Raw genomic sequence first — 72,089 nt, 5'->3', positions numbered from 1 at the left:
GTAATTTTTTGCTTCACGCATGTGTGGTTAGACAGAGAGGTCCCTTCACTTGTGACACTACCAGTTTGACACCCCCTTTTTTTTATTTTTTTATTTTTTCTAGTGAAGATTGTATCCAGTCCCCGTCCTGAGGAGAACCGTCAATTATCCTGGTTCGAAACGCGTTGACCCCCAGCCTGTGATAAGAGAGAGGGGTGCAGCTAGGGATTAAATTAATCCCACTTTTGTGGGCCCTTGCGTGCAACCAGACTGACTACCTAGTCACAGGTTTTGTGAGACAGGCAGGCAGTTGTGTTCCATCCCTAATTCCGCCTGTCCACTGGTAGTTCAGTTTATAGGACTGGTGTTTTGCTTATATGTTGAATGTTTCCTTTGATCTCAATTTATTTGAAATGTATGTAATGTATTCTAAGTTACATTTTGGTGTCATGTAATTGTTTGATGATTTAATATTCATGTTTGTGTATTTTTTGGACCTATCGTGCACACATATGTTTGTTTTTGTATTTGACTTGGCTGTTTCGCGACAGTGTTTCCTTTTTGGATGACATGTTTTCATGAATTTCTAAATTTGATTATACAACTAAATAAATGTTTAGCTAAATAAATAGCCTGGCCACGCAGTGGGCTGTGTGGGTTATAATTAGGATTCAAAAGTTCCCTGGCAAGCCACTTTTGTTCTGTTTCTTCCTTTTCAGGGGAGCTAGGGCCAGTCTAGAGCAACCAGACTAGCAGCGCATTTTTGATGGATCATTGTCACAGAGGCCACTAGCCAACGGGCAACCAACCGGACAACGCTGCAAGCAGGAAAAATGCAAAAGGGCCCCACTCAGCACTCGGTGGGTGTGGTGGGGTGATCTTTAAAGCACAGGCTGCTTGACGGTGGGGCTTCTCAAACCCCAAAGCACAGCGTCTAGGGTGCCTCGGGAGCTGCACAGGAAGCACTTTGTCGACTCTTCAAGATGGCCGGTCCCACGTCTCTCGTCGCCTCCACGGGTCTCAGCTTTTCCAGGACTGTGGATCGGGCTGTTGGATTTCTGGGAGTCTGGGGCTTGTTGATCTCTGTCGTTCGAGCTCTGGCGGGAGCAACGGCAAAGAAAGTCTTGATGCGCTGATGGTGCCTGCTTGCACAGGGTGGCCACTCCTTGACCAGAAAGGAGATTCTTCGGTCTTCCACGTCGAGTGGGATGTCGAAGGGTCCAGAGTTTCATTTCAAAGTTTCAGTCAGGATGATCTGGTTTGCATTGGCACAGCTCCTACCTTTATTCCAAATCTAGGGGATGGATCTCCTGCTGGGTCCCTCCTATGGGTGGGACCCAGGAAGGGGGTGGTTACACCCCTTTCCCTTTGTCCAGTATCATGCCAGAGCTGGGGCTGGAGAGCCCCAGCACCGGTTTGAACTGGACTTTGCATGGGACACCTTGTGTGCCCCAGGCAGTGTCTAGTTTCATTCAGTCCTCCCTGCCCCAATCCACAGCCTTGAACCAGAGGGTGGCAGTGATCAACCAGAGCATGGCAGTGATGAACCAATATTGGGACCCTGCTCCCAGGAACTTTCACTTCTGCAACAAGAAACCTTTCTGCCAAGGAGAAGAACCAAGGAATATGCAGGAGTTGGTCTGCCCCTCTGCCAGTGTGCTGTTTTCTGGGTTGGCCTGCAGTGGTTGCTTCTTTGCCAAGGGAAAGGAGAAGGAACTTTTAAGGACTTTCATTTATCTACAGAATATTCTCCAAGGGCGTTAACTGTGCTTGCCCCCTGCTGAAGTCTCAGGGCCAAAAGACTTCACCTCAAGCTCCCTCCTGAATTTCCTTGCTGGGAATTCTGACTCCAGTCACTTGCGTGCGGCTGGGAGCTGGAAGCATGACGCATCGAGAAGAAGCGTGTTGCCGCCACAGCTGAAATCATCGCAACACCGGAGAAATGAGCCTTCGCCGCATCTCCCTGGAAGTGTGTGTTCATCGAAGCTGCCTGCTGTCGCATCACCGGAGAAGCGTGACGCCATCGAGAGAGTCACCATCGCATCACCGGAGAAACGTGTTGCAGGGCCTGTCGCGGCTCCAAAGTACAGAGTCGTCGCAAGGCTGCCAGGGCGTCATCGCATTGTCATCACATCACCGCATCAAAGGCGGCATCTTCTCGCATCGCAACGGGATCATCACATCGCATCAAGGCACCATCTTGCACACCGAAAGGGGCCCGCAGGCCGAGAATCTAAGCATCACCTCCGCACCGGTAAGACTCACGACGAGTCCCCTACTCTGCGCAAGCATTGAGGAAGGACGCAACCGTTCCCCCGGGTCATGGAACCGAAGCATCTCCCCTTCTGCAAGCCCTTTTGCATACTTTGCATTATGCATCCAGGTACTTTGTTGAGAACTTTGTCGCATCTACCATCAACTTGAACTAAGAGACTTTAATCATCTTTTAAATAACCTTAAGTGTAGTATTGTGGATTTTTGTCATTTGTGGTCTTGTGATTAAGTCTATATAAAGAATACTTATTTTTATAAAACCTGTGTTGTGTCCATCTGAAGTGTTTTCACTGTATTACTGTGTATATTCACAAATGCTTAACACACTGCCTCTAAAATAAGCCTGTCTGCTCGTGCCAAGCTACCAAGGGGGTGAGCAGGGGATATTAAGGAGTGTAATTCCCTTATCCTGAATTAGAAGTAAGGGTCCCTATTTGGACAAAGGTGAATTCCTTTGCCAACTAGAGACTCCCGGATCTAACATTGGTCGTCAGCGGTGAGGATTTGGACCTTGCATTTGTGTTTCATATACAGTGGTTGGTGTACACTACTAGTGAGTGCAGACCAAACGCAAACACATACTTTTATTTTTATGAATCCTTTTTCCTTGGAACTGTTATTTTTTCTGAAGACTCCCAATTCTTACTACCACGAGTAAACCAGCATCTGTTGCATCTATAGATCTTGATTTTGAGGAAGAGAGGTTGGAAACCTATACTGTGATACAGCTCAAGTATCTCTGCAGGAAATTGAAAGTTGCTACACCAGGCATTTCTAAAAAGGAAGACTACCAAAAGGTACTGAGGGCCTGGGTAGAAGCCAGAAATGTCCCTGATCTTGTTGTGGAGCCTGTGGGGGATTCAGATGGGCAAATTGCTGGGCCAGAGTTTCCAGCCAGGAAAGGGGTGCCGTCCCCACCTGACAGCAGCATCTCTTCCAAAGACCTGTCCCCCAGACAGCTGGAAGACAGGGAGAGAAATAGAGCACTGAAGCTGGAGTTGGCTAAGCTTAAGATGGAGGGTCAGAGGGAACAGAGAATAACAGGTTGTCTTTGGAAAGGGAGAGAATGAAAATGGAGCATGAGAGAATGTTGAGTTAGAAATCAAGGCTCAGGGACTAGAAATCAATTCCTCTGGTGGCTGCGCACCATCTCTGCCTTCAGAAGGCAGGGTACATATTCCCAAGGATGTCATCAAAGATTTTCACAAGAATTTAGATATTGGGCAGTGGTTTGCAGCCTATGAGACCCACCGGGTCCCTGAGAAGGATTGGGGAGAGGGGTTGTGCGGGCCGCTTTTTAACAGAAGGTAGGGATAATTTGTGAGACTTGCCCAGTACTCATAGGATGTCTTATAACCACATGAAGGGAGCACTGATGACAAGGTATGGGTTAACTCCAGAGCTCTATAGACAGAGGTTCAGGAATTGTAAGAAACTGGGGGAAACCACTTGGGTAGAATACGTGTCTTTCTTTTGCAGAGCTATGGATGGTTGGGTGAGAGGTAGCAATGTTGACAATTTTCAAGCTCTCTATGATTTGATTGCCAGGAAGTACTTATCTGCTAATTGTTTTCCAGAGCTAAGCCAGCACCTTATTGATATAGCAAGTTGAGTAACCCTCGAAAACTTGCTGAGGAGGCGTACCGCTGGGTCAGTACCAGGGTCCACAAGGGTATTGTGGGAGACGCCGCTAAAGGTGGTCAGGGTCCCCAGCAGAAGAGTGGGAGGGACAAGGGTAAGCAGAAGTAGTCCCAAAAAGGTCCCCAAAGTAATTCCCAAGGGAACCAAGGTAAGGGTTCCCAGCCTCCCCCTGAGAAGAAGTCAGGACCCCAACAGGTAAACCTGTTCATGGGGGCCTGTTGCCTGCTTTCTTTGTAAGCAGATGGGACACCGTTGGTATGATCCCAAGTATCCTCAGAAAGGACAATATGTGCCACCCCGTGCACCACCCCGTCAGTTGGCCAGTGTAGCCCTGGGTGGGGAGGAGATGGGTGCCCAAGGTGGGTGGGGTCCCGCAGAAATGTCCCTTGTCTCATTAGGATAACACTAAAAAATACAGGCAGTGGGTGACCATCCATGGCCATAGAGTGGAGTCTCTCAGAGACACAGGAGTTAAGTGTGACAGCTGTCAAGTGTCACTTGGTCTCTGAAGAGCAGGTGGTCTCCAATGCATTCTTCCCAGTTGTTGACGCTGACAACACAGAGAGCCATTGCAAGGTGGCTCAAGTTCCCCTTGAGTGGGGGGGGCTCTGGTACTCTTAACTCCATGCGCGCTAGCGGAATTCCGCTCCTGTGCTGAGTTTTCGTAAATCGCATGTTACGTGACGAGCTGGGCTCGTCATCAGTGTGCGAGCGGGCTACGCCATGACGAGCCCAGCTCGTCATCAGCGTCGAAGGGGTTAAAGTAGCTGTGAGGCCATCCATGCCTGTTGATTGTCTATTAGGCATGATTTAGAAAGCTCCCCTTGGGCTAAGGTGGAAAGGAAGGCACACTTAGAGATGCTGGGTCTGCCTGAGTGGGCGTGTGTGACCACTCGGTCTATGGCGGCTAAGGGTGTTCAAGAGACCCTGGAGCCTGAAAGTATGGCCCAGGGACCTGCCTTAAAGAAAAGAGGTAAGGGGCGCTGGAAACCAGCCTTTATTGTTCCCACAGTCCAGGAGGAGTCAGACCTTCAGGGGAATGCCCTGCAACACACTGGTGAGCAAGTTTATGAACTGGGGAACCTACCTGAGCTGACCCATTGGCAGCAAGAACGGAGTCCCTCCAGGGAGGAGTTCTGTGAAGAGCAGAAGAAGTGCCCTTCTCTTGTGGATTTGAGGCAACAGGCCACAAACCAGGCAGCAGGTGATCAGTCTGGATCACATTGGATCTACTGGGAGAATGGTCTCCTGTATAGTGAGCCTAAGGTTGCTGAGCCTCGGTCAGCCCGCTTACTGTTGGTACCCAAGCGCTTTAGAGCCTTCCTACGGGGTTTGGCTCATGATGTTCCTTTAGCTGGTCATCTGGGGCAGAACAAGACCTTTGAAAGGCTTGTCTCCCACTTTTATTGGCCCCAGATGCGGAAGAGTTCAGATACACATTGTAGAACTTGTCAAACTTGCCAGGCAAGTGGGAAAAATGGAAGGCACAAGGCCCCTCTACAACCTTGCCCTGTAGTCAGTACCACCTTTGAACGGGTGGACCCCAAGAAAGCCATGGGCAACAGGTTAATCCTGGACTTGGTGGACCATGCTACCCGGTACCCGGAAGCCATTCCGTTCAGGACAGTGATGGCCCCCGTGGTGGGACGTGCACTGATGGGGATCCTCTCCCGTGTGGGGTTCCCTAGAGAGGTTGTGTCTGACCGAGGTGCAAACTTCATTTCTAATTATATGAAGTCTCTGTGGAAGGAGTCTGGTGTTACCTACAAGTTCACCACTCCTTACCACCCCCAGAGTAATGGGCTGGTTGAAAGATTCAACTGGACCCTTAAGGGCATGATCATGGGTCTTGAAGAACCAATGGGGTGTAAGTGGGACGTACTATTTCTATGCCTTCTGTTTGCCTACTGAGAGGTGCCACAAAAGTCTCAAGGGTTCAGTCGCTTTGAGCTTTGTTATGGTCACCTGGTAAGAGGACCTTTAAGTCTGGTCAAAGAAGGCTGGGAGCAATCTCCCAGGAATCCTCCCCAGGATGTATATAGCTACATGCTGGACTTCAGGAACCAGACTCAGCGTTTCAGGGATCTCGCTCAGGCGAATCTGGAAGCCAGCCAGGAAAAGATGAAGCGGTGGTACGATCAGAATTCCACTCTGATTGAGCTTCTGCCTGGACAGGAAGTTTGGGTCATGGCCCCTGTGGAGCCTTGTGCGCTCCAGGACAGGTGGACTGGTCCATATGAGGTAATGGAGCTCAAGAGTGATGTCACCTATCCGGTGAACTTGCGGTCTCCCAGGAACCCCTTGCGGGTCCTGCATGTTAACCGCTTGAAGCCCCACTTAGAGAGGTCCGAAGTGGGCATGCTCCTGGCGACAGATGATGGAATGGAGGAGGGGACCGAGCCTCTTCCTGACCTCCTGTCTGCGACAGAGCAAGATGGGTCAGTGGATGGGGTCAGCCTCTCTGCCACACTGACCCCTGATCAGCAGCAAGATTGTCGCCAACTGTTGGGGCAATTCTCTGATCTATTTTCCTTGGTTCGTGGTGTCACAGAGTGGTGCGTCCATGATGTGGACACTGTAAATTGTAAATTGATACTTGTATAGAGCACCACTCACCCGCAAGGGTCTCAAAGCGCTTGTTTGAATACCGCTGTGGAACCCATCCTGGCTTTCCCTGTGAGGCGTCCACTCCTGGGCACCCCCAAGGTGGAGGCCAGGCATCCTTAGCGTTGTGGGGGCCGTTGTGGAGATTAAGCAAGCTATTGCCCAGAGTTGCAGAGTGGGACTCCATAATTGGAATAGGCACCGAGGCGAGAATTATCAGGTCCGTGGAGTTTCGAGCCCAAGACCCGCCGAGGCAGGGAATTGAACCCAGGTCCCGGGCTAGACCTCTGCATCAGGGTTTGCCGCTCTAATCATTGAGCCACACTTCTCCACTGGAGACAGTCCTCTACACTGGAGACAGTCCTCCTGTGAAGCACAAGGGTTACAGAGTGACTGACAAGGTTAGGGCTTACATTAAGGAGGAAATCTCCAAGATGTTTGCTTTAGGGGTCATTGAGTCCTCCAACAGTCCTTGGGCCAGCCCAGTGGTCTTGGTCCCAAAGGCTGCCTCGCCGGGTGCCACACCTGAACTCCTGTTCTGTGTGGACTACAGAGGGCTCAATGCAGTGACCAGGACTGATGCACATCCCATCCCCAGAGCTGATGAGCTCATTGATCGGTTAGGGGCTGCAATGGTACCTCAGCACATTTGATTTGATGTCTGGTTACTGGCAGATCGCCTTGACTGATGGGGCTAAGGAGAGGTCAGCATTCTCCACACCAGATGGGCACTACCAATTATGGGTTATGCCCCTTGGGATGAAAAATGCCCCTGCTACCTTTCAGAGGTTGGTCAACCAGGTGTTGGCTGGGCTGGAGGATTTCAGTGCCGCCTACCTGGATGACATTGCAGTGTTCAACGCCAGTTGAGAAGAACACTTGCAGCACCTCTGGGAAGTGTTGATGGCCCTGCGAAAGGCAGGCCTCACGATCAAAGCAAGTAAGCGCCAGAACGGGCAGGGTTCCGTGGTGTACTTGGGTCACCAGGTAGGAAGCAGCCAGGTGGTGCCCCTACAACCCAAGATTGATACCATCCTGGCATTGAAAACCCCCAAAGACTCATACACAGGTGAGAGCCTTTTTAGGACTCACGGGGTACTACAGTAGGTTTGTCAAGGGGTATGGCAACATTGTTGCACCCTTGACTGAGCTGACTTCCTGGAAGCAGCCCAAGAAAGTGAACTGGACTGACACCTGTCAGAAGGCTTTTGACGTCCTGAAGACTGCAATGTGCACAGCACCCATGCTTAAGGCGCCCAACTTCTCAAAAGAATTCATTGTACAGACAGACACTTCAGAGCATGGTGTGGGGGCTGTTCTATCACAGATTACTGAAGAGGGCTTTGACCAACCTGTAGCCTTTATCAGTAGGAGGTTACTTCCATGGGAACAGAGGTGCAGTGCAATTGATCATGAGGCATTTGCTGTTGTTTGGGCGCTTAAGAAGTTGAGACCATACTTGTTTGGGAGTCACTTCTGGGTTCAGACCGACCACAGGTCCCTCAGATGGCTGATGCAGATGAGGGGTGAGAACACAAAGTTGTTGAGCTGGTCCATTTCCCTACTGGGTATGGACTTTACGGTGGAACAGCGCACTGGTACAGAACACGCCAAGGCTGATGGTCCGTCCAGATTTTTCCGCCTTAGTGAAGAGAACTCTCAAGGGGAAGGGTAGTTCTTCCCACAATTCAGCTGGAGGGGACACATGTTGGACCTGACATCATTTCTAAATCGTTTTTGGCCACTATAGGTGTGGCAGGGTATACTCAGACAAGAGTCCCTTTCTCACTGCTCCATCAGGATTCAAGCAAGGATTCAAGCAAGCCGGGCCGAAGAAGGCTGAAATGCCAGAAACCGGTCCCCGGTAGCTTGTCTCCTTTCTGGTGAAGAATTGGCTTGGTAGTTTAGTCTGCCCTGTTCCCATGATGCACTGGGCCAGGGACAGACTGATTTGCATATAGCCAGGTTCTGAGCTGGGATGGGGCAGTGAGATAAATAACGGTGATGGATCAAGCCCTGATCTTTGGACTGGGTAAGAGTGGTCTGTTTAACTCAGACACTCTGTTCATCACCACCCCCTTTTCTAAATCGTTTTTGGCCACTATAGGTGTGGCAGGGTATACTCAGACATGAGTCCCTTTCTCACTGCTCCATCAGGATTCAAGCAAGCCGGGCCGAAGAAGGCTGAAATGCCAGAAACCGGTCCCCGGTAGCTTGTCTCCTTTCTGGTGAAGAATTGGCTTGGTAGTTTAGTCTGCCCTGTTCCCATGATGCACTGGGCCAGGGACAGACTGATTTGCATATAGCCAGGTTCTGAGCTGGGATGGGGCAGTGAGATAAATAACGGTGATGGATCAAGCCCTGATGTTTGGACTGGGTAAGAGTGGTCTGTTTAACTCAGACACTCCGTTCATCACCACCCCCTTTTCTAAATCGTTTTTGGCCACTATAGGTGTGGCAGGGTATACTCAGACATGAGTCCCTTTCTCACTGCTCCATCAGGATTCAAGCAAGCCGGGCCGAAGAAGGCTGAAATGCCAGAAACCGGTCCCCGGTAGCTTGTCTCCTTTCTGGTGAAGAATTGGCTTGGTAGTTTAGTCTGCCCTGTTCCCATGATGCACTGGGCCAGGGACAGACTGATTTGCATATAGCCAGGTTCTGAGCTGGGATGGGGCAGTGAGATAAATAACGGTGATGGATCAAGCCCTGATCTTTGGACTGGGTAAGAGTGGTCTATTTAACTCAGACACTCTGTTCATCACCACCCCCTTTTCTAAATCGTTTTTGGCCACTATAGGTGTGGCAGGGTATACTCAGACATGAGTCCCTTTCTCACTGCTCCATCAGGATTCAAGCAAGCCGGGCCGAAGAAGGCTGAAATGCCAGAAACCGGTCCCCGGTAGCTTGTCTCCTTTCTGGTGAAGAATTGGCTTGGTAGTTTAGTCTGCCCTGTTCCCATGATGCACTGGGCCAGGGACAGACTGATTTGCATATAGCCAGGTTCTGAGCTGGGATGGGGCAGTGAGATAAATAACGGTGATGGATCAAGCCCTGATCTTTGGACTGGGTAAGAGTGGTCTGTTTAACTCAGACACTCTGTTCATCACCACCCCCTTTTCTAAATCGTTTTTGGCCACTATAGGTGTGGCAGGGTATACTCAGACATGAGTCCCTTTCTCACTGCTCCATCAGGATTCAAGCAAGCCGGGCCGAAGAAGGCTGAAATGCCAGAAACCGGTCCCCGGTAGCTTGTCTCCTTTCTGGTGAAGAATTGGCTTGGTAGTTTAGTCTGCCCTGTTCCCATGATGCACTGGGCCAGGGACAGACTGATTTGCATATAGCCAGGTTCTGAGCTGGGATGGGGCAGTGAGATAAATAACGGTGATGGATCAAGCCCTGATCTTTGGACTGGGTAAGAGTGGTCTGTTTAACTCAGACACTCTGTTCATCACCACCCCCTTTTCTAAATCGTTTTTGGCCACTATAGGTGTGGCAGGGTATACTCAGACATGAGTCCCTTTCTCACTGCTCCATCAGGATTCAAGCAAGCCGGGCCGAAGAAGGCTGAAATGCCAGAAACCGGTCCCCGGTAGCTTGTCTCCTTTCTGGTGAAGAATTGGCTTGGTAGTTTAGTCTGCCCTGTTCCCATGATGCACTGGGCCAGGGACAGACTGATTTGCATATAGCCAGGTTCGGAGCTGGGATGGGGCAGTGAGATAAATAACGGTGATGGATCAAGCCCTGATCTTTGGACTGGGTAAGAGTGGTCTGTTTAACTCAGACACTCTGTTCATCACCACCCCCTTTTCTAAATCGTTTTTGGCCACTATAGGTGTGGCAGGGTATACTCAGACATGAGTCCCTTTCTCACTGCTCCATCAGGATTCAAGCAAGCCGGGCCGAAGAAGGCTGAAATGCCAGAAACCGGTCCCCGGTAGCTTGTCTCCTTTCTGGTGAAGAATTGGCTTGGTAGTTTAGTCTGCCCTGTTCCCATGATGCACTGGGCCAGGGACAGACTGATTTGCATATAGCCAGGTTCTGAGCTGGGATGGGGCAGTGAGATAAATAACGGTGATGGATCAAGCCCTGATCTTTGGACTGGGTAAGAGTGGTCTATTTAACTCAGACACTCTGTTCATCACCACCCCCTTTTCTAAATCGTTTTTGGCCACTATAGGTGTGGCAGGGTATACTCAGACATGAGTCCCTTTCTCACTGCTCCATCAGGATTCAAGCAAGCCGGGCCGAAGAAGGCTGAAATGCCAGAAACCGGTCCCCGGTAGCTTGTCTCCTTTCTGGTGAAGAATTGGCTTGGTAGTTTAGTCTGCCCTGTTCCCATGATGCACTGGGCCAGGGACAGACTGATTTGCATATAGCCAGGTTCTGAGCTGGGATGGGGCAGTGAGATAAATAACGGTGATGGATCAAGCCCTGATCTTTGGACTGGGTAAGAGTGGTCTGTTTAACTCAGACACTCTGTTCATCACCACCCCCTTTTCTAAATCGTTTTTGGCCACTATAGGTGTGGCAGGGTATACTCAGACATGAGTCCCTTTCTCACTGCTCCATCAGGATTCAAGCAAGCCGGGCCGAAGAAGGCTGAAATGCCAGAAACCGGTCCCCGGTAGCTTGTCTCCTTTCTGGTGAAGAATTGGCTTGGTAGTTTAGTCTGCCCTGTTCCCATGATGCACTGGGCCAGGGACAGACTGATTTGCATATAGCCAGGTTCTGAGCTGGGATGGGGCAGTGAGATAAATAACGGTGATGGATCAAGCCCTGATCTTTGGACTGGGTAAGAGTGGTCTGTTTAACTCAGACACTCTGTTCATCACCACCCCCTTTTCTAAATCGTTTTTGGCCACTATAGGTGTGGCAGGGTATACTCAGACATGAGTCCCTTTCTCACTGCTCCATCAGGATTCAAGCAAGCCGGGCCGAAGAAGGCTGAAATGCCAGAAACCGGTCCCCGGTAGCTTGTCTCCTTTCTGGTGAAGAATTGGCTTGGTAGTTTAGTCTGCCCTGTTCCCATGATGCACTGGGCCAGGGACAGACTGATTTGCATATAGCCAGGTTCTGAGCTGGGATGGGGCAGTGAGATAAATAACGGTGATGGATCAAGCCCTGATCTTTGGACTGGGTAAGAGTGGTCTGTTTAACTCAGACACTCTGTTCATCACCACCCCCTTTTCTAAATCGTTTTTGGCCACTATAGGTGTGGCAGGGTATACTCAGACATGAGTCCCTTTCTCACTGCTCCATCAGGATTCAAGCAAGCCGGGCCGAAGAAGGCTGAAATGCCAGAAACCGGTCCCCGGTAGCTTGTCTCCTTTCTGGTGAAGAATTGGCTTGGTAGTTTAGTCTGCCCTGTTCCCATGATGCACTGGGCCAGGGACAGACTGATTTGCATATAGCCAGGTTCTGAGCTGGGATGGGGCAGTGAGATAAATAACGGTGATGGATCAAGCCCTGATCTTTGGACTGGGTAAGAGTGGTCTGTTTAACTCAGACACTCTGTTCATCACCACCCCCTTTTCTAAATCGGACCTGACATCATTGGCGTGAGTCTCCCTTCCATTTTGTGATGGATTACCTCCTCTGTTTTGAAATGTTTTTGCTTGATTTCTGCTTTGGGCACTGTGCCACTGCTAATCAGTGCCACAATGCAAGTGCTCCCTATGTTAAATTAATGTTCTGATTGGTTATTCCATGATTGGGTTATTTGATTTACTGTCAGCCTCTAATACAGTGCACCAGGGGTACTCAGGGCTTGTAGATCAAATGCTGCTGGTGGGCTTGCAGCACTGGTTGTGCCACTCAGAGAAGCAGCGTGTACAGTGTGTCTCAGGCCTACCATTGCAAGGCCTGTGTGTAGTCTGTGACTACCATGTCGACTTGGCCAAGTGCACCCACTTGCCAGTCCCTAAACCTTCCCTTTGCTTCATATTAGACACCCCTATGGTAGGCCCAAGGGCGGGCTTCCTTGTAAGTATAAGGTAGGACATGCTCTGATGTGTGTAGCATGTCCTAATAGTGAATTACAGCCATTTCCATTTTTCACTATTGAAGGCTACCTGTTCTCATTTCCAGAATGGGCATTTGGAATATTACATTCTTATAATCCTAACGGACTCAGGGAACATGGTGGAAATTCGAATTTAGTATGCCTGAACTCAGAATAATAAAATACATATTTTAGTCAAGTTTATTTTAATATCCTGTGTCTGCAAATACCACTTTTAGAAAGTAGGTATTTGCTTGCCTAACCATTTGAGCCTGCCTCTACTGAGTTGTGTATTCCTTGTTTGGGTTTGTGTGTGACAGGGCTGGGGAATTCCAGGAGACAGGCTGGGGCAGCCCAGTGGTGAATAGAGAGATCAGCATCCAGGTGGGAGGGAGGAGTGCCCCTTGGACCTGAATAGGGCTGGGCCTTCCCTCTACAATGCTGGCTCCACCCCCTGTGGCTTGTCTGATGTCTCTGCCCTGCACTGTGAAAGGAAAGAAGGAATCATGTCAACAGAGTGCTCCAGAGCTGTATCTTCCCTCCCCAGTGCTGGCTCTACCTTATGTGGGGCGGCTGATGTCTCTGCCCTGCACAGTAAAAGGAGGAAGAGAGTCATGTCAACAAATTGATCAGGAACTGCTTTGAACTAGGCAGAGGCCTCTCTGCCTTCAGAGAACAAAGGATTTTGGGGTATAAATATTGGGACCCTGCTCCCAAGAAATTAGATCACTTCTGGAACAAGAAACCTTTCTGCCAAGGAGAAGAACCAACGAAGCTGCAGGAGTTGGACTGCCCTTCTGCCAGTGTGCTGTTTGCTGGGTTGGCCTCCATGGTTGCTTCATTGCCAAGGGAAAGGAGAAGGAACTTTTAAGGACTTTCATTTATCTACAGAGTATTCTCCTTGAACTGTGGTGCTTGCCTCCTTATGAAGTCTCAGGGCCAAAAGACTTCACCTCCAGCTCCCTCACTTGCGTGCCGCTGGGAGCTGGAAGCGCGACACATCGAGAAGAAGCGTGTCGCCGCGGCAGCTGAAATCATCGCAAAGCCGGAGAAACGAGCCTTTGCCGCATCTCCCTGGAAGCTTGTGTTCATCGAAGCTGCCTGCTGTCACATCACCGGAGAAGCGAGACGCCATCGAGAGAGTCGCCGCCGCATCACCAGAGAAGCGTGTTGCAGGGACTGTCGCGGCTCCAAACTACAAAGTGAACTAAGAGACATCTTTTAAGTAACCTTAAGTGTAGTATTGTGGATTTTTGTCGTTTGTGGTCGTTTGTTTAAGTTTGTATAAAGAATACTTATTTTTATAAAAGCTGTGTTGTGTCCATCTGTAGTGTGTTCAATGTATTACTGTGTATTTTCACAAATGCTTAACCCACTGCCTCTAAGATAAGCCTGTCTGCTCGTGCCAAGCTACCAAGGGGGTGAGCAGGGGTTATTAAGGAGTGTAATCCCCTTATCCTGACTTAAAAGTAAGGGTCCCTATTTGAACAAAGGTGAATACCATTGCCAACTAGAGACCCCCAGATCTAGTAGTATATGTTTGTTTCCAGCAGCTGCAGCCCTGGAGGCAACAGCAGCAGCTCATCTCTGGTGGGCATCTCAAGTGGCAGGAACATCCCTAGGCTCTTGGGGGTGAAGAGAAGAACACAAGGCTGCAAGATGACCACTTGGCCAATATGTTTTTGAACAGCCCACAGCTGAAAGCCCAACAGGACACCAAATGACTCTACAGACTTCGGGTCAGTAGCAGCTTTGCTCTGTCCCAGCAGTCAGCCACACTCTAGCAACACACTGAGCTCCTCATCTTTTATAGTATCTCCTTCTACAGGGTCAGGCACTGTCCTTCACATTCTGAGCATGCAAGAGAGCTTCTAGGCACTTAGTGAATCTTCAGCTTCTCCTACAAGTTGCAGACTTCAGTTGATGTCTTATCATCCCTGCAAAGCTGGCAGTCATGCAGACATTTGCCCTGGTTACCCAGCAGTCTCCCCAGTACTGTGTTGATCGCTCTGTTTCTATGATATTTAAGGCATAGACAGGGATGGCTCCTCCATGGGAGTCCGACCCGCACTGTTGTGCAGAACGCTGGAAAAAATAAAATGTTAATAGAACAATTTATTACTATTTTTTTTCTGGCTTTTGATTGGCAGCAATAACAAGTGGCCCTTTCAGTGTGAATTGCGTATGTCATTTTGGCTGCATACCTTGCAACATCCAAACCGACATGCACATTTCAACCTCTCTAACCCAGTTTTGTAGACTTCTGGGTTTGAGAGCAGGCATAGTCCTCCAGTGCTCTTCAGAGGGCTAAGGCAACCTGCCCTAGTCAATCCAGACACTTCTCTCATGCAGCATGAATGCAGTGTCTGGATTGGATAAATACATGTGGGAGCTGTGAGACCTCACACTCGAAGGGTTCTGGAGCCAGAATCTTGAGAACAGCGAGGAGGTGACGCAGCTCAGGTTGGTGAAACTTTTTGTTTCTTTATTGAACCTCTTCTTTGTTGAGGATGCAATGGTTACATCCTCGGCTGTGGTGCTGCTATGCCAAGGATATAACCATTACATCCTCATTCCACCTCGGGATGTGGGGAAGCTGTCTGAGGCATTTCTTTTCAGAGTAATGGTGATCGGCACGCATGGCATGCCTACGTCATTACGCTGAAAGTGAAAGTGAAATGAGACGATCAGCTCTTTTAACTTTTCTTGCCTATGTGCTCCTGGGGCTATCTCAGCCGTGAGCACGTAGGCAAATGGGAGAGGTGCCATTGGAAAGTGGAGAATTTCCCTCTCAATAGTGGATCCCTGCTTGGGGATCGCTACAGGAGGGCTGTCCCCAAGCAGGGATCCTCCCACTAAACACCAACCAGGGGGGGAGGGGCCCTTGGGTAAGGTCATTTGCTCCCCTTGTATAATTTTAGGAATATTCAGTCTTTCTGCCACCTCAGGGAAGAAGATCGGGGTAGTAGTCACAATCTGCCTCCCTTGAGGGGGCGGGGCAGAAACCACAGTAGACCCTAGGGATTCTTTTTTTCTCAAAACCTTGCGTTGGAGGCTGACCTAAATGGACATGATAATTCTCCACCCCTAAAAAATTGGAATAGTCTTCCCGCCTCCCCTGAGGTCCAGATGGGAGCAATATCCCCAGATCTGCACCCTTGGGGGGGGGGCAGAAAGTCCACTAGCTACCAGGGATGAATCTATTTTTTATAAAAGAGGGGTGGGGGCTGCCCACATTGGGCATGCCAATGCCCCCACCCACAACACAAAAGGAACAGTCTTTCTGGCCCCCAGAGGCAGATGGGGGTTATCACCCCAATCTGCCCCCTGGGAGGATGCAGAGAGCACACTAGACTCCTGGGATTCTTTTGTTTAAACTTAGGAGTTAGTGATAAATGGGCATCATAATGCCCCCATTCCACAGAAATTGACAGTCTTTCTGCCCCCCTGGGGTGCAGTTAGGGGCAAGAGCACATGATATTCGCCCCCGGGGTGCAAAAAGCCCACTAGCTACCAGGGATGATGTTTTTTTTAAAGAGGGGTGGGAGCTGCCCAAAGTGGGCATGCCAATGCCCTCACCCCAACACAAAAAGGACAGTCTTTCTGCTCCCCAATCTGCCCCCTAGGGGCCAGAAAGCCCACAAGCCACCTGGGATGATTTTTTGTTTTTTATAACAGAGAATGGGTGCTGCCCACAATGGGCATGCAAATGCACCCACCCCAACATAAAAGGGACAACTCTTTTGCCCCCATGGTTGTGCAGATGGGGCAACTTGTGAAAAGTTAGGGGTGGGGTCTGCCTAAAATAGGCATTATAATGACCCCAACTCCGCTAAACATTGGCACAGTCTTTCTGCCCCCCCCCCCACCCCCCAGGAGGCAGACCGGACCAGAAAGCCCACTGGGCACCAGAGAAATGTTTATGGGGATGTCAGGGAGCAGCCTCTCAGGCAAAGGTTTCTCCCCTTTTTTTGTGAATACATTTTGGCTGTGTCTGTCCCCCTTGGGGTAGATCAGCACTATTTTTAGACACACCTGCTCAGAAGTGAGCAGAAAACCCCTATACACTAGCAAAGGTTTCTGTGTTTGTGTGTGTGTGAACGGGAGTTTGGCTGATGGTCTGTGTTTACTGGTGTTTGGCTGGCTGTGTGTGAACCTGCTATTTGCTGGAGGAGTGTGTGAACTTGTACTTAGCTGGCAATGTTTGTGGACCAGCACTTCCTTGGCAGTGTGCGTGGACTGTTACTTGGCTGGTGATGTGATTGGATGTTGCTTGGCTGGCAGTGTGCATGGAAGGCACTTGCCTGGTGGTATGCATGGATGATGCTTGGCTGGTAGTATGCATGGATGGCGCTTCGGCTTGTGGTGTGGCTTGTATGGATCCTCCAGTGTTTTATTACAGAGAAACCCCGGCAAACATCAAATTTAGCTAACAATTCATACTTTCCGCACTTTTTGGTGTGGAAAAGTTATCGGAGATCGGATCACTGCGCCGGCACAAATTTCCCATCCCCCAGCATTTCCCTCACTCTTCTGAAAAAAAGATACCTGACTTGCGTGGGTGCCTACAAACTTATCAAATAAAAAACTTAGGGGGAACCAAAGTGAGTCCAGAAGGGCAGTTTTTTTTACATATGTTTTGAGACGGACACTGCTTTGGGCAAGCACATGAGTGAAGAATCATTTTTATCCAGAGACTGAGGGGAACACTAGGTGGTGGGGAATTTGTGCTGGTGCAGTGATCTCAAAACTTTCCAACACAGAAATGTGAGGAAAATTTGACTTTTCACCTAAATTTGAGGTTTGCAGGGGATTCTACTAGGAAATCACTGGGGGATCTACACAAGCCACCCATCCTTGAGTGTCAAGTTTTCAAAAATGTCTGGGTTTGGTAGGTTTTCCTAGTTGACTGCCTAGCATGGGAACAAAAATGCAGGTCCCCCATGCGAAACCAGGTAGTTTTGTGATACCTCGCTAGGTTCTCCTTCTGTGGTGGAGGAATTCCAGACAGAACCTACATTGCCAGTGGAATGCTCCTTCGCCACAGTGAAGCTCACAGAATGGCAACTGCTTGATGATGTCTCTTTCCTCTCCTGTTTGAACAGTGTAAGATCGGGCTCTCCTCGTGACCCGTTACCTGTTAGAATTCTGAAGCTACTGGATTCCAATTCCCATCAGGTACTTATGAAACTGCTAAATGCTTCTTTAATTGAATCTTATGTACCCCAGGACTGGAAACATGCGATGGTGGTGCCCCTTTTAAAGAAGGCAGGTGCGGATGCTTCCAACTTGTCTAATTTTCAACCTATCTCCTTGCTGCCCATTCTATCGAAGATTCTGGAAAGACACATTAACACTCAGTTAAATCATCTTGTGGAGAGTTCGGGATTTCTGCACCCATCCCAGTCCGGCTTTCCAGCTCATCACTCGACCGAGACTGCACTCCTTGGAGTTACGGAAAGTCTGCGACACGGTATCGATCGTGGGGAAACATCTGCACTCATCCTGTTGGATTTGAGCGCCGTGTTCGATACCGTGTACCACTCCATTCTTTTAAATTCTCTCCGGTCCCTAGGAATGGCAGGCTCGGCACTAGCCTGGATTGCCTCCTTCCTTAGTGGGCGTACTTTCCAGGTCTTTTCAGCAACAGCAGCATCTGTCACCTGTCCATCGGCACACGGCGTCCCCCAGGGGTCTATACTCAGCCCTCTACTGTTTAACATCTATATTAAACCCCTGGCTACTTTCGTGGAGGATGCAGGGTTGACGCTATTTTCCTACGCCGATGACACCCAAATCGTCTTCTCCCTATCAGGCAAAGACGGGAACAACCCCTCTGCTTTGAAGCTCGGTTTATCTCTTGTAGCCGAGTGGATGCAGAGGAATTGTCTTAAGCTAAACGGGGAGAAAACGGAAGTGGTGATATTGGGCAAGAATAAAGACCTCTGGGGCCCTCAGCATTGGCCTAGTGATATGGGGCCGCTCCCACAACCAGCGGCGGTAGTTCGCAATCTTGGATTCCTTGTGGATGAAAAACTATCCATGAGACAGCAGGCTACAAAGGTGGCCACCACCTGTTTTGTTACTCTAAGATGGCTCCAGAAAATGTTATGGATGCTGCCCATACCTTCCCAGAGAACTGTTGTCCAGGCGTTGGTCATTTCCCGCCTGGATTACGGTAATGTTCTACATCTCGGAGCTGACGTAGCAACAACCAAAATTCTTCAAGTGGTGCAAAATGCGTCTGCCCGTCTCCTCCGTAATGTCCCAAGAAGAACTTCTGCTGCCCATGCCTTGCGCGATCTCCACTGGCTCAGAGTTCTGAGCCACATTAAATTTAAAGCCTTGTGCTATCTGTTTAAGATCAGGCAAGGCTTGGCGCCTAAATATTTGCAGAATTTGGTGCAACCCTATAAACCTCACCGTATGCTGAGATCATCCGAGAATGGTGATTTCATCATTGCAAGGTTCAAGCTTGTAAAAATGGGTGGTCGGTCTTTTTCCCACCTGGGCCCTAAGCTCTGGAATGCTTTCCCGGTGACTTTAAAGTTGGAGACAAACCTGCTTCGTTTTAGGAAGGGACTCAAAACTTTGCTTTTTGAGTTTTCTGTCTGATGCACCAGTTCCACCTTTATTACCTGCTTTTCTTTCTCGAGTCGGTCCCTAGCGCTGGGAAACCCACTGTGGGTAGCTGTGCGCGTTATAAGTTTAAATAAATAAATAAAATAAAATGAATAAATAAATACATAATTCTGATGTCTCCGCAATACTTTTTGGGCCCTTCAGTGTTGCCGGAACTTGGTCCACTCCCACATGTGACATACCATTTTTATCAGGAAACCTAGGAGAATGCTTGGTGGTCGTAAACTTGTGTCAGCCTCGTAATTCCACAATTTTACCACACAGAGTTGTGAGGATAATATAATTTTTTTAGCCTAATTTGTGGTTTGAAGGGGATTCTGGGTAAGAAAATATTGGAGGATCCACGCAGGCTGCACCTTCCTGGAATCCCATGGGTTCTAGTTTTCATAAATGACTGGGGTTGGAAGCTTTCCCTAGATGGCCATTGAGCCTGGGACCAGAAACCTGGGTGACTACCCTACAAAACCAGGTTGATTCATGATAATTTATTTGAATGTCTCCACATTACGTTTTGGGCCATTTCCTGTTGCCGGAACTAAGCCTACCCACACAAGCGAGGTACCATTTTTATAAGCAGACCTTGGGAAATGCTGAGTGGGTGCTGTGGCTCCCTGCAGATTCCAGTAATTTCCATCACAAAAAATGTGAGGAAAATTTGTTTTTTTTGGACAATGTTTGAGGCTGGTGAGAGCCACACAGGCCACCCTAACCTTCATTCCCCTGGGTGTCTAGTTTTAATAAATGTACAGGCTTGCTAGCTTTCCCTAGAGGCCTGCTGAGCTAGGGCCCTAAACTCACAACAATGTACATTAGAAAAAACTATGAGTTTTCAATCGAAAATGGTGATGTGTCCATGTTGTATTTTGGGTAGTTTCCTGTCGCAACCAGTGGGCCTACCCATATAAGTGAGGTACCATTTTTATCGGGAGATTTAGGGAAATACAGAATAGTTGAACGAGTGTTAATACTATTTGACCTATTTATGCATTTCTGCCCGCCAAATGTAAGAAGTGTGTGTTTAAAAAGTAGTCATTTTGAACAACACCCTCTAATTCACAAGCTAATATGTCGACCCACAAATTCAAAGATTCGCAAATAACCTCTGCTTCTAAACTCCATTTATTGTTCCAATTTTAGAAATACATAGGTTTTCTTTTATACCTATTTTTCACTCTTTATATTTTACTAAATGAATTACTCTATACCTGGTACACAATGAAAAAACATTGCGGAGTGCAACTCGGTTATTGTCTCTGGATACCTCAGGTTCTTTGTAAACCTGCATGCAGCCTTTAAACCTGCAACTAGAAGGGTCCCACGGCCGTGACAGTATATAGCTTCAAAAATCTCTCATAATTGGAAGAAGTTATAGCTGAAAATGTAGGCACAAATGGCTGTTTTGTTCAACTAAATTTCAATATTCTTTTATTTCATCTGTTACTTTCTATAGGAAAGCCTTGAAGGATCTACACAAATGACTCCTTGCAAAATTAGTAATTTTGGCTACTTTTCAGAAATGTATAGCTTTGCGGGATCCATTTTTGGTTTCATAACCATTTCTACCACTAACTGGAAGGCGGATGACAGCACAAAAAATAATAAAAATAGGCAATGCCCAGTAAAATGCCCAAACTGTGTAGAAAAATTTGATTTTCTGACAAACAGAAAATAGTAATTTTAGCACCACAAACCCTTTGTTGATACCATGTGCAGGGAAGAAAACAGATGCCTTCTTCTGCAGCACTTTTATCCCATGTATCCCCAAATATCCAAAATAAAGCTGTATTTTGCCCAATTTCTCAGTCCCCTCCAGGGGAATCCACAAACCCTTGGTACCGTTAGAATCCGCAGGATTGCTAGAAGAAAAAGACGCAAATTTGGTGTAGGTATCTTATGGGGGCTTTAGCACAAACTACCCCAAATAGTAAAACAATGGCATTTGTATGTATTGTTTCGAACATAATATATTTATGTCAACCCATAATTTTTGTGAGTCACCAACCATCACTTGGCAACCGTCATTAGCACCTCAGAATAAACCTACATGCAATAAGCTTGGGGCAAGAACACCTGTGATTCATGCTTTATTTAAACTTGGGAAGTTCCCATTGCTCTGTTAGGCTATACTGTTGCAAAAGTTTGTTTCGCAATCAATAATATTTGCATATAGACAAACTGTGCCCAAAGACCTGCTGGTGGATATAAAAGCAAGCAGGTGGCCAGTTACAATCAGCGGGAAGAGGAGGCGCAGAACAATCTGTCCATAATATAAGGAGAGAGAGGTATGTTTCTAAGGAGAAAATATTTATAAAAATTAATGCGTTATTTAAGGGATGAATAGATGAGTGAATCAAATGGTGTCATGGATAATGAACTAAAAAGCATGATTCCTTCTTGTGTTGATGAATATGCTGCTACTCTGTTCCTTTATTCTTATCGGTCCGTCAAATTAGGCTCATTGCTTTGAACAAGAAAGGTAAGGCTCTCAACGTTTCAAATCACTGTGGAGCTGTCATTGCTATGGCTACACTTATTTGAAAACTTCAGCGCTCTGCTGCCTGTACCTTTACAAGGTAAAGAGATGCTGCTGTGCTGCATACATAATGGAGACATGCATGCAGCCTAGTGATGCATTTTATGTTCAAGAATACTTCGATCAAGTTTCTGAAATAAGGGATGAAAATTGTTGTGAAATATTAATTGTGGACTTTGCAGGTATTGCTTTAGGGGGGTGGAGGTTTTTCTAAAATGTAAACACCTGTGCTGCCTCTATTTCAAATGCATCAGCGTTTGGAGATTTCTGCAGCAGGGAAATAACCTTGACATTTAGATGGAGAAAGATCCGCTCTTTTTTAAAAACTCCAGGTGTCCGCAAGGTGGCTTAAACAGTCATGTAGGCAACTGGCTCGGGAATGCCTTATGATTTATTTAGGACCAATTGACATGCAAAAATCTTGTGTCCCACATATTTCAACTAGAATTTTGTGAAGGTAAAAAGTTTTTGCTCTGTATTGATTGACCATGTGTAACTCCTCACCTACATACTAAGACGATATTTAGGAGGGGATTCATGCATGACCCATTCCACTCAAGGCTTCACCTCTTGTGAGCCTCTCCATCCACCTCCGCACTCAATCTTGAAAACACACACACATACATGTGTTACCGTCCTTGTGGGACTATGTGTGAATACCGGCCTTGTGGGGACTAACCTTTCCCAATGATTTTTAAAACACACTAATAACAGAAAAATATTAAGAAAAAAATAATGATACAGGTTCCTGCTTCAAATTTGCAAATATATTGTTATTTAATCACGCACTCAGCACCATCCTTGTGGGGACATGAACACGTACTACCATCCTTGTGGGGACCTAGTCTGTAACACTATTTGTGATTGAATACAGTCGAACGCACATGTCGTAATGTTTATTTATCAACAATATACACAAACAACATTATAAGATTATGTTAATGTTCCAGAATATATCATGTAGGCGTATCAAGAGGGAGAGAGAGAGAGGACTAGTTAGCAAGTCCAAGTCCCCGTGGGATTATATGTATCATCAGAGAAGACTAGCTATATGTGACTTTATGAGTTAGACTCTGACCTGTTTTGTCAGGTGGCACCTTGTCGGTGTGGTCATGAAGCCCTCACTCACCAACCTAGTTGGTGGCATGCTTCATCATTGGGCCCACCCAGTGACACCTAATGTTTCCCGGGTGTGCTACGACGCCTGATTACAGCGGAGCTGGTATTTTTCTGAGAGTGCAGTGTTGGGATTTAGTGAAGTGAAACATTAAAACGGCTTGGCGGGGGTCCCAGTACCCGAGGGTAAATTACATTTTATTGACTGGGCCATATAAATATACACACATGAATAGAAAAAGGACTATAAGTTTAAGTCAAGTGAGCTCAGAGAATGACAGCGCACCTCAGCATAGAATTACAAAACAGGCAGTAAGAACATACATAAGATGCATAAAGTCACATGTAGCTAGTATTCTCTGATGATACACCCAGAATATATCATATCATGCATAACGAAAGACACTTAAAGCTGTATTTAACCAATATATTAGTATTTTAAATCTTAGGAGATAAGGGAACTAACACATAAAGTAATTAACATATGGAACCAAGGAAAACGGTCAAGTGGAATACAGAGCATGATTAGCTGCTTACATTTTTGCTAAAATGGATGTTCAAGAACTCACAGAGCTAGTGGGTGAAGATCATTGTGTTTAAGTCTCCATAGAAATAGTGTGTACATTCACAGCTTAAATCCCATTATAAAGAGTGTGAAGCTAATGATGTTTAAGTCCACACAAAGGTTGTGTGTAATTATAGGAATGCTCGAGTCCCCACAGAGATGGTATGTTATTTCAGCGATGTTTCAGTCCCCACAGAGATAGCGTGTTATTATAGTGATGTTCAAGTCCCCACAAAGATAGTGTGCTATTATAGTGCTTTTTAAGTCCCCACAGAGATTGTGCATGAAGGTGATTGTGTTTCAATCCTCATTAAAATATGGCCCATTTCACAAAAGTAAACTTAGACAAAAAGTCTAACTTTACTACTTTTCAGTAATCACAAAGGTGAATTTAGACCAAAAGTCCAACTTTACTACTTTTAAATATTCACAATGCCTGATACAGAGAATGTGAAGCTGATGATTTTCAAGTTGAAGCAAACACAAGGAGATGTTGGACGGAGTGCTGAAACCTCTCAGTCACTCACCCCCAGTCACAAATCTGGGTTGAATCTATCATTGTTCTTTAGCTCACTAAACCACCCCAGTTCATACCCAGCTGTATGCAAATCAGTCTTGACCCTGGGCCTCATGGTGCCCCCTGGTGCTTCAAGTTGAAACAGAGCTTGCATTTAATTACAGGAATGCTCAAGTCCCCACAGATATGGTATTCTTTTTAGTGATGTTCAAGGCCCAACAAAGATAGGGTTTTATTAAAGTTTTTTTCAAACCCCCACAAAGATAGTGTGTTATTATAGCGCTATTTAAGTCCCCACAGAGAAAGTGCATGAACATGATTGTGTTAAAGTCCTCATTAAAATAGGGTCTGATTCATAATGGTAAACTTAGATAAAAAATCTAACTTTTCTACTTATCAGTTTCAACAATGCAAACTTAGACCAAAAGTCTACCTTTACTACTTTTCAGTATTGACAAAGGTAAATTTAGACAAAAAAAGTTACTACTTTTCAGTATTCACAAAGTCCCATACAGAGAATGCGAAGCTGATGATGCTCAAGCCAAAACAGAGCTTCTTGTAATTACAGGAATGCTCAAGTCCCCACAGAGATGGTGTGTGTCTATAGTTAGGGTACCAGAATTTTAAAGCCAAAAAACAAGACAGTTCACATAAATAGAAAAAGGACTATAAGTTTAAGTCAAGTGAGCTCACAGAATGACAGCGCACCTCAGCAGAGAATTACAAAACAGGCAGTAAGAACATACATAAGATGCAATTTCTGAACCCAGTAGCTTGCCTGTGAATTAAATTGCATTCTTGGAACTACTGCTAACTATCCCCGCTTTGTAAAAAAGTAAAAAACACCTCTGCCCATTTCTAGTCGACCCTCTCCATAAACCAAGACATGAGCTAAATTTCTCGAAATCTGCCTGGACAGCTGGTGAAAAACAGGGACCATCCTGGCAAATCCGGGACACCTGGTCACCCTACTATAGTATTAGTACGGTCAGCAAAGAGAGAGTGTATGATTATAGGCATGACCAGGTCCCCACAGAGATAGTGTGTGAATATAGACATGCCCAGGTCCCCACAGAGGTAGTGTGTGATTATAGAGATGACGAGGTCCCCACAGAGATAGTGTGTGATTATAGAGATGTCGAGGTCCCCACAGAGATACTGTGTGATTATAGACATGCCGAGGTCCCCACAGAGATAGTGTGTGATTATAGACATGCCCAGGTCCCGACAGAGATAGTGTGTGATTATAGACATGCCAGGTCCCAACAGAGATAGTGTGTGATTATAGAGATGTCGAGGTCCCCACAGAGATGGTGTGTTACTATAGTATTACCACGGTTGCCAATGAGAATTTGTGTGATTACAGACATGCCCAGGTCCCCACAGATATATAGTATGACTAAAATCATGCCAAGGTCCTCACAAAGATAGTGTGTGATTATAGACATGCCCAGGTCCCCACAGAGATAGTGTGTGATTAGTGGGTTGCACAGGGATAGCACACAGAGATAATACATGATTAAAATCATGTACAATTCCTCACAGAGATATTGTGCGCTTACAGTGATGTTTGAGTCCCCACGGTGATAATGTGTGATTACAGTGATATTCAAGTCTCTACAGTGATGCTACCCATCAGTAGGCCTCCTAAGTGAGTTCAAAACCAGTTCATGTCGGTAATTGTGGTTCTGCACTGTACAGTTTACCCCACATGGGTTTGCAGTAGCCAAACATAAATTTAAAACAAAGTTCATCACCGTCCAGAGGGCAAATCCAACATTATCGAGATTGCTGAATTTTAAATCTCCCAAACCTGGTTCTATGAAGCAATGGCAACTTCCACAGGGGATAAGGAGCTGCCGGAGACTGCTGGTGCCTTGAGGCTCCCCCATGGTCCCATAGTACATTGAATCCTCGTTGGAGCAGTAGAGAATAGTGAGGAGCATAAAACAGGCCACTGCAGCCCCTTCAGCGCAGGGGCCTGTGTTATGCCTCTTTAAGAAAGCATACACTTCATAGCTTGGCTGGTCATCCCACTCAGGAACTCCTGCACCCACTCACAGACTTACTCAGAGACTCACTCTTCCAGTCACAGATCCACTCAAGCACCCAGTCACAGACCCACTTGGACACTGAAGTGCCCACTCACAGACCCACTCAGAGACCCACACAACCACTCACAGACCCACTCAAAGTCTCATGCATCCACTCACATACCTACTGGGAGAGTCATGTACGAACTCACAGGGCCACTCAGACACTCACACACTGACTCACAGACATGCTCAGAGATTTATGCACCCACTTACTGACCCACTCACAGATTCACACACCCACTGACAGACCCACTGAGACACTTATACACCCACTCACAGACGCACTTATACACTCACGCGTCCAACTCACAGACCCACACAGAGCCAATCGCTGACCCACTTGTACTCACACGCACACACTCACTTTTATGTCATCAGTGATGTCATAAGAGATGTCATCAGTTATGTCACTGACCATTTCATGAGTGATGTTATCTTTGGGGTCATAAGCAGTGCATTGCGGGGGTGTACGTTATAGTTAACTCAGTGACTACAAGTGCTGAATTTCATTGACTTTGTATGAGTAAACTCTGAGCCTAACTATAACATCCCTTTAGCCTTTGTTTTTTTCAGTGAATATATATATGCACTAAATTTGCAACGTGAAATACAGTAAACCTATGATTACCTATTTACCTATATATGCTTATCTTCGCAATATTCTTTTCAATATTCAAAAGTTTGTATTCTGGTAGGTATGTTCTGATATGTGCTGCTGCTCTTTCCTGTGTTCACTCCACCACAATGTTTGTGTGTGTATGCATCTGTGTGCACTGTGTTTGTGTATGAATGTGTTTGTGTGTCCATGTATGTGAATGTGTAGTAATGTCATGTCTCCTTAAGTCTACTGTAGCCTTCCTTGGGTCACCTCATCATTCCCAGTGTTTCATCATTGACCTCAGGACTGTCCCAACTGCTTCCCATTTGCGCAACTGCAATCTTTAAGCTGTATGTTACATCACTCTACTCACAGGGTTTTTTCTAGTGTATTCATGCATTTATAATTTTATAGCTTCCTTTAAATATTTACTTAATCATTGTGATCTGTTGCTGATTGTTTCTAGAAACAAGGCGAGGACAACATGAAGCTACCCAGCTCACACCTTCAGCTACGGATGTTAGGTGAGTAAAAGGGTACATAGTAAAAGGGTGATATGGAACTGGTGCAGCCACAACCCAGTCTGCTCGTTAACACACTATGTATCTTTTCAGGTCTATTGCTGATCTTTGTAAACCCACTTCTGGCTGCAACTACACCAAAAGGTATGGCATTTTACCCCCCCACCGAACTTGATCTAGACATTTGCTGAAGTTTGGACTGTTTTAATACATTGATTATCCTTGTCATCGTGCAGTCAATTGATCAATTTCAGTGCTATTTTTATGGCAAAGCAACTCCAAGCAGTTTTTTAGGAGGACACTAAACAGAAGGTACTACATTTCTCTAAAGGAAAAAAAAAATCCACATGGCAAAGTAGTAGAGGCAGGACATTTGTTACCATGCATCTTTGCTAAATCCAAATCTCACTTACGGCTTAATAAAATATTTGACTGTGAAAAAACTGCCCAACGACTAATATTCTCAAAGCCTACAAAAAAGAATCAAGCAAAGCACAAAGTACAGTTAAATCTAAAAATGCCCCCTCTTTCTGAAAACATACATTTATGTGAGTAGAACACAACCCGGCCCTTTTATTGCCGGTCTTTACATTGCTCTCAATTGCAAAGCTTGACCTGACATATAGTACAACTACCTCTATGCAAACCAATCTTCCCCAACTACATTTTTGGCCTTTATCTTTTTATAATATATGTGATATCTTGCCGGAGCAACTCACTACTCTCTGACTTTCCAAACCATTCTAAAGTTGATTTGTTTGTCTCCAGAATGCATATGTGCCTCGGAGGTTAAATTGCTTTGCGTTAATGCAAACATGCCTAAAATGCCATGTGCTAGGGAATTTTCAAGATAGCAACTGTCTTCATTCAAAGTAAACCTGGGCTCTGAGGGCTAAAGGTGTGAATGCGGTGTCATAGGGAAATCCCCAGTATCCGCTTAACATTCAGCATTAAAATCCAGATTGAATCAGGGAATGTACCCAGAAGAAACACAGTGACAGAAGACTGGTAAGACAAACACAGGGTCCTTCAGCAACTAGAGAAGGGGCACAGAAGAATTATCTTGGCATCCTGTTCTCTCCCTTTCAAATGTACCCCAAGTCTTACATGTGGTATAAAAGGTATATCAATCGGGATTTGACAATGGGGTATCAACAGGGTGCCCACAATGCCCTGCACAGAATATTCTGTGGAGTTCATGAGGGTCATTCTGCCTACTCAGGTGAACCTATTGTTTGCTGCTGGGGGAATTTCCCATCTTTTTCAGAACCATTCCTGTGCTTGAGCATAGACTGGAAGCTGGTAGAGGCTTATGCTACTTAACCTCCTGAAAGTTCAGGCAGGGTAAGTGTAACTTTTAAAGGTTCATTAAAAAAAATATTTATTTAAAAAACAACTTCCCCAATGAATTGGATTGTTAATACCTATTAAAGATAGTTATATCATTATTTTTTTTAGCTTTTCACATTCTTGACGTACCGATCTTCATTTTTGGATTTTTGTAAACATGGTAGGTGTAAACAAGCGACCCTTGACCCTGTCACCAGGTAGGTCGCCCCCTCAGCCAGCACACGGTCCTCCTGTGTGACGCTACCCCCGCTGCTGCCACCCGCTGTGCCCCGATTCGTACTGGGTGTCCCCCATGTTATTTACACTTCTTCTAATTTTGTTTTCTTTTTTGTTTGACTGTATGCCCATTGTTTATTGCCTGTCTTTGTGCCTGCCCCTGCTGTATTTTGTGCCCTTTTTGCCTTCTGGGCCAACCGCCCGCTCCCCCTCGCTCTTTCCTGCCGCTGCATCCCTTGCGGCCCCCCCCCTGGTTCCCCATTCACCGCCCCGCTCCCGCCTCCCAGCTGCTCCTCCCTCCCTCTCCCCCTCATATTGAATCCGCGCGGTGGTAAAGGGAGCAACCCTTGACCCTGTCACCAGGTAGGTCGTCCCCTCAGCCACCACACGGTCCTCCTGTGTGACGCTACCCCCGCTGCTGCCACTCGCTGTGCCCCGGTTCGTACTGGGTGTCCCTCACGTTATTTTCACTTCTGCTAATTTTGTGTTCTTTTTTGTTTGACTGTGTACCCATTATTTATTGCCTGTCTTTGTGCCTGCCCCGCTGTATATTGTGCCCTTTTTGCCTTCAGTGCCACCCACACACTCCCCCCCTCGTTCTCTCCCGCTGATGCGTCCCCTACGGCCTGCCCCCCTGGTTCCCCATGCGCCGCCCGCTCCCGCCTCTCGCTGCTCCTCCCTCTCTCTTCCCCTCATATGGAGACCGGGCAGTGGTAAAGGGAGCGGCCCTTGACCCTGTCACCAGGTAGGTCTCCCCCTCCGCCACCACACGGTCCTCCTGTGTGACGCTACCCCGCTGCTGCCCAGTTCGTATTGGGTATCCCCCACGTTATTTTCACTTCTGCTAATTTCATTTTCTTTTTTGATTGACTGTGTGCCCATTGTTTATTGCCTGTCTTTGTGCCTGACCCCACTGTCTTTTGTGCCCTTTTTGCCTTCTGTGCCACCCGCCCGCTCCCCCCTCGCTCTCTCCCGCCGCTGCGTCCCCTGCGGCCCGCCCCCCTGGTTCCCCATTTGCCACCCCACTCCCGCCTCCCAGTTATTCCTCCCTCCCTCTTCTCCTCATATGGAGGCCGCGCAGCGGGCACGCCGAATGCGCGCTTAAGGCAAGCCTGTCTGCGCCCATCCACGCTCGGACTGCACCCAGCCCTCGCCGAAGCCAGGAAATGAGATATGACACCGCCGCCCTCCACGCACTCAACCCCGGCTGACCATCCGCTTGCTACGGAGCCACCCCGAAGCGCACCCACGGACCCTTCAGCTGCCAAGCCTGCAAATTCACCTGCCTCCTAACATGCACCCACCCCCCGGACCAAGCAACGACAACAACCACCTCAAGTGCATCCTGCTCAACACCCGCTCCATCCACAAACACGCCGTCGAACTCTGGGACCTCCTCGACACAACAGTGCCGGACGTCGCCTTCCTCACAGAAACCTGGATGAACGCCCGACATCGCCATAGCCATCCCAGACGGCTACAAGATCACCTATAAGGACCGTGTCAACCAAACCGGAGGAGGAATCGCCATCATTTACAAGAACACCATCAGCGTCACGACCAACACCGGAGATACCCTCACCGCCGCTGAACACCTACACTTCCAGATCCACACCAACCCCAAGACCACCCTCAGAGGAACCCTCATCTACAGACCCCCGGGCCCACGCACACAATTCAGTGAAACCATTGCAGACTTCATCAGCCCGCATGCCCTTGCCTCATTCGACTGAATCCTCCTAGGGAACCTGAACTTCCACCTGGAGAACAATAACGACAACAACACCACCACCCTGCTCTACAACCTCGCCAACCTCGGACTCAAGCAACTGGTGAACACTCCCACCCACTACGCCGGCCACACGCTCAACACCATCTTCTCCGCCAGCAACCAAGTCTCCTTCAGCCACTCCACTAGACTACACTGGACGACCACAGCTGCATCCATTTCACTTTCAAGAAGACTACATCCCATGACCGCCCGCAACAGATCACCGCAGAGGCTGGAGTAAAGTCACTACAGACCAGCTAACCACGTCACTGAGCCATAACCCACCTACCGACACCACCAACACCAACGAAGCAGCCCGCAACCTCACACAGTGGATCACCAACTGCGCCAACGCCCTTGCCCCACTGAAGAACCCCCAGGCAAGACCAACAACAGGAAATCCACATGGTTCACCAACGCCCTCAAAGAATCTAAGAAATCCTGCGGAACTCTCGAGAACACCTGGCGCCACGAACAGATGACAGAAAACCTGACAGCTCTCAAGAACGCCACTCGCGAACACCACCAGCTGATCCGCACCACCAAAAGTACAACATTCAAAGACCGGCTGGACAACAACACACACAACAGCAAGGAACTCTTCAGCATCGTAAAAGAGCTCTCCAACCCCAGCGCCAGCAGCAACAACATCACACCATTGCAAGACCTCTGCGACTCCCTCGCTACGTTCTTTCACCGCAAGATCACCGACATACACAACAGATTCGGTGCCCAGACTCCGCCTCCAAGCACCAAAACAACACCCCCTACCACCACCCTCAGCGCCTGGACCCCCATCAGTACTGAAGACACCACCCACGTCATGAACAGACACCATCCACTCCGGCTCTCCCTTCGACCCATGCCCTCACCACATCTTCAACAAAGCCAACACCATCATCGCACCCCACCTCCGGAACGTCATGAACAACTCCTTCACATCCGCTACCTTCCCAGAGAGCTGGAAGCACGCAGAAATCAACGCCCTTCTGTAGAAACCCACAGCTGACCATAAAGACCTCAAGAACTTCCGCCCGAATCTCTCTTCTTCCCTTCCCCGCAAAAGTCATCAAAAAGACTGTCAATAAATAGCTGACCGCTTTCCTCGAGGCAAACGACTCCCTCAACCCATCCCAGTCTGGATTTTGGGCCAATCACAGCACCGAGACCACCCTCATAGCAGCCACCAATGACATCAGAACCCTGCTTGACAACGGGGAAACAACCGCCCTCATCCTTCTAGACCTCTCAGCCGCCTTTGATACCGTCTGCCATTGCACCCTAATAACCTGCCTCCACAACACTAGGATCCAAGGAAAAGCTCTGGACTGGATCACTTCGTTCCTCTCCGACAGAACCCAGAGAGTCCGGCTCCCTCCCTTCCGCTCCGAGGCCACCGGTACCCCAAGGCTCTTCGCTCAGCCCAACCCTCTTCAATATCTAAATGAGCCCCCTGGTGAACTGCTGCTGAAGTAAAGACGGGTGTGTGGACGCTTTCCTGAGGGAATCGAAACTCGCCTGCATTTTGTGACGACCCCCGTGCCTGGTTGCTTCCACCCGCCGGTTCCTCCCTGCCGAGACGCTAGGAACAACAGCATCGCAGGTTGAAGGAACTCGCCTCCCCAGGGGGCACTGCTAACGCGCATTGGAGCGCGTCATCACCCAGCGCCAGGCGGCGCTACAAAGCGGGACTACGCCAGCAATGCGGGACGCGAGCGGGTCGCCCGGGGCGAAGCCCGGGCAAAGGGCGGGCCCTCTTAGGCCCTCAGAGGCCAGAAGAGGCTGGGCTGGGCACGAGGCCCTGTTCAAATCCCTGAGTAAGTAAATCCATTTCACTATCCCTATCATTGTGAAACTGCATGATGGCTACTGCCACTGTTAGCGCTGCCATTACCGGCTTGGATAAATCTGTGAGCATACTAAACAGAACACTGGATGACTATTTTCCCAAGGCCGCTCCTGAGGGTAAAAAAGAACTACTACTTGCTGAGAAGCGGGCGGATCGGCGTCGTTCAATTGAACGCATTAAAAGTAGGACACTGTCTGAGCCCATTTACTCTGTCACCTTGGACAATGAAACGAATAACATTCTGACAGATAATTTATCTCCAACTGCCAGTGTGCCCCTATTGCTCAAGGAATGCCTAGCTCCAGCCATCTCACCAACGCAAACTCGGACTGAGTCACAAATTGAGGCTCAAGATCCTCCCAGTACACCTAACCCCGCAGCAATTTTGATTTCCCCCACAATCAGGCCGGGAAAGGTAGTAAGAGGGAAACACCAGAGGACATTGGCATATAAAGTACATGGGCCCCCACCCCCTAAAAGGAGGCGGACAAAAATGGACACTAGTAAGTCCAAGTTAAGCCACTCAGATTTTGGTAAGAAGATTAGTCTTGCTACTACTATGACTTTGGGAAAGTCAGCCAGCAAGCAAACAACGGCAACTGCCTTAACCCCGTCAAAACCCACAATACCACCTTCCCCATTAATCACAGTGCCTGACATTATCCACACCCCAATGGAAGAAGGCTCGCAGACAACCATTCAGAAGAATCTATTGGACAATATTGAAATGATTGTGCGAACCTATATGCTAGCCTTATCTGATAGACTAAAAGGAGTGGAATCAAGGCTGGGGAGGATTGAGTTGGACCTGGTAGCTCTTGGGCAACTGGAAAGGTCACTAAGACCCCAGAATGCAACACAGCCCCAAAAAGCTCCACATACAATGTGTACTCCCTCAATTGAAAGGGCAGCTGTAAAAGCTACTAACTCTACTATTGATAACAACATAGTAGTAGCTAATGCTGCTACCCCTAACCACCCAACTATAGGTGCCCATTCTGCTAGTAAACCGCCCAAAAGCTCTAACCCAAAACAACTACAATCATCTAAGAGTAGACCAACCTTAACATCAAATTCTACGGACACCCTAGCTAATATCCAGCCTAGGGAACCAAATATTCCCCCAAACAGTTTCCCTAGAGTTGAAGAGAAAGAGGTTAGTCACGCAAGAGGGGGTCAGGGAAGGATACCACCTATGGAACTCCCACCGGAAGCTCTGCCATATGTAGTGGTGCTTACCGGGGTTCCTGAGCTGACAAGTGGTAAGCGGTAAGGTTACTTTCAGCTAAAGAATAAGATTATGCACTGGTTGTCATTGTACAGACCCAAAGCCAACTATGTAAATGGCGAAATAGTTCATGTGCGTCGCCTGTCTTGGCTGGGTGGTAGAACAAAGGATATAGGGGGTGACATTGTAGTTGTTAACTTCAGGGACAGGAAGGCGGTCCAATATATTTTGAGTTGGCCTTACGGCAACGAAAACAACTGTATAGTGCCACGCCCTTTGACTTATTTTTACCCAAGATCAACTGTATTTCCCCCTCAACACGCAACTAGCTTCAATCCCTTTAACAAACAATTTTCGAATATGGAAGTAGCTAGGAACCCAGCCTATTTGCACCATCTGGTCCCACCCCCTTTGATCCATGGGTGGAACACTGTACCAACTAGTCACAACCCAGGAGGAAATGGTAATATGTCCAATCTCATCCCATTTACTCCTTTGGAACTAACAAATAGGTTTGAGGCATTCAGTGGCTTGGAAGAGTGCGATTGATGTTTAAAGAGCACGGAAGACAATAGGGGTACTGAAAATGTTTCATGTATTTTGGGGTGTATTGTGGAAAAAGGATTTAGTTGTTTGAAGCCAGGCCCACACACTGCTGTTATTTGTGATGAAACAATCAATAATAGATCGTCTGTTGCATTACCTGTAGCGTCTCCTGGGACAAATGAGGGCTCATTCTTGTTACAATTCGCCCCAAGCCAAAAAAGTAGAGATGCTGGGGGGAATGAAAATGTGCCATGTACTTTGGGATACCACTACCGAAAGGAAGGTAATAGCAGTCCTAGGGTGGACACATGTTTTGTTGTTACAGGTACAGATGAAGTCAACAGGAGCTCACCAGTCGTTATACCTGCCATGCGCCATGATACGAATGAGGGATCTTCCCTATTTACACTCGTCTCATGGAACATTGCGGGGGTGCGTGTAAAATTAAATGACCCCGACTGGAATGCATACATAAATACTTTTGACATCTGTGTGATGCAGGAAACATGGGCCACAGTACAACTGCACAGGGTTGGCTATAAAACCTACCAAATAGAGGCTGTCCCTTCCCTGAGAGGTCGTGCATCTGGAGGCCTCCTAGTATGGGTCAATGTTTCCATTAAATTAGTTATCAAAATGATCAACACCGACTCCCCAGACATTCTTTGTCTAGAAATAACGACAGTGGATAACAGGGCGTTTTATCTATTCAATGTTTATAACAGCCCCCAATCTTCCCACAAGGAATCCATGTGTATAGGGAAGTTGGAGTCACTTATGGATTCACTAAAAATAGAGTCAGGTGTTATTCTATGTGGAGACTTGAACTGTAACTTTGAACCAATCTCAGGGATATCCCCATTGTTTGAGGAGGAGGACAACGCCAATGCAATACCCGCCCTGAAGGAGAATTGTATGGTGGCCGGTACAGCATTGGCTTTGCAAATTACACGGCTCCTGACCTCACATGGCTTGAGAGCATGTAATGGCCGTATGCCATCAGATAGCCCGAAAGCCCCCACATTTAAGAGAGGCAATTATGGGAGTAAATTAGACAATGTTATTGTCTCCTTTGACCTCTGGCCCTTTACAGTAGACCTAAAGGTCAAAGAGAGATACGAAAGCGACCATTACCCTTTAGAAATGAGTTTTCTACTAAGCATGATAACGGGGCTTGACAACATGAAGGGAGGTCATAGTATAGCAACCTCAACCACAATTGATAATATTGTCCTTAGCAACAATCGTAGGGCGGTTAAATGGGCATTTGTGCTAGAAAAAGAGGATCTATTGGCCAATATTTACTGCACTTTTGCAGATACTCTGGACCCATATTGCCCCCATAGCTGCAACCCTAAAGAATTTATCGATTTACATAAGTCCCTTTTCAGCCAATTATTAGAAATTCTTACTAAAAAACCTAAAAGAGGTGCTGGTAGGACTAGTGCAAAATCCGTAGGCAAACCTTGGTATAACAAGGAATGCCGTCTTGCCAAAACTGCACTGATTAACGCTGTTAAAGGGGAAAGTCCGTTAGTAATTAGTGAGAAAAGAAAGGCTTATAACAAAATAATACTGAGAGCTAAATCCTCATGGGATGAGGAATTGTGGCTCAATATGTTAACAGCCGCTAAAAACAAGGACCAGAAACAATTCTGGGAATTGGCAGCTAAGGAAAATAAACGGGAGAAAGGTTCCAGGGAGGTCTACTTAGATGAAGACACTTGGGTCAAGCACTTTTCGTTATTGTATGCAGCTAAAACTCCGACTGAGGCAGCAAATGATGTACCCCCGCTTACAATACCAGCCAATACTCACCCGTTAGTGTTTACCTTACAAGAAACAGAGGCAGCAATTATTACAATAAAGAAAGGGAAGGCGCCAGGGCTTGACAGAATCCCTGGTGACCTGTATTTGTATAATATTGATGTTTGGGCACCCTATTTAAATCATTTATTTAACATAGTTGCGGCTAGTGAGCAGATTCCAGATACTTGGAATGGCGCAGAAATCATCACCATTTTTAAAAAAGGGGATCGTGGTGATCCAGCAAATTACCGCCCCATTAGCCTTTTATATATCACGCAGAAAATATATGCTAGGCATATTCTAAATAGAATAAATTCATGGTTGGAGGAGGAGTCAATTTTATCTAAATACCAGGCGGGATTCAGAAGCAAAACAAGTACTATTGATCAAGTATTCAGGTTATGCTGCTTGTATTGGAAGTATGTCATCATCCGCAAAGGTCACTTGTATGTGACCTTTGTAGACCTACGAGCAGCATTTGATCTCATTCCACGAGATCTACTTTGGGAAACCCTGAATAGGCAAGGGCTGCCTGGCGAATTATTAAAACTTATAATAGGACTGCATCGGGAGAATTACGCTAAGGTTAGATGGGGCCCAAATGAGGAACTCACAGACCCGATCCCGATAAAAAGGGGAGTGCGACAGGGCTGTGTCCTGGCCCCTACTTTATTCTCCCTTTATGTAAACGACATTGCAACCTACATGGGAAACTGCGATAATGATTCTCCTCGACTGGGAGGGGAACGCGTTGCGTCCCTCCTTTTCGCGGACGATACAATCCTAATATCGCAAACGCCACGTGGCCTACAGATCCTATTAGACAGGTTCCAACAGTACTGTATCCACAAAGGATTAGAAATCAATATGAAAAAAACAAAATATATGGCATTGAACCCGCACAAAACTTTTAAAAAGAACTTAATGTTAAATGGGCAAAGATTAGACTACGAGCACAGTTTCACTTACCTGGGGATCTTGATGGACTCTGTAATGGGATGGGGCCCACAATTGGAAAAATCTAAATTGGTGTTTAAACAAAACTGTTTCCCAATAACACAGAGATACAAAAAAAGTGTGAACAAAGCAGTTACTCCAGCAATAGAGCTTTTTAGATACAAGGTACAATCCGCCTCCTTGTATGGGGCAGAAATCTGGGGCCAGTATGCAAAAAAACTTTTGAAGTACTGGAGAACAAATTTGTCAGGGGACTATTAAAAGTTCCAATCAATACCCCCCTGATACCCCTATTCTTAGACCTTAACATTAAACACACAGATCAGCACGCTATATTGAGACCATTGCTGTTGTGGGTCAGATTATGGACAACCCTGGAATTATCTGACTATAAAAATGGGCTGAAGGAAGTATTAGAGCTGGATAGAGACAATAAGATCTTCTGGTTTAAGCATGTAAAAAACTGGCTTACCAAGCTCGGATTATCACACTTTTGGAACGAGCCTGGATCTCTAAACGCAACTTCCAAGAAAATTGTCAAATTAAGCTTTTGGTCATATGTGAGTTATGATTCTGTGTATACAAGAACTCACGGCCCTCTCACTGAAAAATTTCTTTTGGCAAAAAATGAGGCTCTATTCGAACAATTTCTAGATGAAATTCAACCTCCACTGGCTAAATCTTTATATTTAAAATTTAGGTATGGAACGTTGAGGATAAAAGTTACTGAGAAAAGATGGGGGAAGACTGATAAAGATCATTGTACCCTGTGCACTAATAACCAAAGGGAGGACATTTTCCACATACTGTTTTTTTGTCCCAGTTATGACAAAGCTAGGAAAAAGTGGATAGTCCCCTTGTGCCGTAACATTGGCTCTACTTCCCATAGGGAAGCTGGCAGAATCCTAAGCATGGACACCAGCCAAGTAATCGTGTTCGGTATTAGCACATTTCTATTGTCCACTTATTTTGTTAGAAGGAAATTATCTCTTTCATTTTAAACTAGAGAAAGCTGCTATTCAGACTCTCCGAAATCATGAACAAAGCCTAGGCATCGCATTTTTAATTTTGGTTGCTCAAATTTAATTTAATGTCTTTTTAACTGTTTTTAACATTTTAATATTTATTTGATACTGTGCCAAACTGAAACTGTAAACTATGTGCTTTTATTGATGAAATACTAGCTAACGTGTTAAATTTGATGAAATGTAGAAGTAATGCAGTATTAGGGTGCCCATTATAACGAATGCTATATTGTTGTATATTTTATCATGAACTGTATATTTTATTGTTATCTTTTATGTTGCAATGCAACGAAATAAAGATTGAAATTGAATTGAAATGAGCCCCCTCGCCGCCATCGCATGCAAACACAATCTCAACATAATCTCCTACTCCAAAAACACCCAGCTGATACTCTCCCTCACCAAAGACCCAGCCACCGCCAAAACGAACCTCCAGGAAGGAATGAAAGCGGTGGCAGAATGGATGAAGGTCAGCCGTCTGAAACTGAACTCAGACAAGACGGTGGTCCTCATCCTCGGACCATCCCTGTCCGCCTGGGACGACTCCTGGTGGCCCACAGCGCTGGGCACCACACCGACACCCATGGACCATGCACGCAACCTAGGATTCATCCCGGACTCCTCTCTCACTATGACCAAGCAAGTCAACGCCATCTCATCCTCATGCTTCAACACCCTGCACATGCTCCGGTAGATCTTCCGGTGGATCCCTACGGGAACCAGAAAGATGGTCACCCAGGCCCTCGTCACCAGCCGATTGGACTACGGGAACGCCCTATACTCAGGAACCACAGTCAAACTTCAGAAAAGACTCCAGCGTATACAGAACGCTTCTGCACGACTCATCCTCAACATCCCTAGCCCAGCCACATATCCGCCCACCTGAGAGACCTGAACTGGCTCTCCGTCAGCAAAAGGATCACGTTCAGGCTCCTCACCCACGCACACAAAGCGCTCCACAACATGTACCCCGAATACCTCAACAATCGCCTCACTTTCTACACTCCGACCCGCCAGCTCCGCTCCACCAGCCTCGCCCTCGCCGCCATCCCAAAGATCCGCAGAACCACCACCGGAGAAAGATTGTTCTCCTACCTGGCCGCCAAGACATGGAACTCCCCCCCCCAGCCCACCTACGACTGACCCAGGACCATCTCACCTTCAGGAAACACCTCAGGACCTGGCTATTCGAGCAGTAGCAGCACCCCCTCTCCCTTCAGCGCCTTGAGACCCTCACGGGTTAGTAGCGCACTCTATAAATGCACTGATTGATTGATTGATTGATAGCTACTCCTGTCACAGCAAATATATAGCTTTTAGGGTTTTGTTGCTGTGGGAACATGGTGACATTGCTTTTCAGTATGTTCCCCTTTTTAAATACTATGCATTCAACCTTGTGGGCTAAAAGACATACAATTAATTGACTTACTAATATTCAAAACTGAGGTTCGTATCCTCTTAAACAGGCTTATTTTACCGGGTCACACTGAAGGTTTTACACTGCAGCAATCAGGCGACAATGATAATCCTGAAGCCATAGTTTTCTTTGTCACACAGGTGGATGTCACAATAAGTGCTGCAGAACTCAGGCAACATTTAACTTTTCATGCTTTGGGTATATTTCCACACCATAAACAATGGCCTTATAGAAGGGTTAAATGACCCAACCAGGGACTCAGCCTTTTAGGGTCAGAGCATATTCAGTGGGCACTCGGCAGCAGTATCCCAGTGTGCAGTGTCTAAAGACCATCTATAAAAGAAATCAGAAAATGGTGGGTATTTTTTTAAGCTCACACCTCCCATGCACTGTCCAAAAAAAAACCACTACATAACTACTACTTTCAATCAGGCCATGTAGCACTCTCAAGGCAAGCAGGGTAGTCAGGAGAATCCCAGCAAGAACCACACAAACATTTCCCAAACCTCCTGCTACCCCCAGCCAATCAGAGTAAAGCCCATCTTTTAAACATTAGCAAAGCTTCTGCTCCCATAGTCGAAAGACCACCTAGCAAAACCCCAGACTATACACCACAGAATCTCCCTTGTGTCCCAGGTATTCCAGCCAATCAGAGCCTGGCCCTTCATCTCCACAACCTTAAGGTACAATCTACCAAGTGGACACTGAGAATGTTGTCACCCATTTAGGCATGTTCAGAACAGTAAGTGCTTAGACCTAGAAGCACAGAGCCTCTAATGAGACACCTAAACTCTGTGCTACACATGCACACACACCACACCCAAAATGCACACACTACAGTGCAATCATTTACAGATTACCGCTGACCAAAAAAACATTATTTTTATTCTACTCATTAGCACACACACCACCTACAAAGCAAACTTTCTAACATGCTGATTAATGCATACTCTGCAACCATACATTGTCTTGAAAAAGGCGGCATATTTAAACGAAACAACCACAATGCATTTTTATAATGTAAATATGGCCCACCTCCACTCCTAATCATGTCTTTGACACAGTGGACTATAACACTCCCCATAATGGCTATACACAGTAGGGAAGGGTGGGGTATGCCATTGTTCACAAGCATATTTTACCTTGACTGCTCACAGATCGAGTAACACCCAAATCATAATACAACCTCTTCATTTCCCATTTCAACCTCTCTGCATCATGCAAATTCCATATCCAACAAGCTTCTAAATATCGGATGTTAGCCACATGTGTGACCATTTTATTTTTGCGTCTCTAATCCAGTTTTTCTGTGACTTGCAATTTGAGACTCTTAAAATTATATGCACTAATGTCTCTCAGACACATTAGTGATTCTCAATGGGGTCGATTTTGACCTACTTCATCAATATTCCTGAGGCAGGTCACAATTTGCAACCCATTGACAATAGCCAATAAAACAGGGATGGTGGTCTGCTGTGGATATCTGTGTTTGCTTTTAAAAAAAACATTTTTTTTTTAAATACATCCTGTTTTGTTTCAGAAATGAAAATAAAAAGTTACTGTTTCATTTTTCAAGAGCAGGCACTGGTCTGTGAGGCAAGCTGCCTGCTCGTAAAAAATGTTTTCATTGCCAGTTACAAAGATCAGGGGTCCCCTTCCCCTTTGTGACTGTCACTGGTCCCAAGCAGCCCGATGGTTCATTTGCGACCTGCTAAATGCTATGTTAATCTGGTCCTTTATCACTATTGCCGCCATTCAGCACTCGCACCATAATCTCCTCTGAAACTTCAATGTTCTGAACATGTTTAGAGCCAAAGCAGTGAAACAACCTGTCAAAAATTCTTGTCAAGTCTCTGACACCTAGAAACTAATCATCAGACCTATACACTCTCAAATCAGCTCCCTGCTTTATAACAAGGCAATGCCCCTTCACCACGGAACTGAAATACCATGCTATTCTCCACACTACATTTAGGCGCCACACTCAACCAAAAATCAGAAACATTTTCCTTGAAAACTTTGGCAAGGATGATTTTTTAATTAAACTAATTAAAGTCTCAAACACCATCAGACCTCATCAGATGTTATAAAACGTTTATTCAGCATTTATAGATACAACTGTACAATGGCACATAGCATATACTGCAACTGTCAGCACATTATCATATCATGGTGCCAAACACCAGGGAACGTGAAAACAAAAAACAAGAACAGTTAATAAACATCTGAGCCGAGTCCCGCAATAGGATCACATCAAAAGTAGAAGTAAAGAGTACATGCAGGTTACTTTCATAGGTACAATATCTCAACAGTTGTGTCCACATGATAGCTCTGCCCCACCTCTCACTGCATGTGACCAAGACCAGAAAAAAACCCAGAGGCACTCACTCCGCAGTAATTAGTCATCACTCTGTTCGCTTTGAGCCACCAGATACTCCCTCAAAGGGGCCCAAATGTCCTTAGGCCTAGAGTACACCGGAAGCTCCTCAGCATATAAGTCTAATTGCTCCCGACAGTACACCATGTCCTTCAGCCACTCGTTCACCTTCGGCCACCGTCGTCCATTCCACGTGAACAGCACCCGCCTCTTGGCCAGCATCAGTGCCACCCGTACAAACTTGCCCACTGCTGCCCTCAATTCAGGCATGTAACTCAATAGACACACTACTGGTGTACAATCTACCACCTGGCCAGTCATGGTAAGTAGCAGAGTGACAACCTCCTCCCAATAGTGATATACAGGTCCGCACAAAAAAAGCGAGATGAAGGAAGTCACCCCACCCCGACCACACCTCCTGCAATAATCTGAATCCCTAGGACCAAGCTTACATAGCTTATAAGGAGTATGGTATACCTGGTGAAGAAACTTCAAATGTATAATTCGCCGGTTGCTATTAGACGTAAACCTCCCTGTGAGCATACAGATCTGTTCCCACACCTCGGCCGTGATCGGGGGATCAAGTACTTCGTTCCAGCTTCCCATGCTGTTATCCACCCCCCGAACCGTCTCAACCTGCACTGCCCTATACTATCTGGTAAGCAGCTTCTTTCTAGAGGGGGCAACTATTAGCAGCTGCAGCATCTGTAACACCTCAGGCTCATCAGGGAAACATGTCTAATGGTCCCTCATCGCCTGCCGGAGTCTATAGCAGGTGAAGCGAAAGAGTGGAGTGGGATTTTGCACATAGCTCAGATCATTCACTGAGATATATTTCCCTTCCACATACAAATCGCTCAGCAGAGTAATCCAAGCCTCTCTAAGTGCTGTGACAAGGCCCTTTTCACCCGCTATCGACAGCGCAGAGTGTCCCTCTATAGGCAGCGTGGGCGCTATACAAAGGACGTTTGTGAGCCCGTCTCCCAATCTCCTGCAGCGTATAAATGGTGTTGTCTATCGTGTTTATCTCCCCTTTGGGAGTGTGCCTGCAGGTATGCGTAACAATACCTTTTAAGGGTACAGGATGCTCGTCACTTTCCTCCACTGCTACATGCGGGATGAAAATGTGCGCCCGGAACCAGAACTTTGCATGTTGGGCTTGCCCACACAGATAGTACGCATAGAGGTCTGGAGAATTGAATCCCCCCTTTTCAAATGTCAGCGTCAACTTATGCCACCCAATCCTCTGCTGTCTGTTCCCCCATACTAGCCTCAACAGTTGAGTCTGGACTGTGCTAAAAAAATGCTTGGTCAATTTAATCGGTATATTACAGAACAGGTATAAAAACTTGGGAAGTATGATCATTTTAATCACCGATTTACGGTCCGCCAAGGAGAGAGGCAGACAGCACCAGTGATAAATCTGTCGCACCAGCTCTGTATATGCAGGACCATCATTTTCCCTAATAATGACCTTGGGGTCTCGATGGAGCCAGACCCCCAAGTACTTGACAGGTTCTACTGTCCATATGAGGGGATATTCCACCTGGGGTGAGACAGTGGCAGCAGTCAGGGGGATGAGAACCGATTTCTCCCAATTGATCTGCAAACCGGAGAAGAGGCCAAACTTCACGTATTCACGCAAAATAGGCGACAGGTAACGCTGCGGCTTGTTGACGTACAGGACCATATTGTCCGCATAAAGAAAAACTCCAACCGGACGGTTGCGGAAATTCAACGCAGCCGCCCTATGTGACTGACACATTTTACATCCCAGTGGCTCCCAAACTATGGCAAATAGGAACAGGGAAAGGGGACAGCCTTGTCGAGTGCCACGTTCTATGCTGAACGTCTCAGATGTTAACCCGCCCACCCTAACCGTCTTTAACATCCTCTTCTTCAATGGGCAAACTCAGGTACTTTCTGTGCACATCAGATAACCACACACATGCCGTATCATCAAGATACTTGTTCATAGCCGAGTCTGGCATGCCTCCTCGGGACGTGTATATGTCTGTATAGAAAGCACGGAATTGCTCTACTATGCTGTCATGGGAATAGTGGTACGTAAGAGTAATGATGCCCACGGTGCAGTACTTTTACATATGTTAGTTGTAGGACCAATACCACTAATTGTCTTTCCTAGACGCACTAATCTGTCTTCAGAGTTAAATCAATCTCACATTCTGAACAAATTTTATTCCTATATGTGCCTGTCCATCCAATCAATTACACAGGAAAAAATAAATTAGTATATTCTGTTTATCTTTCTCCGTTTCTTCTATTTTGAAAACACATAGATATATACAAACTTTTAACACATATATATATACATATATACAATATTTATACATAGTCACAAATTACAAACATAGAAAAAATTGAAAAAAATTCAGACGTAAATAAGAACCATATTTCTGGTTCATATGCCCATAATCAATTCAATTAAGGGATGTCACCATCTCGTTATATCAAAAAAACATTCCCTATACTACGGTCATGGGAATAGTGGGCCTCTCCATTGGCATCCACTATATGGTCAATTGGGTGGTGATCAGCCCTATCCCTTAGCCTATTAGCTAATACCCCACCCAGTCTGCCGCCCTTGCCATAGACTCTGGCTACATACCGATTTGATAGATATTTCACCTCTGTCGATGCTAGTGTGTTGTATTCCTCAACATGTTCATGAATATAAGCCAATATCTCAGCAGATGGTGCATTGTTATATTGAGCCATTCAGTCTTGCAGCCGCTCTTCCACCCGACAAATTTGTTCGCTGATGTCCCTGAGTATTCCCCCTTATCGATGCCTTAAAGGCTTCCCACAAAGTCAGCTGACTCTCTACGGAACCCGCATTTAACTCAAAATACTGTAAAATAGATTTCCTGACGGTTTCAGCATAGACCGGGTCCAGCAAAGCATCAGCGCGAAAACGCCAAGTGAAGGGCCTCCGCATGTTGGCAGGGGCAGATACCTCAATAACAACATGATTATGATCGGACAGGGTTCTCGGAAATGTATAGACCTTCTCCACCCACCTAAGCATGGGCGAATTTTGCGAATTCGCGATCCGCGAATTTGCAAATTTGCGAATTCGCGATCCGCAAAATTCGCAAATTTGTGCGAATTTGCGGATTTTTGTTTTTTTGCGTGTTCGCTGGGTTTTTTGTGTGTTCGCTGGGTTTTTTGCGTGTTCGCGGGGATTTTTGCGTCTTCGCGAGCCGCTTGCATAGCGAAGTTACCCATGCAGTCGTTTATGGGAGAGGGAGAGAGAGATAGATAGATAGATAGATAGATAGATAGATAGATAGATAGATAGATAGATAGATAGATAGATAGATAGATAGATAGATAGAAAGAGAGAGAAAGAGAGGGAAAGAGAGAGGGAGAGAGAGAACGAGAGAAAGAAAGAGAAGGGCCAGATTCCTGAGTTGCCCCTACAGAACATACAGCTTTTTATTTTTAGCAAAATGCATATGAAAATTGTGCTGTAAAGGTCTCTTTTAGTTTAACCCCTCCTGACAACTCAAAATGGGTGTATTTGCCATCCTCTCCCTTCTTCCTGTTTTTTATATCTGTAAGTGCTTCCTGATGAGGTTTAATTCCTTGGACAGGTGCCTCGTTGCCTACTTGTGACTATTCTCTGACCCTGCTTCAAGGGTCAGAGCAGGGTCAGAGAATAGTTGCAAGTAGGCAACGAGGCGCCAGGAAGCAATTAGCAGCAGGTGTCCAAGTTGAATTTAATTTGCTTGTAACCCTTTTGTAGGTTCAACTTTTGCACCTGCTGCTGTAACCCTTGCTTGGCTGAAAATTCGTCCCCGCTGATTCGCGGATTTCACCGCGATTTCGCGAGATTCGCGGATCGCGAAATCGCTGAAAATCCGCAAATTCGCCTGCGTAACGGATTTTACGCCCACCCTTACACCCACCCATTCGCCTCTCCGTTAAGCAGCCAATAGTCCAGTCTGGACCAACTATTAAAAGCAGGAGTAACATGAGTGCCCTCAAGAATCCCCACATGGAGCGTCCTCCAGGCTTCCACCAGGCGCATGTCTTCCATAGCGTCCCGGATGCACTGCGCGACTCTGACCATGCGTGCCCCAACTGGATTCGATGTATCCTCCTGCGGATTAAGATGGGTGTTAAGATCCCCCCCACAAAGGATCGCCGCTTCTGGCCAGGTGTGCATGATATTAAACAACTTTACAAAGGACGCTGGCTCGTCCATCACATGGCCATATATACAGACTATAGTCACTAGCGTCATCCCCAGTTTGCCATGCACCATTGCCCAATGACCCTCATCATCCACACATGATTGTATAGGCTGAAATGAAACACCCCTCTTGATAAGGATAAGGACCCCCCCCCGCGCATATGATAAATAAGAAGAGGCCAGGCGGTAAGCCGCCCACCTGCGCGCTACCCCGCCCTCTGTGGAGGCACACCAATGGGTTTCCTGCAACAGCGCGATCCACACATTATGTCTGTCCAACTGAGCCAGCACCTCTCTCGTCTTTTTAGGTGTGTTCAATACCCTGACGTTCCAAGTCGCACACTTATATAGCTCACCTGCCGTCGTGATAGTTTTCAATATCCCGGAGGGAGTGGAGCTCGCCAGAGCACGTAGACACACTTATAAACCACATTAAAGTAGCAGTACCTCTCCTTTCACAGTACCTCAGGCTCAACAACAGTAAACATTCCCCGCCACCCCCCACCCACTTCAGCATCCCCAAAGTGCTAAAGATATACCCCAGTTGTAACATCCCCCCCAGCAAACACAGTATAAACCATCAGAAGAAGAGGAGAATACCCATTGGGGGATGCAGCAGCACCGTTCACTCCCAGATCTAATAGGGAGGTGGCCGCCGAAGTAGCAATCGCAAATTCCACTGTGTCCAACCAATGTCCTGCAAATCAAGAAATATGGTGGAAACTAATGCGTAGGCCACAAATCAAACAGGACGCATGCACCCCGGCACTACACTTGAACATTACACAACCATCAGAGTCCCAGACCTACCAGCCATGCAGGACCCAATATCTAATAGCGGGAACCCCCACCCCCTGCATACCCAACCCAGGTCATATCAAAGACAGACATTGTGGTTCATCTGTACATGTCGGAAACCCCCAAGGCAGGAATGTCCTGCGGGCCCTAGGGCCCGAGCACCCCGCATTAAAACCTCATACTGTTTTGTCATCAATGTCCAACGTGGGGCTAGGTGACTTCCATCGTCTTCGCAAGGATTTGGCATGATCCCTCACAAGCTTGGGATTTGTGAAGATTTTGCCCTTGTCGGCGTCCCCAATCCGCAGCCTCGCCGGTTAGAGCATAGCGTAAGGAATCTGTTCTTTAACAAGACCTTCTTGACGCCCTGGAATTCCTCCCGGGCCGCCTGTACGGTAGCAGTGAAATCTGGATAGAAAGATAACACATTGTTCTGATATGTTATCGAGCCTTTTTGTTGAGTCACACGGAGAACAGTATCCCAATCCCTGAAGTTGAGCAGCCGGGCGATAATAGGCATCGGAGCGGCTCCTGTGGGCGGGCGCACCACCAGCGAGCAATGGGCCCCTTCCACAGCGAACAGGGGCGACAGTTCACCATCACCACAGATTTCGCGGAGCATCGTCTTCATGTAGTCTTCCAGATGCCCCACGTTCGTACATTCTGGCAGGTCAATGACGCGAATGTTGTTGCGCCTGGACCTCGCTTCAATGTCCTCGTTTTTGCCTGGATAACCACTAAGAGCTTTGTGAGATCCGACGTCTTCGCAGCCACTTGCAGAAGACCATCCTCTGCATCTGAAATGCACTGCTCAGCATCCACAAGTCGCGCAGCCTACTTGTCTAGTTTTGCGGAGAAGTGGTCCATTCGTCCATATAGGGCTTCAATTTTCCAGTATATGTCCTGGAGACTGGCCTGAATCGCAGCCAGCGACTTCTCCAGTGCAGTGGGCCCCTACGATGTCACATCCAGCTCCGAGTCTGAGGCGCTTTTGTGAGGGCTTACCACCCTTGCGCAGTTCAAATGTTAAGCTCGGTTGATTCTTTTCAGGTTTGCCCATGTTGCACTATTCCACAGCCCAATGTTGTGCTGCTTGTCACACGAAGGTGCACCTCTAGTGGAACCGCCACTGACACAGGATGGACGGGGCAAGATCAGCTGCACCTCACCTAGAGCACCAACAACACTATGTCCAGCACACCTCTAGAGCACAGCGTAATCAGCAGCAACAACAGTCCGCCTTCCAGGCTCAGCTGTACAACACAATACAGCAGCTCTCCTATCCCACCAAAAGCCCGGCACCCAACCACTCCGTTAGCCAAATGGTCAGCAGGGTGGAGGCGAACAGTCAGGCTAAGGCCACGCTGAGAGTCTTGTGCAGAGGATGGTACACATGCAACTCGCCCCGGAAGAGAAAAGTCAAGTGACAACAGGTTACAGGCTCCACTTGCAAGGCCGCGCAGCACACGTGGTCGCAGCCGCCAGTTCACCTGTAATGGCGGCCCAATCCAGCTCTCCACTCCAGCCTTCCTGGGAATGCGCGCCTACCACAATGCGGGTGAAAACAGTCCCGCCCGTTGATCTCGTTACAGGCAAGTAGCGTGTGCCGATAGCTGCTGGGGGAGAAGTTGCGCAGCCCAGCAGAGCGCCCCAGATAGGCTGTCACTAAGGGATTATGTTGCGGCCGTGCGGCCTACTCCCAGCGGGTACCGCAAGTGGGCGTCGGTGCTCGCGCAGTTCCAGCTGCCCGGCGCAGCACCCAGAAGGCCCGCTCACCTGTCATGGGCGGCGAACCAGCCCCACTGCACCGCAATATCAGTCCTCAGGTGCTGATGCGCACCCAGCGGCACCTACCGCAAGCCGGTCCACCCCGGGTGCCGCAGCAAAAACAGATGCGGGCAGCAGTTAGATGCCAGATTCCAGGCTTCTCCATCACTCCACGAAAACTACAATGGGGGAGGACCTAGGGGAAGTTTATAGACCTCACTCTGGATACAATCCCCAGAGAACATGTAAGAAACACTAGATACCAGAGGGTCTAAAAGGAAAAAGCCCAAGAGTATAAAGAAGTACCCCAAATCACCCGTATCACTAAATCAATGCAACACAGGAGATTCTCAAAGGATGAGGAAATGACCCATCAGTCACCATTCGGATCCGCCCTTCATCATTTGGGATTTTATCCGAACCACCCGTCTGAGAAAAATGTTGACCATCCCAACCTCAGGCAGTCTACATAACCAGACTGCTTTAGGTCGCACATATTTTTAATCTTGGTGCTGAAGGCACGCACAGAATAAATACTATCTTGTGCCTACTCCAAACCAATTTTAATACACTCCTTTTTCTTGGTTTCTTTCTACCACTCACGTTTCTTTGCACTGCACACCCCAGTCCCATGTATTTATCCATTCATTATCATCGAGTGGTAAACCACACTGTTAGTGTCTACCTCCTCTGAGGAACCCCCTAACCACCGGGTTGACCTCTGAGTGTGACACCAATTTTCTCAGGCGGGTGGTTCGTATAAAATCCCAAATGATGAAGGGCGGATCCGAATGGTGACTGATGGGTCATTTCCTCATCCTTTGAGAATCTCCTGTGTTGCATTGATTTAGTGATACGGGTGATTTGGGGTACTTCTTTATACTCTTGGGCTTTTTCCTTTTAGACCCTCTGGTATCTAGTGTTTCTCCGTCACTCCGCCATTTTGTGACAGGGGCCCACACCAGCTCCCCGTTGGTGATTTCACCTCAGCACACCCACAGCGATGCGAAACTTAGCCTGTTTGCGGTCGCAGTGCCAGCAATAGGAATCCACCACAAGTACGAGCGGGTGGCACAGGTAAAAACAGGATAGATGCAGGATTATTCCCGGTAGCCGGCAGAGCAACACTACTGTGCATCCATCTTGCTGAGCACCAGGCCATGCCCCCTAGATGTTAACAAGCATCAACACAAATACAACACTGTCCTCAAAACCCATGTGCCATTAAATGTATCATTAAAACATGGTCCTACAAACCAAATCCATGTGCACCATTAGTACATCAACGAACTAACAGATAATAATTGCAATATTCAAGAATAAGAAATTGAAACAGGCCAATGCCTTTTGCAACCTCTAACAACTTAAAGCACTCCACTAAGCCAGTGGATCCCTCATCAACTCAAACACAGCCTCCTCTACAAGACAGTCATAAAACCAATGACTAATATAAACTTATCTCTCTTTAAACCTCTCAAGCACTGCATTACACCACTCCCAGATTGCTGAATCTGACAATAAGTCAACAACTGCTGTACTAACGGCTGATATGAGCATGAAACAGACAACCTACACTGCTTGTTCTCCAAGATGAGAGGTTTGGATGTCATCAAATCACTGCATAAGTTTGTCAACAACAACCAGTTCATCCTAATGGGAGCCTCCAGATTGCAGAAACTCCCTGTACCCTCTGTAGATTCTGAAAAATGCATTTCTTACCCACATCTTCAACTTCAATTTGGAACCCCAGGGGATATTACTAACTCACAAGAATGCCAACATACACTAATATGCCAATAACACAAAACCGTATCTCAACATCTGTCCACTTGATGGAACTCAGCCCCTTAAATTCTGCTTTAAGTTAATGAATAGCTGAATGCCATGTCTGGACGTAAAGCTCAAACTGATAAATACAAAATGTTGACTGTTCTCCAACAATTTCAACCAACCTTTTCTTCAAACTTGGCTAGCAGGCAAGAGCCTAGACTTCTTGACCCTCTACCTGACACCAAATGCAAAATCAGTTTGATTTATACTTAACATGATTGCATGGTACCAGATCTTTTTCCCTAAAAACAGTAACTCTTTCCTACTTAAATCTGATTTCTGTTCAACAGTGACCATATCTCTCCTAACTAGATAGAGGCAATGCTCTAGTCTACCACATCACTGACTGCATTGACTCCTCTCAAAGGCATCCCCACTTGCAAGTTTGCCTCATCCCTAAACCCTAAAACCCCTGGAGAAGCAGATCAGCGCTGGGATGCTCTTCGGAGTTACTACGCGCTTTACAAAACCATTAAAAATTAAAAAAAAAAAAGAAAATCTAGAACCGGAGCAATTTCATCACTTACCCTGCTCCTCATACCAGCTTGCATCTTTTTCAATACTACCAGCATCACCTACAAGACCTTCAAATGCAAAATGTAACTATACCTGGCAGAGAAACTGGTCAATATCATAGTTAGAGCAAGGTTACTGCCAGATTATAAACAAGCTAATGCAGGAAGGAAAAGATATGTCCTTTTTCGTCTATGCACCTAGGATCTGCAAGCATATCCCCATAAACATCACACCTGTTTAACTCCACTATGATTCAGAAGGCCATTGAAGAGACATATCTTCCCAGAATAGCATCACCTCACCCTCAAGGTGCCACCTTCTCTGGGAGAGATCAGAGGAGACCTTTCTATGATATTCAAGAAAGTGTGAGCCCTTACTGAAACGGCAATCAGGAGGAAGGTGCTCTGTCATGCTCTTGGAAATTCTACTTGAGTCCCGCAATAGAGTTCCAGGAAAATTTGAAGCCTTGGAGTGTTCCAGCCTGGAAGGCACCCTGTTGTGCCTCTGAGTTCCTGGTCTCTCTCAGTTAGACTAGATGGCTTGTAAATTCTAGTTACTGTTCTACTGGTTGTTTTTAAACAGTGACTTTTACAGCCCCATTGTAGCAAAGGTTTTTTTTCACATTCACTTCATGAGTTCATATCTCTTGTTACCTTAAACGTCTTTTAAGCATTTTGTCCCATTTAGCATAATATATTATTTTAGGATTTCCGAATTATGGGGCATATTAGCAAGAACCTCATTAAAAGTATCACCGTTTTAGCGGCAGGAAACTGGCACTAAAACTGCGATAATGGGCTTGCTAATATGCGTTATAGAATTCCAATAGAAGCCCAGGTTAGATGTGCAGGATATCTAACCTGGGCTTCAATTGGAATTCTATAACGCATATTAGCAAGCCTATTATCTCCGTTTTATCGTCCGTTTCCTGCCGCTAAAACGGTGATAATTTTAACGAGGTTCTTGCTAATATGCCCCATGGTTTGAAAATGTTATCGTGTTCTTGACTTGAATTATGTTTGGTACTGCTTGAATGTAGCACGCATTTCTCTTGTAAATAAGGCTGGAACTTTGTGCTCGACGACTTGGGGGTCACCAGCCATTTCACAGTGAACTGTGTTGTAACCTAGCAAAATTTCCATATTTTAATAATGGGCCACCCCATTCCTAATTAATACATCACGTTCTGAAACCTACATATGTAAGTGTACTCTTTTGCTCCATCCCTTTTGAGGTGGTTATATCTTCCTCGTAGACACAGAAAAATGCAAATCAGGACAGACTGCTGTAGGGAGGGAAAACTCGTTTGAAGTACTGCTAAATTGCTTTGAGGTGTATATTAAAAAAGAGTGAAAAATAACTATCAGCTGTGAATTTGTCAGATGGCTTATGTATTGGTGAAGGTGGTTGATGTTTTTTTCTTAGCGCACCCTGCTTAACTAAATTGTTTCCAGGTGCTTCAGGTTGCCCATTTGGAAAAGGGAGGTCTGGTTAAAAATGGACTCGGCCTGGGCAAAATGTCTGTAATTTCCTTTGTGAAAATTATGTAAAATGGCCAAAAAACTATACAACATTATAAATGATTGAACACAATGTTGGCTTTTACTGATATCTTAGATGAGGTGATTGGCTAATGCATACAAAAAAAGGAAGGGGTACCCTTTAAAAATAAAAATAATTAAAAATTGTCCTCCTTTATTGTTAAGTGCAACCCTTTTTCCTTTAAGAATAATGGGCGGCATTTTTAAAAAGCCTACTTTATTGAAAGGTAGCTACAGACATGATGGTCCGCTGGCCCCCACAGGCCATCTTCCCTGTGATGCCATTCAATTATAGTGATCTACCTTATTAATATTTATGAGGTTGGTCTGATTGTGACCTACTACCATTCAGGCTTTTAAGAATCCACCTATTGTTGATTGATTCCTTCTTAAAAATTTGAAAGATCAGATGAGATGACGATAGTCAAATATCTGTATAGACTGGACAAGTTGCAGTCATGCCCTCAGACTCACCAGTACAGCACCTCGGGGCGCGCAATTGCAAAAATATTAGGCAACACTCTCCTCACAGGGCCATAGACGCAATCATGATGCCATTTCCCAGCCCCAGGATTTGAAGTAGGCAGAGAAATTAGAGCTGATTGGTCCTATAAATGCAATGAGGCTAGGAAATGAGGAAGAGGTGTGGCGCCGCGGCTAGGGTAACTGACTCCGGAATCTGGGGATCACGGCCCGGCACCGGCGGCAGATGAGCCCAGCAACATGTGACTGGCGGCCTTAGGCATGTGCAAGCTGTGCACCTGCACAGGGCCACCAAACCCCAGGGGCCACCACACCAATATATATCCATAAAATAATAATCCTCTGAGGATGGATACATATTTGCGTGGCGGCCCCTGGCAGGGATTTGGCAGCCTCCGGCTCTGTTCCACTTCCAAACACCCTGACCCTTTCCCTCTTCACTGGCCTCCCGCTCCGCCCGCCGGGATCCCCTCTTCCGGGGCCCCTACCTTCGCTCCCTGCCCAGGGCCACCATGAGCCTAGAGCCGCCACCGCTGGGCAATAGCTTGCTTAATCTTCCCGACGGCCCCCAGCGCCTAGAGACTTACGGGTGATTGTGCGCTTTACAAATGTGGATTAATATTATTATTATTATTATTATTATTATTATTATTGTGGATACTTCTGTTAAATAATAGCTGCTGTTATTAGGAGATGCATTTACATATATTTTATGGTAATGATTTAGACTGCATGTTTTAATTACTGATGTCTTGCTTATTTCTTTCTTAGTTCATTTTCAAGGCGCATACTGGTTATTGTGTGTAATATTTTTATGTGAATGATGCTGAAATAAAAACTAAAATATGACTAACACAATTGTGTCTCCCTATATTAGGATGCCAACCCAACGCCACATATAAATGCATGAAGACCTGTCGAGAAAACTGCGACAAGCTTAGCGAAACGAAACCTTCTGTGTGTACTAAGGATTGTAGATATGGGTGTGAATGTGATCCTGGTTTCATATTCAAGACCAGCACCTCTAAGGAATGTGTAAAATATGAAGCATGCCAAGTTAAGTGCCCGGCGAACATGCATTTTCAGCCATGTTTGAAATCCGATGATGCAACCTGTGCAAATCCGTATGTCAAACCTGTCGACGGAAGACCCTGCGAGCCCTGGTGTGTCTGCAATAAGGGCTATGTGTACCGCTCTCCTACCGATCGCACATGCGTGCTTATCTCTGAGTGTCCCAAGTAGGATAATTAACCAAGAAAAAGAGATCTCTTTTAATGCATTCTCTTGAATTATCTTATTGTCCACCGGATTTTCTGTCGATGATGCATGTTTTTTGTAAAACCGTTCTGTTTTATGTGCATCATTAAATTCATATGTGAGTCTAAATATTCCCGTCAACTCCCTTTTTCACGCTCTAAGATCTGCGATGAAAGTTCGAATTATAGATTTGTTGCTAGGCATGTGTGCGTTAAATACGTTTGTGTGCGCTCTAAGTGGATCATGCATCTGTATGTTTGCACGTATGTGTGTGTATTTTTTGTGTAAGGCTTTATTAGCTATAAATAGCTTGGCCTGCTGCAGCCCAAACTGGATTCGTTGACATCATTCCATTATAATTCTACCTGCATCAATCGAGTAGCAACTTGTTGCTGTGTAAGAGATGTTGGCATTCGAGATGCATTTTTGAGAATCTCACAGGCGTGTAGTTGTGGAAGGGCGGCCGTAGACCAGTAGTCAGCAGCTGGCGCCTAAGAACCATATTATTATATCTTGTAAAACAATGTGCAGATGGAAGTCGCTTGGTAAATGTTCGAATGGTGGCACCATACACAGCTTTCCTGGCCGTCTCAGTGGTGGAGAACCTCCCCAAAGACCAGAGCTGAAAAATAAAATAGTAATAACATTTATTTATTACCATTTTATTAGTCAGCAACCGACCCATCCTGAACTAAGTAGCAGGGGCCAGTCTTGCTTAGTGTCAACAGGGAGCTGAAACACTAGGGGCCGATTCACAGAAATAATGTAAGACTAAATCCTAAACTTGCTACTATTTCGGTATTCACAGAAGTTAAGACTCCTAACTTTAGGACTCCTAAATGCCTTCTGTGAATATCGAAAGTCTCAAAGTTAGAATTTTCTCAGTTTAGGATTGGTAAAGTTAGGACTCCTTACTTAACACGTCACGGCATTTGGACGAGGCGTATTGAAGCTCCGATTTGCTCCTGAACATGATCAACGGGGATGAGACGGAGCAGCCATTTATCCAATCGCGCATGTCTACGCTATAATGTATGCCTACCGTTACCGACGTGCATGATGCAGAAGGTAAGTCAGACATCTACCACACACCAAAATGACACAAAATTGAAACCCCACCATAGTGGGGCGGATGCCTATCACTCCCAGCATTGTCCACCCCACAGGGGGGTGGATGCCTATCACACACAGAATAGTCTACCCCATAGCCTGTCAATCCCAGCATTGTCCGCCCTATAGGGGGGTGGATGCCTATCACTCCCAGCAATGTTCACCCCATAAGGGGGTGGATGCCTGTCACTCCCAGCATTGACCACCCCATAGGGGGTGGATGCCTATCACTAATAGCATTGTTCACCCCAGAGGGGGGGTGGATGACTATCACTCTCAGCATAGTCCACCCGATAGGGGGTGATGCCAACCCAGCATTGTCCATCCCATGGGGGGTAGATGCATATCACTCTCAGCATAGTCCACCCCATAGGGGGTGGATGCTTATCAATCCCAGCATTGTCCACCCCATAGGGGGGTGGATACCGATCGCTCCCAGCATTGTCTACCCCATAGGGGGGTGGATGCCTATCACTACTAGCATATCCTAACCATAGGGGGGTGGATGCCTATCGCTCCCAGCATTGTCAACCCCATAGGGGGGTGGATGCCTATCACTACTAGCATATCCTAACCATAGGGAGGGGGATGCCTATTACTACTAGCATATCCTAACAATAGGGGCACAATGCCCATCACCACCAGTACCCCCACCCATAGGAGGCTGGATACCCATCACTATTACCATCCCCACTCATAGGGGGCTGGATGCCTAGCACCAACAGGATTCACACACATAGGATGAGTAAGCAACCCCCTACCATCTTTGCAAGATTTAATGTCTGTGTGTGTAAAATGCTCACAACACAGATCCTGACAGTGAACATACATTGTGACTCCCTTCACATGTGTGCCCACAAGGATATTGAGGTTCAAAAATCAAGCATCTCTGGACCAATGTGGTAATGGGGTCTAAACCCCCCAATACTACAGTGACCAAAAGGTGTTAGTGGGGTTAAAAAATCCAGCATCTCAGGACCAATGTGGTAATGGGGTCTAAACCCCCATCACTACAGTGCCCAAAAGGTGTTAGTGGGCTTCAAAAATCCAGCATCTCAGGACCAATGTGGTGATGTGTCCTGGACCCCCCATCACTACTACTGTGACCATAAGGTGAGTGTGGGCATGAACATAGCAGCATCTCCAACCCAGCATGCATGATTCCTGGCCCCAACACCACATGCAATGTTGTAGCAATGTAGTGGTTGTGTCACATACAAACATAGATTTGGTAAGGCAAAGATTTTTGGGTATCACAAGAACACCCTCTGCCATGTGCAGACAAACAATGGCCTTGATCCCTGATAATTACTCCAGTGTACAATTAGACAAAGCGACAAGTGAGCATCATGATGCATACACACAAATCTATACAAACAGACACACAAATTAAGGAATCCTGTGGAGACTGTAGATGTCAGGTGACCAAATCCCATACCATGGCAGCAATGGAACACACCAAACATGATGAATGTGCAGACTGATGAGCCGGGAGAGGCAGGAACACTAGGGGAAAACCTACAAACAACATACAGCCAATGGACCGCAAAAGCCATACAAATGCAGTGGAGCAGATGCACAAACACAGACAGGCAGCCCCACACTGCATATCATACACAACATGTGTGTGTGTGTCTCTGTGTCCCCAGGCAACTACACAATACATGACAGTGGGCAGATCCCCAATGATACAGATGTGTAAACAGTGCCATACAAAAGTAACTCATGAACTAGGCATCCCTTGGTAGGCAAGCAGGCATTGTCAGGTGAGTGGGATCCCAACTCATTCATGTGACACAATTTGGGCGGCACAGCAAACAACACAGCAAGAGACAGCCCAACACAACACAGCACAGCACTACCCTACATTGGGGTGGCAGTAGCATGTACACTCCCACTGTGATGACAAAGGTAGATGTTGCCCATACTGTGGAGTACGGTCACCTGCGCGCATTGGGTCATGTGTCCTGACCAACAAACTGCCATCATACCTACACAAACAAATCACTAGCCAGGGCCTGTCATCGATGAACAATAAGTAGGTAAGGGCCTAGGCAAGAGACAACTCACATTTGGCCACCCTCAATACAACACAACTTGATCTGCAACAATGTGCATCAACTAAGCACACATGGACTGGTGACATTCCTCATGCACTCATGACAATCCCAGGGGAGGTGAGGGGATCTAAAGTTTCCAAAAATACTCATACATGGCGAGTCAACAACCCTTGTGAATGTCTGCCACACTGCACAGTATGCGGTACCTGGGCATGATGTGAAATCTGCCAGAATCATTGGGATCACTCCCACACTCACACAACAATGATGAACCAAAGGAGAGCCACAAAGAACACATGTCGACACCTTCCAACATTTCAGCTATGATCCTGATGAGTGGGAGTAGTTGCACACAGATACAAGTGGCCAACTCACTGACAGATACCACATAGGGAAAACTACATAATGTTGGCAACACAGAAGTGCCAGAGGGAATCTTTATTTATTTATTTATTTCAACTTTATTGTTTAGTTAATTAAAACCATAACACATTTCCTTTCCACTTCTGAAACAATGTTTAAATATGAAATTTATTAAAAGAAAAAAAATATTCAAAAAATTTGCATCAAGGTAAAATCCAAATACTCATAAATAGAACTTAAAAGGGTCAGAGAAAAAAAAAATCTAAAAAACACAATGCGGTTTTAAAGGTATTAGTTTGCTTTCAGACGTTTTTCAAAAGCAAGCAGAAACTTTCCAATCTTACAGTTAATTTGTGAGTCCATAGAGTCCAAGCAGCCAATAATCGCTGACCTGCAGGTTCGCAGTCGCTTTATCAGAAAATAATTCTTTAATAGGAGCGTTGGCTCCTGTTTCAAATTTGTAGAATGATAAATTATATGAATTATATCCTCTTTGATATAACCATAGAGCCGACAGGCAACGGATCCCAGATGTTTCCAGGCTGGTACGTTGGCCAGCGTTTGATATTTTCCGAATCTTAGAGCCATCAACCTTTTTTTGATAAAAACTGAGTATGTAGAATCCAGATAAAGCACCGGAGTAAGTAATTTATAGCTGTTAATCACAACCCAAGAGTGGGAGCGATGGGAGAAGATTTCCTTGTCAATGAGCATAGAATGGAATTTGGCGGCTTTGTTTATTGCCTGTTTAAATGAACTAAATGGCAAATTGTTATCCCATAGTTGGGCGGTGCATGTTAATTCCAGTGCACTGGTAAGGAATTTATTTGCCTCTGATCTGCTTCGCGTTTCAACTTCTTGCCACAAAAATTTGTTTAGATTATTGTCAGTGGAGTTCATTTTGATCCGGTACCATGTTTTGATGCACATATATAGTCTTTCCACTGACTCATTCATAAGACCAAATTCTAGGTGCATTTGCGCTGGTGAAGTAGTGCGGGGAAGTTGAAAGACTTTCTTATAGATTTTGGTAATCAAGTTGTTTAACAGGGCACCATCCTTACCGTGCATTGCTGCACTTGCATATGCTAAGGTGGGTAGGGCTTTACTTGCAATTACTGTTAGCAGTGGTTTTAACGAGGGGCCCTCTAGTTTTTTAAACAGGGAGCTAAATGCAAAGATCAAGGCTCCAGCTCGTTGTGTAAGATAATGTATCTGGGCTTCTTAAAATTAACTTATCATCAATAAAATATCCCAGATATTTATAACTTGAGACCCTTTCGAGCCTTTTACCTTCAATGCAGATATTGTGATCTATTGAGCGTCGGTTGGAAATTAACATTGTTTTGGTCTTGGATAAGTTCAAAGCCAGCTTATTTGCGGACAAGAAAAGTGTAAGTTCTGTTAATAGCCTGGTCATACAGACTTTTGTTAAGCTCATAAGTACAATATCGTCCGCATATGCGAGATGTGAGAGTTGCAAGTTGCCTAGTCTCGGCGGTTGAGCATTGCAGTTGTTTAATTTGCCGGAGAGATCAGAGAGAAATAGGTTGAAAAAATGAGGGGCCAGGACACAGCCTTGTTTTAGTCCAGTTCCTGTGGGCACTTTTCTTGACAATCGGGTACCATCCCCTAGTTTTACTTGTGTCCATGTGTCTGTATAGAATAGCAACAGGCCCCTTAGTATACTCTCGGGTATGTTCCATGATCCTAATTTTACCCATAATAAGTCCAGATCCACACTGTCAAAAGCGGCTTGCAGATCAATAAAACATAAGTTCAGCTCCTGTTTGGTACGCTGGCATTTATCAGCTATCATGGTTATTGATAGAATATTTGAAATGGTTCCGATCCCCGCTCTAAACCCCGTTTGGTTGATTGGGATCAGATCTCTCTCGCCTGACCAGGTAACCAGGTCTTTTAGTAGAAGAGATGCAAAGTATTTTGCTTCCACATCCTGCAGTGCAATTAGTCGGTAGTTAAGTGGGTTGGTTCTGTCCCCACCTTTATATATAGGCATTATTATAGATCCTTGCCAGCTTTCTGGTAGTTGATTGAGTGTTTGAACATCAGCAAAGAGATTCTCAAGAAGTGGGCTCCAGTAATCAGGTGCGTGTTTGTATACTGCTTGAGGAATGCCATTTGGCCCTCGGGTGTTCCGTTACTCTTGCCCTTTCTAATTACTTTTGTTATCTCCTCCATAGAATAAGTTCCGAGAGTTAAGGTCGTAGTTGGTGCTTTACTTAGATTGGTTGGTGATTGTTGTATGCTATGTTCCACCTCACTTGTCTTTTTATTGTGATGTTGCAGATAGGGTTGATTCCCTGGGATTTTTATTGTGTTTCCTTTAAATTTTAACTGGAGGAAAGTAACCCATTCATTTTCCTGCACATTTGATGTAAGAACATTCGACGGTCTAGTTAGTTGATTTATGATTTTCCAGAACGTAATTGTATTAGAGGTTTTGGAACTAAAGAGCAACTGGTCCAGAATTTTCCCTTTATAACTTTTTTGTGCTCCCAGACTTTCTTTCTATAGCACTTCCGTAGAGCCAGGAAAACGTCCATTTGACTAGAGTCTTTGGCATACGGTTGCAAATATTTCTATGTGTTTTTCTCAGTTCCCTTCTTAGATCTCTCAAATCTTTCGGCAATGTATTATTTGGACTGATTCCTTTGGCCTTCATAACTGGTGATTTCATTTTCAGTTTTAGGCTCTCTAAAAAGAGAGACCATGCTTGTATATTTTTCATTGGGATATCACCTAAGTTGTTCGTTTCCACTATTACCGAGAACCACTCGATTTTATTTGAATTAAACCAGTCTATATGTTTTTGATTAATTGAGCATAGTTTGCCTTCAAGGATATATGAAGATTGAAATCTTTCCACGAACAGATTGAATTTAATGTGTTGCATTGCGTGATCGCTCATGGGCGAGTATTCAATATAAAAACTATTTAATAAGGGAAATAACAAAAGACTTGCAATTGTATAATCCAAAGTTGATTGGGAATGCCGACCATAGAAGGTTTTTTCGGGAGGTCGATCCTCATTGGTCCTACCATTCAGAATACGCATACCTAGATACTCTAACTCTGTAACCAGTTGAATGCCTATTCGATCCATTCTGGTCCTAGCCCCACCTTGTATCTGTTCTGGAGTGCTCCAGTGCATGTTATCCGCTGTTAGTATTTCATCTTCCTCCAGGGAGTGTATCAGGTTGGAATTAAAATCACCGGTTATTATGACATTCCACGATGGCTCAGTACTGCGAAGGTCAGTTATTACCTCACATAATAAGGCATTTTTTCATATTTTTCACTTGAACTTTTGGTTGTGTATCATAATTGATCAGAATAGTTGTCACTTTGTTGTTTGCAATTAATCCTGATAGTTTGATTACATGAATACTTGGGTCTGGAGATGCAAGTTGTTCTGAATTAATTTGTAGAGCAGTTGACACATAAACTGAGAGGCCACCCATGGCTCTAACATAGATTTTACATTTCTCTGCGGCTACCGAGTGGTGTGTAAAGCCTGCCAGTGCAATTTCTTCTTGGAGCCAAGTCTCTTGTAAAGCGATTATATCGCAATTCGCCCAATCGTCCACTAGTTTTTTGGCTCCAGCAATGTTCCATGATACAATGTGTATACATTTTTTATCAGCTTGCTTTGTGTTATCTTTACTTGGTCAATTTTTTCGCTTCGCATTTAGCAAGCTGGGAAGCCATTTCCAATCCTCTGTGGAAGATCTAATTTCTCCCCCTCTTTCTACTGTGAACTGTGATGGATTAAACCCAGATCTTTTGACTGGGTGTGAGTGTTTGATTGATTCAGATGCTCCGTCCATCACCACCCCTTTTGTACCGCTTTTGGCCGCCATAAGTGTGGCAGGGTATGCTCAGATGTGAATCCCTTGCTCACTTTGCCACTGGATTCAAGCAAGCCGGGCTGAAGACGGCTGGAATGCCAGAAACCGGTCCTCAGAAGCTTGTTTCCTGTCCAGGGAAGACATGGCTTGGCAGTTCGGGCTGAACTGTTCCCATGAGGCACAGGGTCAGACTGATTTGCATATAGCCATGTCTGAACTGGGGTGGCAGAGTGGGCTAAAGAACGGTCATGGATTAAACCCGGATCTTTTGACTGGGTGTGAGTGTTTGATTGATTCAGATGCTCCGTCCATCACCACCCCCTTTTGTACCGCAAGGTAAGTAAGTGGACATTCACGTTGTTGACAATCCTCTCCCACATCTTGTTCTCTGGGATTGGAAGGTCTGTTGAGCTGAGGTGCCAAATAACAGTGGCTCAACTCGGATGATTTCATCTATCATGACCTCCAACTCAGCGGCTAAGAACTTTGGATTCTTCTTTGGGGGCATGGTGATGGGTGGTGGTGGAGATGTATGTGTGTGTGAAGGTGAGGGTGAGTGAGTGGGAGTGGAGGTGTGTTTAGTGGTGCTAGTTGTGTGGAGGTTGTGTGGTGGATGAATTGTGTGTGTTTTTAGTGGGTAGATGAGTTGTCTGTGTAGTAGTGTGGTCTGATTGCATGTCTGTCGAAGTATCAAATGGTGTTGGGAAGTTTTTGCTCCCTTTGTATAGGTTGAATTGTCGCTGTGTCTTAATATTTAAATGTAGTCTTTTTTGGAGATGACAATGCGTTTTTTGGTAGTCTTTTTTCTGTTTCTATTGTATTATTTTTTCAAATTATGTAAATTGTTTTGATGGCACATGATGCTCTTTCTTGTGTTATTTGTTTTGTCCAAGTCTGTTCCATTCATACTAGGCTATGTGGCATCGTGTATGTGCTTGACTGTGTCGAAACATTCACGAACGTGTTTATTGAGTTGTGGTAATGCTGGACTATGTGGCATCGTTCGCGTCCAAGTCTGTCGTGTTAATGCTTGGCTACATGGAGTCGTTCGCGTCTGAGTCTGTCACGTCGTGTATGTGCTTGGCTGTGTCGAATCGTTTGCGTACGTGTCTATTGGGTTGCGTTAATGCTGGACTATGTGGCATAGTTTGCGTCCGATGTTGGCGAAGTTAATACTTCCTCATCATTAGTTATGTTCACCAAACATCAAAACAGGAATGAAATTGGGCACTTCAGCGCTGTGGTGTCATCGTGTTGGAATCTTAGATCCCAGCCCCTCCATGCAGAGCAGCCGTTTTTGCACATCACTCCCCGCAGCGAGGTTGAGGTTATCCCAGGTTACACCATCATCGATTCCAGAGCTCAGGTGCCCTTCTCAAGCCCGTAGCTCCCGTCAGGAACCAGTCCTTGCAGATGTTGTACTAAAAGCGGCCGACATCATTGGGCTGCCGGTGCATGGCTCACGCGCGCCTGCAAAAATAATCACTGCAAGATCTAACTTTATGGTTACACTACGGAAATACAGAAAAATGTTGTGGGCATAGAAAAGGGACAATCATTACAGGACTACCACACAGGCAGCTGCCCTGCATAACGAAATTTACTGCATCGCATATAGGATACAGGGGAAGCACCAGAAAACAGACGGTGGCCACATGGAAATAATACTACACCAGCATTGATTAGCAGCACTAGGTACCCAAGGAGGTGCAATGTCTGTTATGCGTGATTTAGCATTTCAGTTTGGTGATGTTGATCACCACAATGAAATGTGTTAATCTTGGCAGTGCTGAACTAGGTGGTGTGGATTTGGACAAGCTGTACACGCTAAAGCTTTAATGTCATGGGGTATAAAGTGGATGTTTGTCTATTTTTCTTTGTAAAAATAATATGGGCTGTTTCTTTGTCTTCCGGTACATTTCTGAACAATTTGTTAAGCCAAATTGTATTGTTGCATTGTGTGCGCATGCAGGGAAGAACGAATGACTGGCAGACATGCAAAAAATCATCTTATGTCTCAGTATTAACTCCATACTTCTAAGCCGTAATTCCAACCCTAGAATGAGTTACCTGTTTGCTTTAAAACAACAGTTAGTAAAAGAAGTAAGTGCTTTGCGAGCCTGTATAAGTAGCAAAGACTTTAAAGTGACTTGTGTTCCTGCAGGTTGTTGCTTTTCCCAGTTCACAGACGGATAAAAAACATCTCCAGATAATATTAGAGTTGACAGGATGATGTGATAGCAGAATATTGAGACGTGTGGATCTGGTGGGGACCGCGGGCAGCAAGTGATTGATACGCTATTTGTATAAGAAAATACTATATATTTTTTGTTAGCTTCCATTAGTTATTAATAAGGAAGGGTGAAGAGAAGCGGTCACCAACAGCATTCGGTTAGTCTTAGGGACAAAAGAATGCTGTGGTCTGTGGTAGATGCCGCCCAGAAGTCATAGGTTAATGTATCAGGAGCTGCCATTGAAAGGAAGTGGAAATGCGCTATAGTTGTTGCTGGTATTGATTGCTACTGTACATTTGCAGACTTCGCTGGGCTGACAGTGGGTGGGGAAATGCTACGTTGTCACTGTAGGTTTAGTTACATGAATCGTGAACTCTCTCTGTTTTTTTTCCTTGGGGTACTTGCTGACTGGTGCTACACATGGGATCAGGTTTGCCTTTGACAGGAGGAATGGTTTAGTGGAGTATATAGTGTAAATTAATTTTGGTGTGAGCAAATAAAAATCGGACCACTTTGTACTTTCAATATTATTGTGTGAATCATGCAGCGGATGAAAAGTAGCAGGAACAGCTTTGATGCCGTAGAGGCTAGCAGGAAGAACTGTTTTGGGGTGGTCAGTTGAAGAGATTGTTTAACATATTTTAAACTACTACCGTCGCATTGGTGAGGGCAGCAGCTGCAAAGGCTCTGTCTTTACTGGTAGGCAGTGGTTAGATGGGGACCGGCCATCAGTTTTTCCATTGGTGGTGGACGGGTTCACAGTGACATCCGAGGGGTGGTTTTGAAGGCAGGAGGAAAAGCATAACTGTGGGTTTCATAGTGGTGAGAGTAGAGTTAATGAATGCATTAGTAGGAGGCAACAAAGGCATTGGTCTGTGTTTGGAGGTGGTTAACTGAGCGGGCTTTGCTTGGAGGTGGGTCATCAAGTAGGAGGATGTGTTTTGTGGGCCGGATGGAGGCAGTGTTATGTATCTTTGCTGGAGGGCGCAGCAGCAGTATTTACTGATGTATGTAAATTGCATGATGAAAGGGCCGATGTGACCAATGGAGGAACCAGAATTCTTTTTTTATAGCTGGGGTGAGCCCCTGCAGTATGGCGGGTCGCTAGCCTGAAAGCTCTTGACTGAGGCAGAGGGGCCCACTCAATTTTCTTTACGCCACTGGCTATCAGTATTATAGAAAGGGACGCACAAGCATCTGCACCCCCTTCTATAATACCAAAGTTCCCCGGGGCATGCAAAGCGGGCGTAAATGCCCTTTGCACCCCGGTATCACTTATTGTAATATGGCCCCTTGGAAGTTTCGGGGTGATTCGTCCAGCGAGGGCCGAGATAAAGAAGGGTCCCAAAACACGTTTTATCCATGTTAATTTCTATAGGAAACTGTTGACGCAGCTACAGCTCGAACTGCTGAATGGAATTACACCAAATTTGTCAGAAAAGCAGCTCTCAGTTCAGAGTGCACACTTTTTGTTAAATGGTGTAAATCTGTTGAGTAGTTCCTGACAAATTTAAATATTTCTCAGATATACAACTGTGGCCCAGCGGATCCGCGAACCCTGACGATCTTAAGCCTGTGATCTGATTGACAGCCAGCACTGTGTTGGCTCTCAATCAGTGTCAGTGTCAGATGTCATCAGTGATGTCATAAGTGATGTCACTGACCATGTCATGAGTGATGTAGTATGTGGCGTCATCAGCAGTGCATTGCAGGCGCGCGAGTTATAGTTAGCTGAACTAACTATAACGGGGGAATTTCAATGGCTTTGTATGATTGAAATGTCCAGCTAACTTTAACATGTGTGAAACCTATGGTTTTTTCAGTGAAGTTGCAAGGTTTTTTAAATGCTAATTCCTAACTATAACGTGTGTTAAACCTATGGTTTTTTCAGTAAATTTCAAAGGTTTTGCAAATTATAATTTTTAAATGTATAAATTATTATATTTCTTTCTTTTTATACTAATTTCTCAAATTTTTATTATAAATATTTATATTTATTTTATTTTAAAAAGTATATTTAATATTCTTATTGTAAAATAATAACAAACACAATTGCAAATTATTTGTTGGATTATTTTTTTCCCAATATATTAAAATTTAATTCTATATAATTCCTTTGTCATTGTTTTTTTTGGTAATCGTACCGTACGCGTACGGTAATGGAAATACAACAAATTTGGCAGAAAGGTAGAGTTCAGTTCGCAGATTGTGCTTTTTGTTGAATGGTGTAAGTTCCTGAGAAAACCCCTATAGAGTTTGCATGTAGTGTTCTATGCACCGGGAAACTTGTCTTTTATATCTTCAATTTCCCAATCTGTATCCTTACACTTCCAGTAAACACTATCATACTTTTGTTTCAGTATTGTAGTGACCATACAGCACTATGTGCTTATCTATACACTGTTCTAAAAGAATCCATTCGCTACATTAAAACACTAATAAGCAGATGTACAATAAGTTGTACATCCCCAGAGATATGCCAGTTACTGTGTACTGTGATATCACTTCCTTCTGGTGCAGGGCTTTATAATGTGATGCATCTTCCAGATGTGTCACATTGTAAATACTACACACCATGGCACATCTTTTGCACCACCAGTGCATCACAAAAGTGACGCAACAGTTGTGTTAAAAGAGGCACAAGAGGGTTGTAAATCCACCCGTAACACATAGAAATTCATCCAGGCAGTTTCACCAGCAGTTCAAATTGAAGCATAGACTTGTAACATGTGTATGTGCATATGTTACATTCAAGTGCTTCGGAGGTACTACAGCATACTATAGGTAAACTGCTTATAGATGTATGCTGTAGCAGTTCCTTATATTTCTGCACTTTCACATTCACCATACACTATTAATGTATTCATTCATTCATTTATGCACTACACATTCATTCAGACAAAGTTTTGCACACTATCATAGAAATATAGCTCTTTCTTTGACCAGTAGAGGTAGTTCTGAGAAGAACTGTTTTTTTGTGTTTTTAGTTTTCTATTTTTTTTGTGTTTTTTCAACAATTTTGTTTTAAAACCAAAAACCAACAGAACCAAAATAATGGAGAAAAAAACCTAATGTCGAGGACAGCGATGCTCCTGCTTTCCTGCGTTTTATCAGGTCGAAAGACTGTTCCCCATAACACAAAAGTTTATCGCAATAAATGCATAGAATTTTAACTTCAACAAAGTCAGCATCAATTTGTGGGTGTGGACTGCTTGCTGAAAATGCTGCTGCAGCAGTTGATGTGCTTGGTGCAGTAGCAGGTGGGTTGTCCTGGAAACTCCGTCTTGCAGCTCGAGCAAAGTTGTTGGGGTGCAAGTTCTTCACTTGTCGCACCATATTTGCTGTGCCAAAGGAGTATTTTTTAGATGGATCACCCCTTGAAAGAATTGTTTGGCAAATTTTACAGGTTACTTTTGGAGCATTAACCTTTTTTTGCCCTTGGGGAAAAGTAAAAAACCTCCAAATTAGAGCTTCTTTCTTCTTCTTTGGAGGTTCTTCAGACATGAAATCTCCCTCTGAAGAATAGCTGGAAGATGAGTCCATTGCTGTTATTATGGTGATCTTCCTTCTATTTGACAGGATTCTCAGAATAGATGCTTCTTCTTAGAAAGTCAAAGTAGAATAATTAAAATGGGATGGAACTTTCAACAGTTGGAATAGGAAGTGTTATGAACCAATCAAATCTCTTCTTTTAAAGTCACATGGCTTTGCGTACGCTTCGGTGGGCTTACGGTACTCTTACGATGTAAGTACGCATTACGCATGACGTTCCACCGCGATTTGTGTAATTGCTTTTAAAAGAAATAGACAATTGTTAACTTGTTTAAAAAAACTATTTTCATAATTATCCCAGATAAATTCTACCCTTAGTATGTACATTAAATACATAAATATATGTTTTTAAACAATTAAAAACATTGGCCCCTTTTGCGTACAGGGCGCCGTACATGACGTCTCACGGAAGCTTTGATGCGACGCGTAACGTCAAAGCGTATTTGTAGCGTATGTGCAGGTACGCGCTGATTATGATTAGCAGTACAAAGTATGGTGCGATCACCCTCTCAGTGTCAAATCAGAGCACAGGGCGTGCTACGAGAATGAGTACAAGTGGTCACTCATTGGAGATACGATTCTGGGCCTGCCTCTGCGCACATGATAACCTCACCCCCGTCTCTCTCTGCTATTAATTGTTGGTGCAAACACTCACACTTGCACATGCGAGGTACACACCCACTCACACTCCCTAGATGTCACCACCTAGCTTTCTTGATATTACTAAGCCTGGAAGCCAATACATTAACCAATGGGAGGGCCCCCAGGGCTGTCATTCTTGTAGAGTGCGAAAACGCTACCAATGACGGCCCTGGGCTTGGTTTGGTCAGCCCCCGCGGTTCCCATATAATGCGGGCACTGACGTGAGCACACTCTCTTTTCCCTGTCTGTGCTGCGGTGACAGACAGACTGTCGTCGTCGATAGTACTGTGAACTGTTTGCTGGAGCGGAGGAGGATTTGTGACACTCGACGTGGTGTCATTGCTGCTGCCGCCCAGCCAGGCCACCATAGGTGCAATGGCGGCGGCGCCCGCGCCCAGCCCACCCCAGGCACAGCCAAAGCTCCAGCCTTTGAAGACAAGACAAGAGACGACAAAAGCAAAGGTAAGAGAAGCTGTCACAAAATCAGCCTCCGCTGTAAATTGTACCTGCATGACAGTATTATTTTTTACTGCATCACGTGGCCCTCCCAGCTCTGTTTTGCTTTATTTTTATGCTCAACATGCTTTGTGCTTCATCATATTTGCTCCCTCCTAATCCTCCAGTGACTTTTAATATTTATTGCTGCCTCACGTGGTCTTCCCAGGCCTCTATTTTAATTGATCGTATATTGCTGATCGGAATATTTCCAACTGCGTCACGAAGCCCTCCTAGGCCTTTTTAAAATAAATTGTGCGTACATGAATTTCTGTGTCGTATTTTTGAACTGTGTCACGTGATTTAGCCTGTATTGTTATAAATTGTGCGTTCATAATAGTATTATTTTTTTACTGCGTCACGTGCCCTTCCCAGCTCTGTTTTACTTTATTTTTGTGTGCAACATGCTTTGTGCTTCTTTGTATTTGCTCCCTCCCAATCCTCCGTGACTTTTAATATTTATTGCGGATGTATGACGCAAACTTTTACATTGCATACCATTACAACGCAATTTTTACAACGCATGATCCTTTACTACGAATGCCTTTACAACGCATGTCATTACATAGCAGATGCTATTACAACGCATGCCATTACAACGTAAGTATAGGTAAGTATATCATTTATTTAAAAATACCCCTGTACCCCAAAACACAAACCTAGCCCTGAAACCTAAAAATACCCCTGTACCCCAAAACCCAAACCTAGCCCTGAAACCTAAAAATACCCCTGTACCCCATAACCCAAACCTAGCCCAGAAACCTAAAAATACCCCTGTACCCCAAAACCCAAACCTAGCCCTGAAACCTAAAAATACCCCTGTACCCCAAAACCCAAACCTAGCCCTGAAACCTAAAAATACCCCTGTACCCCAAAACCCAAACCTAGCCCTGAAACCTAAAAATACCCCTGTACCCCATAACCCAAACCTAGCCCAGAAACCTAAAAATACCCCTGTACCCCAAAACCCAAACCTAGCCCTGAAACCTAAAAATACCCCTGTACCCCACAATCCAAACCTAGCCCTGAACCCTTAAAATACCCCTGTACCCCAAAACCCAAATTAAATAAATGTTTTAAAAAAGATAAACTTACCTATACTTACGTTGTAATGGCATGCGTTGTAATAGCATCTGCTATGTAATGACATGCATTGTAAAGGCATTCATTGTAAAGGATCCTGCGTTGTAGTAGTTGCGTTGTAAAAGTAGTCCATTGTAACAGTTGCGTTGTAACTGTTGTTTCCCATTTATTGCTGCCTCACGTGGCCTTCCCAGGCCTCAATTCTTATTGATTGTATATTGCTTATCGGAATATTTCCAACTGGGTCATGGGGCCCACCTAGGCCTTTTTTAAATGAATTGTGCATTCATGAATTTCTGTGTCGTATTTTTGAACTGTGTCACGTGATTTAGCCTGTATTGTTATAAATGGTGCGTTTATAATAGTATTATTTTTTACTGCGTCACGTGCCCCTCCCAGCTCTGTTTTACTTTATTTTTGTGCGCAACATGTTTTGTGCTTCTTTCTATTTGCTCCCTCCTAATCCTCCTGTGACTTCTTATATTTATTACTGCCTCACCTGGCCTTCCCAGGCCTCTATTCTAATTGATCGTATATGGCTGAAGGTAAAGCTTGTTTCCGAAACAACGACAAGTTATCTGTCAAAGGAGAGAATGTCTAGTATGCAGCAGGCTGCATTACCCATTAGGCTAACGGGGCTTCAGCCCCCCACCCATCGTCTGTGTCTCTTCCACGTTTTAATGTACTTTTATCTCTCTCTTTCTTACTGTCTCTCACATCGTTTTTTTTTCTTTTTTACAGTTATGGACGCTGCGGTCTCCACTGTGCCGTATAGAACCTTACTCGAGTTTAAGTGTTGAACTCTTTTGACTACAGTGAAGCCTGCTTTAACCGTCTTTTAATCATGTCTATGGCACTAGGTGGGCAACAACAAATTATCTGTGAAAGGAGAGAGTCGATAGTATGCAGCAGCTTGACTGTTTAGACATGTATAATTACCACAGAGCAGTGACAACAGATAGGTTACAACAATCTGAGAAACAGATCTACAAGCTTATTGCACCACTTTTGAGTCACTTTTAACAAGGGAAAAGTGGCGCAAGGAGCTTGTAAATCTGCGTCTGACTTTTCAAGAAAAAATCTCAACTTCAGACTCGGCGAGCCAGTTTTAATGTTGTTTTCTCTCTCTCTTTCTCTCTCTTACTCTCTGTGACATAATTTCTCTTTCTCTTTTAAAGTTATAGACACTGCTGTCTCCTTTGAGGTGTAGAAGCAGAGTTCAATTGAAGTTGTGAACTCTGGTGGCCGCAATGTTTATACAAGGTAAGCACAGAGGCCTAGATATACAATGCATCCATTGAAATGCATTAGAAATAAGTCGGAGTATTTAAAATCCCGTTGTGCCACTTTTGTGTCAGTATCGCAGTAGGCACTTCCATATAGACACCACTTGAATGCGGGACTACAACAGAAGTGAAATGTACTAGGCACACTGCACACGTAAAATTGTAGTGTTACCTTCACTTGTAATGCTTCGCCTTATTTAGTCACATCTACATAACTTTAAACTCTTTTTTTAATTTTGTTTTGCAGATTACCTACCCAATGTCTTTTGGAGTCCACATTACAATTTGTTTATAATACTGTTTTATTAAAGTTATTTTTCTAGTTGTTTATTACATTATCTTTGAGTTACGTTTACAGTTATTGTCGTTTTAATAAAAGTTAATTAAAAAACTATGTACTTTTTGGGGGAGGGGACGACCCACAACAAAAATAACATTTATAATTAGAAATACTATAGTAAGATGTTTGACAGTAGGGTTAAAAAGTACTGGCTGTACAATAAATGATATTTTCTCTGGATGGACTACAACATAAAAAGGAAATCAAAGTGTACCACATTTACAAACCTCTTTCATGTGCTAACCAACCCCCCTACAAAATTAACTTTGTGGGCCTCAATGACGCCCCTCAAACCCCAAAAACATCCACCCCGGAGATTTCTATATAGTGCAATGGAGGCTGCGTGGCACACCGCCTGATGCCCTGGAGTCCGCCACACCCAGACCCGGTTCCTGCAGTGTCCTGGGGGAAAACAGTCATTACAACGCGGTCATAACCAAGCGTGATCGTCACCACAAATTCATCAGCACGCATACGGCTTTACCACGCATGCCTTTACCATGTATGCTTTTACAACTAGTATACATTTATCACGCATCATAAAGGCATACGCATGATAAAGGCTTTGTGGTGACGGATACGCGTTGTAATGGCTGTGGCTTATGTCCTTCAAATTAGTTTTTAGGTATGCGTGTGACCAAGTCTGATAACATCGGAGGCCAAGGACAAACAACGTGGTGTCTGTGGCAGGAAATCTCATCGAGCACAGAAAAGATAGGCGGAGGGTAAAATGAAAGTAACAGTTATAATAAAATTAACGGAGGAAAACTACTAAAATGGCAGTGCACGGAGTATGTAATCAACGCTTGGCGCCTCGTCAATACGTTTACGTATACGTTTCAAATAAATATAGATAGAAAATATTTATTAATATATTACAAAACTATAGCAGCGAATGACACAGACGGCCCGTGAAAAGAAAGTGGCAAATGTAATACCTGAAATTAGGACAGCTTTGCTTGGCGAACTTGAATAAAAAGAAAGAAACATGGGCTTGCATAGAGAGTAC

General features: G+C 45.5%; 1 protein-coding gene across 1 annotated transcript; it reads left to right on the top strand.

Moving 5' to 3' along the window:
* Positions 1-21,372: 21,372 nt before the first annotated feature.
* LOC147701373 (zonadhesin-like) lies at positions 21,373-54,172 on the top strand. The gene is made up of 4 exons (XM_086928637.1): positions 21,373-21,423; positions 27,033-27,090; positions 27,181-27,231; positions 53,664-54,172. Exons 2-4 carry the CDS (start codon positions 27,051-27,053, stop codon positions 54,026-54,028), a joined length of 456 nt encoding a protein of 151 aa, XP_086784763.1. The 5' UTR covers positions 21,373-21,423; positions 27,033-27,050; the 3' UTR covers positions 54,029-54,172.
* Positions 54,173-72,089: the final 17,917 nt, after the last annotated feature.

The sequence above is a fragment of the Lissotriton vulgaris genome, chromosome 7 (assembly GCF_964263255.1).
Source record: "Lissotriton vulgaris chromosome 7, aLisVul1.2, whole genome shotgun sequence".
NCBI lineage: Eukaryota > Metazoa > Chordata > Amphibia > Caudata > Salamandridae > Lissotriton > Lissotriton vulgaris.
This window is presented reverse-complemented; position numbering and strand designations above follow the sequence as displayed.

What these genes read in the sequence shown, in the direction of transcription:
- LOC147701373 (XM_086928637.1), top strand. Translation starts at nt 27,051, where the DNA reads ATGAAGCTACCCAGCTCACACCTTCAGCTACGGATGTTAG. An exon ending in CCTTCAGCTACGGATGTTAG is followed by an intron (nt 27,091 to 27,180) that starts GTGAGTAAAAGG and finishes GTATCTTTTCAG; the next exon opens with GTCTATTGCTGATCTTTGTA. An exon ending in GGCTGCAACTACACCAAAAG is followed by an intron (nt 27,232 to 53,663) that starts GTATGGCATTTT and finishes TCCCTATATTAG; the next exon opens with GATGCCAACCCAACGCCACA.